This window comes from Malania oleifera, chromosome 4 (genome assembly GCF_029873635.1).
Source record: "Malania oleifera isolate guangnan ecotype guangnan chromosome 4, ASM2987363v1, whole genome shotgun sequence".
Lineage (NCBI taxonomy): Eukaryota > Viridiplantae > Streptophyta > Magnoliopsida > Santalales > Ximeniaceae > Malania > Malania oleifera.
This window is the reverse complement of record NC_080420.1, coordinates 106744462-106813882: the sequence shown is the minus strand read 5'-3', so window position 1 is coordinate 106813882 and position 69421 is coordinate 106744462. Positions and strand designations below refer to the sequence as shown.

The window sequence follows — 69421 nt, the reverse complement described above, 5'->3', positions numbered from 1 at the left end:
CTCAGATGGTGAGAATACTATTATTCATAGCTAAGTGTGTACCATCACATAACACTAGACCTATTGTCCCGTAGTGAATCCCCCTGATGGAAAGGTGACCCAATACTAACAATTACTAGAGTTTATACTTGGTGAGTCTGTAATTAATTCCATCTGATTAGGAGGAAGATACTAATATTAACTCATAAAATTAAATACATCACCTAGAAACTAGTGATGGAGACCATGGGATTTATACGTAATAAATTCCCTCGCCCACTAGTTATTTAATTCATGAAGGATGCAAATTTGCACGTGTTTAATATTCCAATATTGGTAACTAAAATACGTGCAATAAATAAAATTCCAAATTCCCTTAAATTATTATTTTTAAAAAAATTATAACTTGGGAATTAATTTTATTCTCTAGTTGCACATGCATAAACCAATATTGAAATATTAAATCATACATGCTAATGACATAACATAAGAACAAAAAACATGTCAAACAAGCATATATAAACAAAAATATAATATACTAAAAATCCCGGCTATTATGGTCTAGCAGCTCGCATCATAAAACCGTGATTCCTTGCTTGCCATTACAAAGTGTTGGCGGTCGGCGAGGTCCGGCCGGTAGACTGTGGCTAAAAGTCTATTTATAAACCCTCCATTTAAATTCAAATTTAATTTAAAATTCAAATTCAAATTTAAACTATAACACTGTTCTAGCATTTTTCTTCTTTTCCACCACTACTATGTGCCGCAGTTGTACCTGCGTCTCGGATGAACCTGCGACAGATTACAGAATCCTATGCCTCCATGACTGGAGTTCACATGCTACGAATCTTGTAACAAACAATTGCAATCATATTACAAAATTCTATGCCTCCATAATCCAGAGTTCACATGTTACGAATTTTTAAACAATCACAATCAAAAATCATATATTCGTGTGACCATAATAACTCGGCTGAACGTTGCAAAACAGAAGTTAGCGCATCCACATATTCTACCCTATGCATGCACTGGTTCGAAAACTGAAGAACATAGTATTATTATCTGTATATAGTATCAGCCGAGGCTCTGTTACTAATTGAAGGTGACCACTGTGGAATAGCCCTAAGATTCGACTGTAGTGCATACGAATAACAAAAAAAAAAAAAAAATGATCTTGCATACTCGGATTAAACTAAAATTCAATCTTTCAAACCCAGATCACAATAAAAATGTAAAAGCTCGAACCCGAAAAATCTAAAAGGAAACGAATAAGGAAAAAAGAAAGGAAATTCATAGGCGCAGTAGTAGGACTCGTTGACAAATCCTATGTTTTTGTCAACGAGTGCTCTTCTGTGCTTCGTCGACAAAATTAAGGCGTTGTCAATGAAGAAATACCAAGAGGAATTTCAGGCATACGGTTCGTCGAGAACCCTTCTCTCGCCGACGAATGTTCTTCTACAGTTCGTCAACGAAAGCTCCATTTCATCAACGAATTGTGCCGGGTCAATGGTCTATAAATAGGGTTTCAATTACTTCTTCATTAAGAAACTCAATATATATATATATATATATATATCTCAAACCCATGAGCTTCCACTTTCTCTCTTTGATTTCTCGCCATTCGTCGCCCGAATTGACGATTAGAAGTCGCCACGAAAATCTAGGAGCAGTTCTCTACAAATCTAGTGGAGTGGATTTTTGAATGGGATCTTTCCAGGCATCACTCCAAAATTGAGGTAAGGGTAGAAATGGGCTATCTATCTAGCATGTAATTAGTTTAATAGGGTGTATGGGCCTGGGGAGGTTTAATGGCTACTAATCTGGGACTTGAGTTGATTAAACTGGGGGAAATGTGGTTTCAGGATTTTCGGCTCCATATCACCGTAAGGTGGGCTTTAGGAGTGTCGTAGGAACCTTCTCAGTAAATAGGTAAGGGGATTATATTATGTCAGTTATTTTGTGAAATATGGAACGATTAAAATACAATATATGTTTTTGGAAAAATTAATGTGGATGGTTTGATCATCTCCTATTTTCTATAAAACGTGTAGTTTGAGTTAAATAAAACCCTAGAGATGCTCATATCCTATTTTTAGTAACTTATGTCTTTCCTAGTCAGGTTATTTTTATTTATGGTTAACAAATGAAAATTATGTGGAAAGGGAACGATTTTTAAATTGCATATGTGAACAGAATGTTTTAATTGATTTTATACTATATGTGATGTGACAACTGGGGGCTGAGTTTTGATGTGACGGTCGGAGGCCAAGTTTTGATATGACGGTCAGGGCCAAGTTTTGATAGAACGGTCGAGGGCTGAGTTTTAATATAACGACCGGGAGATGAGTTTTGATATAACGGTCGAGGGCCGAGCTTGGATATTACGGTTGGGGGCTGAGTTTTATTGAATATCAGGTTTTATATGAAATGAATTATAATATAGTTTTATTGTGTAAATTGCCATATATGATTCTAGAACCCTGTGGATATGCAATTTGTGATATTGTGAGCATGGTACCATAGCTATATGTGGGGAGTAAGTGCAATCACACGGGCATGGAAGTGTGATGTGGGATAGTCAAATGGAGAATTGGGTCATAGTACTACTCCAAGGTTTTTGCACGAAGGGCCCATCCGAGGTGATTTTCGGGTGACCATAGGTAGGCACAATCGTTCTTACAACCTTAGTTTTGACTCAGCTGCGGAACCGTCGACTACGAATTGAGTCTAGCCTTCAGGCCGCACAACCTGTCATTGGGGGAAGCATGTCGTATGAGTATGTGATAGCGTGTCGATGCTACTTTGGCTGTCCAGATTGTGTCTTTTATGCATATATAGCAAATTTACTATAAATGGGCCATATTGAGTTGACATTTTATTATTCAGAAATTATGTATTTACAGATATACTGATTAGTACAGTTTAAATGCCATCTTTGTATACACACGAGAACTCATGCTAGCCACACACTGATAATAATATAATCCGTCTTACTACGAAGTGTCTCACCCTATTATACAAATGATTTTTTAGGTCGTTCAGGGAATCGTCCCTAGCTTACTCGGAGCTAGGATTTAGACTTTTTGGGATTATAATATATGGGCAGATAATGTTCAGTATGTATGTATTTGGGAATAGATAAACTCTGGTATAGTGCTTGTGTAACGGCCCCCTTTTATATTCATATAATATAATTAAAATAAACAAAACAATCAACCCAAACCCGTGGGTAATGGGGACACCTGTCATTCATAGCGGAAACCTAAGCAGCAGTAAATATAAATCACATTCTCAAAACCATAAAATATATAATACCAGAGTCAATTATAAACCATCACGTTCTGTATTATATACAATCACCTAAAATACCCAAAATCACCAAAAAGTATTTCCTAAGATCCTACAACAAAAACCATTGATCCTAGCACAACACTTACCCTCCTAGCGGGGTAACTCACTAAACTCAACAGCGACCACGACTCGACGGTCCTTCTGGGTTTCCTGAAAATCATTTAATGTTTGGGGGTGAGACACTTTTCAGTAAGGGAAAATAAACGAAATACAGTTGTGTGGTAACATGAATATTTAATGCAGTTATACATACTTAGTACGTTTCATATATCTAAAAATATACATCATAACATGGTGAATAATCATATACTTTCATATTTTCTAATAATTCATACTGATCATGAAATGGTTGTTATATCTAATAATACTGAAAACATACTCAGGATGAATAGCTAGCTGATATCATGTATTACCCCCAATGACGAGTTATGCAGCCCGAAGGCGGGACCCGACAATGGTTGACCGATCACTGCCGAGTCAAAAATGTATGTAAGTACGATGGGCCCGCCACACCCTGGTCTGGACTGCCAAGTGGACGTCTACACTCTACACTGAAAGTCACATTAATTATCCATCTCCCACCCCCTCGTGGGGTGGTTAGCACCAATCTAATAATAGATATCTGATCTATAAGTTATGGTACCGTGCTCCTAAACTGAACTAAACTAATATCCGAGTTCTGATAACATATAATACATGATAATATAGCGTTTAACATAAATAGATTGATAGCATTTCTATAATTTCATAAATACGGCCTCGTGCCAAACATTTCATAAATACGGCCTCCCGCTGGCTATCAATCATGGCCTTGCACCGAATATCTCATACACATCATTCTGAATAATAAATCAATTATCATGTATTTTCAACATCATTTTGTATTGTAATATTTCATATTCCTGAAAACATGCTTCATTCGTAACATAGTCATATCATAATACTTCTCATGTAAAGTAATATTCATGCCACACATTTACTATATAAAATCATACTTCATATTCTAAAATCATAATTTTTGGCATCTCATACATATATACATACATACATATATATATATATATATATATATATATATTTCAACATAATAACAGTATTTTCCCAAATGAGCATTTTCTTCGTAATATACAGATACAATACATGCTTTCCTGAAAATAAATTTACTGATAAATAATAATATTTTGCATAGAAAATAACTACTTTAGTTTATTCCCTTACCTGACAACTAAAAAGTCCCTATGAATTCCTAGACTCAGACCCGTAAGATTTCATGATCAATACCCTAAAAAGAAAACTCTCAGTACTAAACTTCAGTATTTTCACGTGAATATCATTTCCTATAACTACAGTAAGATCAAATTCGGCATAAAAGTTCTTACCTCAACTCAGGGATGATTTTCAACTAGCTTCCACCAACAATCCGCTCCAGCAAATTTGGAGAGAACTTCCCTAGGAGCATCATGGTGACCTCAGATCATCCATCCAGCGAGCGACGGAGCCGAAATCGAGGAGAGAAGGGAGAGAAACCGAAGGGAGAGAGAGAGAGAGAGTGAGTAAGAAATTTCTTAATTTTTACGTTTAAATCCGGATTTTGGGTTATTTATAGGGCTGGATTTGTCGACGAGACACGTCACCTCGTCGACGAGTCCTGTAGAAAGTTCGTCGATAAACCTGCACCTTCGTCGACGAGTTTCAGACTTCCCAAAATCCTCTCTCAGTATCTTCTTGTCGGCGAAACTTGTTTTCATCTACGAGGCCCTCTTGTACCCTCGCCGACGAATCCCCTGTGTTCGTCGACAAGGATCTAATGAATTCTCTCGATTAATACTCTCAAAGTGCATTGTCGTGAACTGCCTCCTTCTGTTACTGTTTTCATTTCCCTTCCTCTTTATTATTTAAATACCATTATTATTATTTGGATCATCACAGCTTGGATGTTTTAGAAATCTTCCGCTATATGGTTTAATTTCAGTAATGACTGGTGCACCTGGGTTCTCTTTGATTAGGGCGGGTTGCAATATATATATATATATATATATATATGTATGTATATTGTATCAGAGAGTATTTATATGTGTTTTACTAGCATTCTAGGCCCACGTGGTAGGCCGGGGCGCTACAGGTAGTATCAGAGCCTCGGTTGCTAGGTTCTGTAGACTAAGTTAGATGATTTTATTAGAGTATAGGTTCAAGTAGAATGAGGATAGGAATTGGTAGAATAAGAATTTTGAGTTTTGTTTTGTAAGCCTAAAGACAGAAATTCCTTGACAGACTTCTGTATTTTTCTTGATCAGTCAACGGGTTCAAAAAATCACGGCAATCCATTGATGGTTTTGTTTTCAAGCGGAAGGGCAGGAACTTGAAAATTAGGATGAGAATATGGAATTGACAGAGTATGTTGTAAATTAGGGGAGAAGATTGAGGACGATATTTGGAATTTATTTAAAGTGAGCATTCTTTTGTGTTATGATAGCGCTAGATATGCTAAGATGTTAGAATTCTAAATTCGTTTTAGTTCTATGTTAGAATTCTAAATTCGTTTTAGTTCTATCTTCAGGATGGATCTCAGTGACAGTAATGCTATCATCGAAGGAAGTAGTGGTGAGGGGGCTGCCCAGGAGGGTGGCAGTGATACTACAGTGGTGCTTCGGGATTTCGCCCAGCAGTTTATGGCCGAGGTTATGCAGAGTTCTCGGGGGCAGGATCGTCCCGCTGTTGAGTTAGGAGATTCTATTAAGAAGTTCACTCACTTAAAGCCTCCTACCTTCACGGGAAGTACCAACCCGATTCTTGTAGAGAATTGGATTCGGAAAATTGAGAAGATCTTGGTCGTACTATGATGCACTGATGAGCAGAAGGTGCTACATGCCATATTTAAACTGATTGGAGAGGCCGAGAGATGGTGGGAAGCAATAAAGCTTCTTGAGGAACAGAGACTGGTACCGATGGCAATGGCGTGGAGCCGCTTTAGAGAGGTGTTCTTTGAACGGTATTTTCTAGCCTTTATCAGGAAAGTAAAGGCAGAGGAGTTCCTGAACCCGACTCAAGGATAGTTGATTGCTCAGCAGTACGCCGCCCGATTTGTGGAGCTGTCACGGTTTCCTCCTTACTATGTATCAGATGAGTCTACAAAGACTTGGAAGTTCGAGAGGGGTCTGAGGTAGGAGATTATTAAGCAAGTGGCTATGTTACAGGTATATGAGTTTGCAACACTGGTGGATAAAGCCACTGTGGCAAATGCGAGCTTATAGGGGGATGTAGAGGCTCAGAACTCAAAGAAGAGGTCAATACCTTCTAGTTCACATACGGGTGCAAGGTAGGCCCTTGGAGCAGATACAGTAATGGTAGAGGTCAACAATGGGATAGGAGTGCTAGTGCATTTCAGGGTACCTCATCACACCCTGCTTGCCCTAAGTGTGGCAGGTGGCATTCGAGCGAATGCAGGGGCAGACCAAGTGACTATTACTGGTGTGGTAAGCTCAGACACATGGTGAGAGATTGCCGCACAATGTTGAACTTCCCACCTCCACAACTGCAGTACTGGGAAGGTAATCAGGCACCGCATGGAAACTACCAGAGGGGTACGACCTAGGCACAAGTGTATTCCTTGACTCCTGGCGATGCCGAGAATGCAAGAGATGTGGTGACAGGTAACATTTATGTGCTTTCAAATAGTGTTGTAGTGTTATTTGACTCAAGTGTGACATATTCTTTTATTTCTCGAGGATTCGTTAAATTGTACAGGGAAGAAACTCAATCGTTAAATACCAAGTTAGAAGTGGTCGCATCAATAGGGTTAATAGTGGTGTGTAGTAGAGTGATTCGAGACTACCTAGTGGGGATTCAGGAGAGAATGATGCCTGCTAACTTGATTGTCTTTGACATGCACAATTTTGATATCATTCTAGGGATGGATTGGTTAGCAGCTAGCTATGCAAGTATTAACTGCCACAGGAAGGCGGTAGTGTTCAGACCTCTTGGGGAGTAGGAATTTATATTTGTCAAGTTGTGTGTGCATTCTGCACAACGGATCCTTTTAGTCATTCAAGCAAAGAGACTACTCCTAGAGGGATGTCAGGGGTACTTAATAGTTTTGAAAGAAGCACTGAGGGAGGAACTTAAACTGGAGGATATCCCCGTGGTAAGGGAGTTCTCAGATGTTTTCCCAGAGGACCTACCGGGAGTGCCTCCCGTTCACAAGGTGGAGTTTGCTATTGAGTTGCTTCCAAGGATAGCATCTATTTTTAAGGCTCCTTACAGAATAGCTCCAGCTGAATTAAAGGAGTTAAAGGAGCAGCTGTAGGAACTTCTTGATAAGGGGTTTATCAGACAGAGTGTATCACCCTGGGGAGCACCGGGGTTGTTTGTAAAGAAGAAGGATGGGTCGATGAGGATGTGCCTCGACTACAGAGAGATTAATAAAGTGATAGTAAAGAACAAGAACCCGTTACCCCGAATTGACGATCTGTTTGACCAGTTACAGGGCACACATGTCTTCTCCAAGATTGATCTGCAATGCGGGTATCATCAAGTGAGAGTTAAATCAAAGGGCATTCCACGAGTACCTAGATCAATTTGTGGTGGTATTTATCGATGACATCCTGGTTTATTCGAGGAGTCCCGAGGAGCATGCAATTCATTTGAGATTGGTACTCTAGGTACTTAGAGAAAAGAGGTTGTTTGCAAAGTCAAAGAAATTCGAATTCTAGTCAGAGCAAGTGGCATTTCTGGGACATGTGGTGTCCAGGGAAGGTGTTTCAGTGGACCCAAACAAAATAGAAGCAAATAGTTGATTGGGCATGACCAAAGAACCTGCATAAGGTTAGAAGTTTCTTGAGTCTGGCAAGAAATTACCACAGGTTTTAGCGGGATTTTTTAGACTATTAGGTCCGTTGACACAGCTCACAAGGAAGAACATGAAGTTCAAGTGGATTGGTGAGTGCAAGCAGAGCTTTCAGGAACTGAAGCAGCGGCTAGTTACTGCCCCAGTGTTGACTATTCCATGAGGAGATGGTGGATATGTGATCTACAGTGACGCATCTAAGAAGGGACTTGGGTGTGTCTTAATGCAGTATGGAAAGGTTATTGCATACGCTTCTCGCCAACTTAAGGAGTATGAGAAGAACTATCCGACTCATGACATCGAATTGGTGGTAGTAGTCTTTGCATTAAAAATTTGGAGGCACTACCTGTACGGTGAAAGGTGTAACAACCCAAAAAATACTGATATTTAAATATTAAAGAGAAAGGAAAATGGGAACAGGAATAGAAGGAGGCAGTAGACTTCGTAGACGAACGCTCCGCATTCGCCGATGACATTACATTTTGGAGGTAATAATAATAATAATTTCAAGGAATTGCTAGGAAATTCGTCGACGAATACAAGGTTTCGTCGACGAATGTATAAGGAAACTCATCGACGAATACAGGGTTTCGTCGACGAGAAAATACCGAGAGGCGGATATGGGCTGCTCTGAATTTTGTCGACGAATGCAAGGTTTCATCGATGAATTTAATGAAGGACTCGTTGACGAGATAACGTGTCTCATCGACGAATCTGGCCCTATAAATAAGGAAAAACCAGATTTTTATCTCATTTCAGTGCCCCCCTCTCTCTCTCCCTCTCTCTTCGTTTCCGGGCCTATTTTTCACCGGATCAAAGATTTGAGGCTATCACGATGCTCCTGGCAAAGTTCTTTGCAAGTCTGCCGGAGCTGATCGTTGGAAAAGTTGGCTTGGATTTCGTCCCAATTTCAGGGTAAGACATTTTATTCAGTATTTGCCTTTCCTTCAGTTATAAGAAATGTTTTAGGTAAGAAAATACCGATATTTTGTTCTGGAAGATTGTGTTTTTAGGATGTTGAGTTAGGAACCCTGTGGGTATAGAGCCAGAATTTTATAAGGGCTTTTCAGAGTTAAGGTAAGGGAAATATGCTATGTTAGGATTTTTTGTAATGCCATCAAAGAATTCATAGACACATATTTATACCAGTTTATTATACAGTATTTACAGAATATGAGTTTAAATGCTTGTGTGGCCTGAGTAGATTTTCTTGTGATAAAGGAATTTATATAGCTGTTATAAAGTATCATACTATACTAAATATACAAATATAGACAATATATACAGTTTATATAATTCTTTTCCAGTATATGAGATTACACAGAATATACAGATATAGATTTATATTCACAGAGAGTATTTAGGGAAATGTTCATGCATATACAACTTTTATATGATTAGTTTCATGAAACAGATATATATATACATATACTTGCATACAGTTTTACTCAGATCAATATTTATATTATAGTTTTATACATAATAGTGTATACAAGAGTTATATCATGCCATGTTTCCTATTACCATAACATACAAAGTATACAGACAGAGTATATAGACAGAATATATAGACAAAGATACAGAGGTAGCATCAAGATGCTACAGATACAGTATACAGAGATTATAATATTTACAATACAGAAAGATAGAGTTATGGTAATTTTGGAAACATGATAAAAACAGTAAAAGAGTATATATGTATATACAGTATCAGATCCCTGAGGAAAGATTACAGACAAATACAGATAAGATTACAGAGCACGGTCCGTTGCTAGATGATAGAGTGCAACCACATATCTTAGATAGTGTGTGGGTACCGTCAGCCGTGCTCGGAGAGTATGCAGCTCCCCAGTTCACTGGGTGGAGGGGGCCTATTTGATGAGATAGTAGCCAGTCCCGAGCTTAGAAAAGGATACAGTTTGGCCCGGTTGAGGTAGTGTAGAGTATAGTGACTTATCTAGAGGGCCGACCAGAGTCCTAGGGATAAAGCACAGTTATGTATATGTATACAGTTTTATAGTATATGATGAATATAGTATGATATTATCAATATGAAAAGTAGATAAATATAGACTATATAGTATGTTTTAAATTGAGAAAGAAAAATATGTTTTATAGATTATTTGTTATATTACAGGTCGGTTATTATTTAAAAGTATCCTTAACTTTGTTGCCACACACTAGTAATAGCATATTTCCACTTACTGAGCGTCGACTCACCCCATTACTTTAACATTTCTCAGGTGAGCCAATTAGGCAAGTAGATCAGGCTCGCGGATAGAGAGTGTTCTGATTACCCTGGTTATAGGGTGAGTTTTTGGCAGAGTTGTGTATATTTTTGGGTAGATGATTGCTGGAAAGGTATTTTGTATGATTATGGTATGTATATACTAGATTCTGGTGTTGTATAGTAAATATGTGAATGGTTATATGATATGTGTTTCTTCTGTTTAGGTATGGATGTTGATACACAGATATATATATATATATATATATATATATATATATATATATAATGGATAGAATTTTGAGGTCATTACAATTTGGTATCAGAGCCTAGGTTGCTAGGTTCTGTAGACTCTAGAGTGCAGCGTAAAACAATACCAGAATATAGGAAAGAGATTTGAGGTTCTGTTCTGGGATCCGGATACTGGATTTCACGATTATTTCTGTGTTTTTCCTGAGGTGATGATTTCAGGAAAACCATAGTAAACTGTCGACAAGTCATGTGTTTGGGTTGCAAGAGTGGATTTTGGGGTTAGGATCAGGAGGGATTGTTAATAGAGGATTTGGAGTTTTGGTTGAATAAGTTGAGTCTGTAGGAAGATAGAATTTTGAAACGGTGTTCTATGTGTTTGCAGGATGGACCTAGGAGGCAATTGCACTCACGCCAGTGGGGATGATGGAGTGGGTCTTTCTGGCGCAACAGGTGGGGATTCAGATGTTGTGCTACGTAGTGTGGCCCAGCAGATCATGGTTAAGATAGCACGGAGTTCTAGAGAGCAGGGAGGTTCATTCACAGCTCAGGGATGTACCATAAAGAAATTTATGAAGATGAATCCGCTAGCTTTCTCTAGAGCGACTGATCCTGCAGTTGCGGAGAACTGGGTGCAGGAGATAGAGAAGATTCTGACTGTACTCCATTGCACTGATGAGCAGAGAGTTTTGTATGCTACATACAGGCTGGCGGAGGAGACTGAGAGATGATGGGCAGCTACCAGGTTGTTGGAGGAGCAGAGGGCTATACCAGTGCAGATGACATGGGCCCGATTCAGGGACATGTTCTTTGATAGATATTATCCGGCTTCAGTCAGAAAGGCTCGAGTACAGGAGTTTCTGAGTCTGTCCCAGGGGTCGTTGACTGTCCCACAGTATGCAGCGAGATTTATTGAGCTCTCTCGTTTCTGTCCCTATGTTGTCCCCGATGAAGCAAAGAAGGCTAGAATGTTTGAGAGAAACTTGAGGCGTGATATTTACCGGCAGATGGCACTACTGAGGATTCAGGATTTTACAGAACTGGTTGACGGAGCCACTATAGCGGATGAGAGTTTATCTAGAGAGACGGAGACACAGAGTTAGAGGAAGAAGACTGCGGCCTCGAGTTTTCAAGCGGGTCCCAGCCAAGGCCCTTGGAGAGGAGGTATATCTGGCGGAGGCCAGAGACAGATGGTAGAACACAGGGGATTTCAGGGCAGTCAGCCTCCCGCCATTTGTAGCAGATGTGGACGGAGACACTCGGGTGAATGTCGATTTGGGGAGAATGTTTGCTACCGCTGCAAAAGACCCGGTCATATGGCTCGATCATGTCAAATGTCGTCGAATTATGCACAGGCTCCCAGACCATTTTGAGGTGGATATCAGGTGCCCCGTGGTGGTCAGCAGAGGAACACAGCGCCGGCGAGGGTCTATGCGTTGACACCGGGAGACACTGAGACGGCTGGAGACATGGTCACAAGTACTCTTACTGCTTTACCATATAGAATGATTGTTTTGTTTGATATAAGTGCTAACCACTCTTTTATATCAGTGGGATATGTGAAAATAGTCGGAATAGAGACACAACCAATAGATATAGAATTGTCTGTAGGAACGCCGATGGGATCTATGATTAGATGCTGGAGGGTACTCTGGAATTTTCCAGTAAGTATTCAGGAGAGAGTGCTTTTAGCCGATCTTGTGGTCCTGGATATGTAGGGATTTGATGTGATACTGGGTATGGATTGGTTTGCCATTTATCATGCTAGTATAGATTGTCATCTAAAAGAAGTAATTTTCAAACTACCGGGCGAGTCAGAGTTTAGATTTGCGGGTTCACGTGTACGTGCCTCACCATAGCTGGTGTCAGCTATTCAGGTGACGAGACTGTTGCAGGATGGTTGCTAGGGGTATGTCACATATATAAAAGAATTTCCAAAAGAAGAATTGGGACAAGCTGACATACCAGTAGTGCGAGAATATCCAAATGTATTTCCAAAAGAATTGTCTGGTTTGCCACTAGATCATGAGGTTGAGTTTACTATAGATTTTTTGTCGGGATCTGCACCAGTATCTAAAGCACCGTACCGTATGGCTCCAGTTAAGTTGAAACAATTGAAAGATCGGCAACAGGAATTACTGGATAAAAGTTTTATCAGACCCAGTGTGTCGCCCTGGGGAGCGCCAGTTCTGTTCGTGAAAAAGAAAGATGGAACCATGAGATTGTGCATCGATTATAGGGAGATAAATAAATTGACAATCAAGAATAAAAATTCTCTCCCTAGGATCGATGATTTATTTGATCAACTCCAGGGGACCCAGGTTTACTCTAAGATTGATTTGAGGTCAGGTTAACACCAGGTGAAAGTTAAAGCAGAGGACATCTCGAAGAGCACATTTCGTACCAGATATAGGCATTATGAGTTCTTAGTGATGCCATTTGGGTTTACTAATGCACCAGCGGTTTTCATGGATTTGATGAATCAGGTGTTCCACCAGTATTTGGACCAGTTTGTGGTGGGGTTTATTGATGATATACTGGTCTACTCGAGGAGTTGTAAGGAGCACGAGCATCATTTGAGGCTGGTGTTGTAGGTATTAAAGGAAAGGAAATTATATGCAAAATTCAAGAAATATGAGTTCTGGTTAAGGCAGATTACTTTTCTTGGTCATATGATCTCAGAAGCAGGAGTATCAGTGGATTCGAGCAAAATAGAGTTAGTGGTGAATTGGGAGAGGCCGGGAAATGTTCAGGAAGTCAGGAGTTTTCTGGGGTTAGCAGGTTATTATCAGCGTTTTGTGCATGGATTCTCCAAGCTATCAGGTCCATTAACACGACTTACAAGGAAAAATGTAAAATTTGAATGGACTGATGACTGTGAGCAGAGTTTTCAAGAGTTAAAGCAGCAGTTAGTTTCAGCTCCAGTACTAGCTATTTCATTAGGGGAGGATGGTTTTGTGATATACAGTGATGCCTCTTTGAAGGGTCTTGGATGCGTGTTGATGCAACATGGTAGGGTCATTGCTTATGCATCCAGACAGCTTAAAGAATATGAGAAGAATTATCCTGTCCATGATTTAGAGCTAGCTGTAGTGGTGTATGCTCTCAAGATTTGGAGGCATTATTTATATGGTGGAAAGTGCGAAATTTTCACGGATCATAAGAGTTTGAAATATTTCTTTGCTCAGAAAGAATTGAATATGAGGCAAAGGAAGTGGCTGGAACTTATTAAAGACTGTGATTGCACAATTAGTTACCACCTAGGAAAAGCGAATGTAATGGCAGATGCTCTGAGCAAAAAATCAGGGGGATCTGTACTGGCAGCCATGGAGATTCAGCACTCAATTCTGGTGGATTTGGAGAGGCTCAGTATAGAATTGGTGGAGGAGAGTCCTCAGGCAGTTATTTCCAGTCTTGTAGTGCAGCCCACGCTTTACGAGAGGATTAAAGCAACTCAGGGTGACGATGCAGAGTTGGCAACGGTGATGGCTAAAGTACGTGATGGTCAAGGTGAGGAGTTCAGTATATCAGATGACGGAGCTCTACGATTCCGTACTAGGCTATGTGTTCCTACAGATGTTGAGATTAAGAGGACTATACTGGAGGAGGCTCACAGATCCCTATACACGGTCCATCCCGATAGTACTAAAATGTACAAGGACCTACGAGAGTTTTTCTGGTGGAGTGGAATGAAGAGGGAGATAGCCGAATTTGTTCAGCAATGCTTGACGTGTCGGTAGGTTAAAGCTGAACACCAGAGACCAGCAGGACAGTTGCAACCGTTGTTTATTCCAGAGTGGAAGTGGGACCACGTTTCAATGGATTTTGTTACGAGGTTACCAGTGCGGCAAGGATTGAATGCAATTTGGGTAATTATTGATCGTTTGACAAAGACTGCTCAATTCATCCCTATTAAAATCGGTTATTCCATGGACAGATTGGCAGAGATATATGTTCAGGAGATAGTTTGTGTTCATGGAGTACCAGTATCCATAGTCTCAGACCGAGATCCTCGGTTTACTTCACGATTCTGGAAAAGATTTCAGGAGACTATGGGTACGCAACTAGCTTTTAGCACTGTTTTTCATCCCCAGACTGATGGTCAGACTGAGAGGACCATTCAGATATTAGAAGATATGTTTCATGCCTGTGTGCTTGATTTTGGAAGCAGTTGGATTCAATTTATGCCGTTAGTTGAGTTTACATACAATAATAGCTATCAGGCTAGTATCGGCATGGCACCTTACGAGGCATTATATGGCAAGAGATGTCACTCTCCTCTTTTCTGGGATGAAGTAGGTGAAAGGCAAGTTTTGGGCCCCGAGATAATACAACAGGGATCCGACAAAGTCTGATTAATTAGAGAAAGAATCAGTACAGCACAAAGTCGGCAGAAAAGTTATGCAGACACTTGCCGCCGAGAGTTGGAATTTGATGTGAGAGATAGAGTATTTTTTAAGATAGCTCCTCTGAAAGGAGTTATGAGGTTTGGAAAGAAGGGTAAGTTGAGCCCTAGGTTTATTGGCCCTTTTGAGATACTTGAGAAAATAGGATCAGTTTCCTATAGGTTAGCTTTGCTGCCAGTTTTGACTCGTATTCATGACGTGTTTCATGTTACCATGTTAAGGAAATACATCACAGACCCATCCCACATCATCAGCTATGCAGAGATAGAGCTTAAGGATTTATTGGCATATGAAAAACTACCAGTACAAATTTTGGACAGGAAAGTACAGACTTTACGTACTAAAGAAATACAGTTAGTTAAAGTTTTGTGGGGGAATCACGCTATAGAGGAAGCTTCTTGGGAGCTTGAGGAGCATATTAGACAGAGATACCCATAGGTGTTCCAAGAGGTATAGAAGTACTCAGATAAAGTATAATAGTTAGATAGGTTTCTTTTACAGGTACATGTATTGATTTTAATTAGTAGATAGTTTTTAGTTTTATATATGTAATTTTCCAGAACGTAAATATAACCACGATATTCCTCTGCCACAAGTGAGGGCAGGTAATAAAATAAGTAGACCCTTTTTCCTTTACTGAATGATGGAGAATATAGATAGTAAATTTTGAGGACGAAATTTTATAAGGAGGGGAGAATGTAATGACCCAGAAAATACTGATATTTAAATATTAAAAAGAGAGGAAAATGGAAACAGGAACAGAAGAAGACAAGGAGCGTTCGTCGACGACATTGTATTTTGGAGATAATAATAATAATAATTTCAAGGAATTGCCAGGAAATTTGTTGACGAATACAGGGTTTCGTCGACAAATACAGGGTTTCATCGACGAGAAAATACCGAGAGGCGGATATGGGCTACTCTGAATTTCGTCGATGAATGCAGGGTTTCATCAACGAATTTAATGAAGGACTCGTCAACAAGATGACGTGTCTCGTCTACGAATCTGGCCCTATAAATAAGGAAAAACCAAATTTTTATCTCATTTCAGCGCCCCTCTCTCTCTCCTACGACTCTCTCTCCTTCTCTCTTCGTTTCCGGGCCTATTTTTGACCGGATTGAAGATTTGAGGCTACCACAACGCTCCTGGCGAAGTTCTTTGCAAGTCTATCGGAGCTGATTGTTGGAAAAGTTGGGTTAGATTTTGTCCCAATTTCAGGGTAAGGCATTTTATTCAGTATTTGCCTTTCCCCTAGTTATAAGAAATGTTGTAGGTAAGAAAATACTGATATTTTGTTCTGGGGGATTGTGTTTTCAAGATATTGAGCTAGGAACCCTATGGGTATAGAGCCAAAATTTTATAGGGGCTTTTCAGAGTTAATGTAAGGGAAATATGCTATACTAGGATTTTTCGTAATGCCATCAGAGATTTCATAGACACATATTTATACCAGTTTATTATACAATATTTACAGAATATGAGTTTAAATACTTGTGTGGCCTGAGTAGATTTTCTTGTGATAAAGGAATTTATATAGTTGTTATAAAGTATCATACTATACTGAATATACAGATATAGACAATATATATAGTTTATATAGTTCTTTTCCAGTATATGAGATTACACAGAATATATAGATATAGATTTATATTCACAGAGAGTATTCAGGGAAATGTTCATGCATATACAACTTTTATATGATTAGTTTCATGAAACAGATATATATATATACACACACATATACATGCATACAGTTTTACTTAGATCAATATTTATATTACAGTTTTATACAGAATAGTGTATACAAGAGTTATAGCATGCCATGTTTCTTATTACCATAACATACAGAGTATACAGACAGAGTATATAGACAAAATATACAGATAGAGATACAGAAGTAGCATCAAGATGCTACAGATACAGTATATAGAGATTATAGTATTTACAGTACAGAAAGATAGAGTTATGGTAATTTTGGAAACATGATGAAAATAGTAAAAAAGTATATATGTATATACAATATCAGATCCCTGAGGAAAGATTACAGACAAATACAGATAAAGATTACAGAGCATGGTACCGTTGCTAGATACAGATAGAGTGCAACCACATATCTTAGATAGTGTGTGGGTATCGCCAGCCGTGCTTGGAGAGTATGCAGCTCCCCAGTTTACTGGGTAGAGGGGGTCGGTTTGACGAGGTAGTAGCCAGTCCCGAGCTTAGAAGAGGATGCAGTTTGGCCGGGTTGTGGTAGTGTAAAGTATATTGACTTATCTGGAGGGCCGACCAGATGAAGTCCCGCCTACGGGCCGCACAACCCTGTCATGAGGGGTCAAATCATGACGTACAGAGTCCCAGGGATAAAGCACAGTTATGCATATGTATACAGTTTTATAGTATATGATGAGTATAGTATGATATTATTAGTATGAAAAGTAGATAAATACAGACGATACAGTATGTTTTAAATTGAGAAAGAAAAATATGTTTTACAGATTATTTTTTGTATTACAGTTCGGTTATTATTTAAAAGTATCCTTAACTTTGTTGCCACACACTAGCAATAGCATATTTCCACTTACTGAGCGTCGACTCACCCCATTACTTTAACATTTTTCAGGCTCGCCAGTTAGGCGAGCAGATCAGGCTCGCAAATAGAGTGTTCTGATTACCTTGGTTATAGGGTGAGTTTTTGGCAGAGTTGTGTATATTTTTGGGTAGATGATTGCTGGAAAGGTATTTTGTATGATTATGGTCTGTATATACTGGATTCTGGTGTTGTATAGTAAATATGTGAATGGTTATATGATATGTGTTTCCACTGTTTAGGTATGGATGTTGATACACACACACACACACACACACACACACACACACACACACACACACACATATATATATATATATATATATGTATAAAAAAAATGGATAAAATTTTGAGGTCGTTTCAAAAGGTGCGAGATCTTTACCAACCACAAAATTCTTAAGTACTTTTTCATTCAAAAGGAGTTGAACATGAGGCAGCAGAGATTACTTGAGTTGATCAAGAACTACGATTGTACCATTAGTTACCACCCAGGAAAAGCTAATGTGGCAGTTGATGCTTTGATTCAAAAGTTAGTGGTTGCGTCAGTCTCAACAGTCGGAGTTCAACATCAGATCAGGATGGGCCTAGAAAGGTTGGGTGTGGAATTAGTGGAAGGAAACCACCAGGCGTTCATTGCTAGCCTGGTAGTGCAACCAACCTTAGGGGAAAAGATCAGAACAACTCAAACGAAAGATACAGAGCTAGTAGAGATTGTGAATGGAGTTCAGGATGGGTTGAAGGCAAATTTCAATGTCTTAGATGATGGGGTGTTGAGATTTCACACTAGGATATGTGTTCTAAATGATGTAGAGATTAAACGAACCATCCTGGAAGAGGCACATCGCTCTTTATATATAGTGCATCTAGGGAGCACAAAGATATGCAGGGATCTACAGGAATCTTTCTAGTGATCTAGCATGAAACGAGAGATTGCCCGTTTTGTTAAGCAGTGCCTGACATGTCATCAGGTGAAGGCCGAGCACCAGAGGCCAATAGGACCATTGCAACCACTTCTCATTCCTAAGTGGAAGTGGGAGCATATTAACATGGACTTTGTTACGGGATTGTCATCAACACTTTATGGACATAATGCTATTTAAGTAGTTGTTAACAAATTGACAAAGACTGCCCATTTCATTTTGGTCAAAGTCAGTTATTCCATGAATAGGCTAGTAGAGCTTTATGTACAGGAGATAGTCAAACTGCATGGGGTGCATGTGTCTATCATTTCAAATAGGGACCCGCAGTTTACTTCCTGGTTTTGGAAGAATCTACAAGAAGCTTTGGGAACTCAACTCACTTTCAATACGACTTTTCACCCGTAGACTGATGAACAGTCAGAGAGGACTATTCAGATTCTAGAGGATATGTTATGGACATGTGTACTGGATTTCGAGGGTAGTTGGATTAAATATCTGTCATTAGTTGAGTTCGCATACAATAACAATTATCATACCAGTATCGGGATAGCACCGTATGAGGCATTGTATGGTCGTAGGTGCCTATCTCCATTGTATTAGGATGAGGTTGGTGAGCGACAGATTTTAGGGATGGAGCTTGTTCGGCAAACCTCTGAGAAGGTACAATTTATCAGGGAAAGAATAAAGACGGCACAAAGTTGGCAGAAAAGCTATGCGGATACACACCGGCAAGAGCTAGAGTTTGAGGTAGGTGATGCCATATTTTTTAGGATTGTTCCAATGAAAGGGGTAATGAGATTTGGGAAAAAGGGAAAGCTAAGCCCTAGATACATCAAGCCATTCGAGATTCTAAAAAGAGTCGGTCTGGTGGCATACAGAATAGCATTACCCCCAGCACTGTTTAGAATTCACGATGTGTTCCACATGTCCATGCTATGGAAGTACATTTTGGATCCTTTGCATGTAATCAGTTACAAGTCTTTGGAACTCGGGGATATGTTGGCATATGAAGAGATTCTGGTGCAGATTCTAAACTACAAGGAACAGGAGCTACGTACTAAGAGAATTCCTCTTGTAAAGGTACTTTGGCATAATCATGCAGTGGACAAAGCATCATGGGAATTAGAGATAGAAATACGTCAGAAGTATCCACAACTGTTCAGAGAGGCTCAGTGCTAAATAGGTAAGTAGGATAGTAGGTAAGTAGTGGTTTTGTAAATAGGTTCTTTGAGTAGATTGTTTAGTTTTATCAATTGTTTACTGTTTTGTTCATGAGTGGTCTTTAGGAGAATTTTGTATGGATATTGTAATCTCCCAAGACAGTATGTATAACCACGGTATTCCTCCACCATAAATAAGGGTATTTAATAAATTTAGGACAGAGTTGCTATGTGGGTGGCCACCGGCTCTTCCTAGAGTTGGATTAGTAGATTAGTCATCATTCAGGGGATATAATGGAAATCAATTAGCAAATTTTGAAGACAAAATTTTTATAAGGGGGAGATTGTAGAAACCTAAACCCGAAAAATATAAAAGGAAATAAATAAGAAAAGAAGAAAGGAAATTCATAGGGGCAGCAGCAGGATTCATCGACGAATCTCATGTTTTCATGGACGAGTGCTCTTCTGTGCTTCATCGACGAAATTCAGGCATCATCAATGAAGAAATACCGAGAAAAATTTCAGGCATACGATTTGTTAACGAACCCCTTCTCTCGTCGACGAATGTTATTCTACAGTTTGTTGACGAAGGCTCCATTTCGTCGACGAATTGTGTCGAGTCAATAGTCTATAAATAGGGTTTCAATTACTTCTTCATTAAGAAACTCAAAATCTCTCTCTCTCTCTCTCTCTCTCTCTCTCTCTCTCTCTCTCTCTCTCTCTCTTTGATTTCTCACCGTCCATCCCCTAAATCGATGATCGAAAGTCGCCATGAGGATCTAACAGCAATTCTCTACAAATCTAGCGGAGTGGATTTTTGAACGGGGTCTTTCCAAGCATCACTCCAAAGTTGAGGTAAGGGTAAGAATGGGCTATATGTCTAGCATGTAATTAGTTTAATAGGGTGTACGGGCCTAGGGAGGTTTAATGGTTGCTAATATGGGATTTGAGTTGATTAAACTGGGGGAAAATGTGGTTTTAGGATTTTGGGCTTTATATCGATATAGGGTGGGTTTTGGGAGTGTAACTTCTCAGTAAATAGGTAAGGGGATTACATTATGTCAGTTATTTTGTGAAATATGGACTGATTAAAATATAGTATACATTTTTGGAAAAATTAATGTGGATGGTTTGATCATCTCCTATTTTCTATAAAACATGTAGTTTGAGCTAAATAAAACCCCAGAGATGCTCATACCCTATTTTAGTAACTTATGTCTTTCCCAGTCAAGTTATTTTTTATTTATGGTTAAAAAATGAAAATTGTGTGGCATGGGAACGATTTTTAAATGGCATATGTGAACATGTTTTAATTGATTTTATACTGTACGTGATGTAACGGTCGGGGGACAAGTTTTGATATGACGATCGGGGGCTGAGTTTTGATATAATGACTAGGGGCTGAGTTTTGATATAGCGGCTGAGGGCCGAGTTTGGATATAATGGCTGGGGGTTAAGTTTTACTGAATATCAGTTTTTATATGAAATGAGTTATAATACAGTTTTATTGTGTAAATTGCCATATATGATTCTAGAACCCTGTGGATATGCGATTTGTGATATTGTGAGCATGATACCGTAGCTATATGTGGGGAGTGAGTGCAATCACACGAGTATGAAAGTGTGATGTGGGATAGTTGATTGGAGACCTGAGCTACAGTACTACTCTGAGATTTTTGTCGCGGGGGGGGGGGGGGCATCTGAGGTAATTTCCGAGTGACCATAGGTAGGTACAATCGTACTTACAACCTTAGTTTTGACTCAACTATGAAACCGCCGACTACGAGTTGAGTCCAGCCTTCAGGCTGCACAACCCGTCATGGGGGGAAGCATGTCGTATGAGTATATGATAGCGTGACGACACTACTTTGGTAATCTAGGTTGTGTCTTTTAAGCATATATGGGCAAATTTACTATAAATTGGCCATATTGAGCCGACATTTTATTATTCAGAAATTATGTATTTTTAGATAAACTGATTAGTATATTTTAAATGTCACTTTCGTATACAGTTTAATAAGGGAAGTTTTATTTCACACGAGAACTCATGCTAGCCACACTGATAATAATATAATATGTCATACTGAGAAGTGTCTCGCCCCATTATGCAAATGATTTTTTAGGTCCTTCAAGGAATCGTCCCTAGCTTACCTCGGGGCTGAGATTTAGACTTTTTGGGAGTAGCTATCAGAAATGGTGAGATACCAGATATTTTATTTTGTTATTTCTTGGATTGTAATATATGGGCAGATAATGTTCGGTAAGTATGTATTTGGGAATAAATAAACTCCGGTATAGTGTTTGGATGTTTTAGAAATCTTTCACTGTATGGTTTAATTTCAGTAATGATTGGTGCACCCGGGTTCTCTTTGATTAGGGTGGGTTGCAATATATATATATATATATGTATGTTTGTTGTATCAGAGAGTATTTATATGTGTTTTACTAGCACTCCGGGCCCATGTGGCGAGTCGGGGCGCTACAAAAAATTCGATCTTGCAAATCTTAATTACATGATTAGGTTCATACCTGCGAGATCTCTCTAGTTTAATCTCAAATCTACAAGCATGAAGAAGAACTCCCGAATCTACAAGATCGAAGAACTCTTGATGATGACTAGAGATATTCTACTGTATTCCTCGAACACGCCTTACACCTCAGAGAGTGGGCTTGTCAGCCGCAGCTAGGGTTTGCTTCTCACAAAGACATCTACCTCTATGTGTGCGCCTTTTTCTCTCCCTTGCCGCTGAATGGATCGGATGTATATAGGCAACAGCAAGGACCTCTGGGCAAATATGATTAGGGCTTCCAACGTAATTAAGAGTTCCTAATCCGATTCAGATTTATCCTTAATTACGTTAATTACAATTCATACCACTAAAGAATTATAATTGCACTCCTTGTCATATTCGAAAATAAATTTCGAGCTCCTATTATTAAATGTTTATTTATCTCCCCACGTAAAGATTACATATACATGTCAATTAAATTAAATTACTGACAATTAAATTAATTGACATATTAATTCCATGAGATCTTCCACTTAACTTATTTGATGTGTCGGATTTAAAATCCACCTGCAGAATTTGACATAATCAAAACTTCTAAGCTTCCTCAAGGGGGTATCATCAATCTCGATACCGGGATGTAAATTCCATCAATAATTAATGTTCACCATATACATAATGTCATTACCCAACTCACTTAGTTTATTAACTCATAAAGAATCTCACTCTTCTATGAATCAAAGTAATAAACACTACATGCACGTGCCTAATAATCATATTAGGATTAAGAGCATAAGCACTCATAATAATCATGAAGTATTAATTATTTTATATAGTCAGTATAAAAACAATTACTCGAAGACGGTCATGTTTAATACACACAAAGTATACTAGCACAAGGAGTTGGAACTATACCATTCCCCATAGTCAAGACAGACCTATTAAAACCTTGTGCTATAGTCCTACCAATGGTGTGTCCAATTCCATTCAAGATCGTGAACAATAAACTTATATTCTATAAGAATTGATAATCTAATCTTATGTGTGTAAGTCATACTTTACACACTAAATCACCTACTATATAAAATAAAAAACACACATGCATAACCATTAAATAGATCATGTCAGGCAAGCATTATTCACAAAGATTCTCATTAAAATGAAATAACTGAAATTATTAATACAATAAAACTGATTACATAAAACATGTCTTTCAGTATAAATCTCTAACACAAATACATTCCAACAATCCAACTATTTTAGTCCTTTGCCCAAAGTACATTCCAAAAATTGTAGGAAGTCTTCAAGCTTCATCAAATGCTAAGGTGCCTTCTTTTCATTGTTGGAATGTTTATGTTGTTGTCAATCATGTGACAGCTAGGGCAATTTGGTGTTCCTCCCTCTCAGGGCATGTAGCCCCCTGCCATTGTACAAGATTGCCCTTTTGACTGAAGAAGAACTAAGCGACATGTAAGGGAGAAATGGAAATTTTAGCAAAATTACATCCAATTGCAAAGCATGCACGCTATTGCAGGAAGACAAGTCTCTTTCTTTTTTGTTATATTATCTATTTTCCCTTCCAGATTAGACTAATATCTTTTTATTAAGTTTTTCATTCTCTACTAATTTAACGCAAGCTTGAATACATGAAACTTTGAGTTCACCAATTTCAATCTTTTGTTTAGTACCAAATTTTATGTTGCATACAGTTTCAGATGCATACAGAGAGAGATGAGAAGATCTGAACACATCACAAACTAAGATGCATACTCAGAATTTCAATTTTGGTTTTATGCATCTATATGCATGTTTTGATTGAGTGTAACAATACGGGTTCATGTGTTTTCCTTCTATGAAGTGGATCATCTAAAGTCAAGAGTCGTGTAATATTGCCCTCTAAGGGGAGACGAGTTGTTCTCCAGAGAATTAAAGAGACACAACAGGCGAACCACTGATGTAAGAGTTTAGGGCTTGATATTGCAGGAGATCCACATAAGTGATTTGGCATTAGAAGTGATTAGTTTAGTATGATTAAAGATTTCACCATCCTATCCTAATTAGAGTAAGTTTCCAATAATTCTTTGCCATTTTTTTAAAGCGATTCTCGTGGTGTCATGTTTGGCTTTTGAAAACTAGGAAACAGATCTGGTCAAAAGCTATTAGTATGAACAATTTATTGAAAATTTCCAGCAAGAACATCAAGAAATGTTTCATGTAGCCATTGCTCCAGTTGGTTCATAGACAAATCCAGGGAGGAGCCAATGAACTATAATTTTAAGCAGCCATCTTCAAATCCATGCAGCTGGGTAAGGCCTTACTCAGCAACCATGCCTTCAGCCTCACGCCTAAGGGACTCAAACAGCACAGTGGATAAATAACGCTCTCCGCCACTGGGAAAAATCGCCTGCATCAGAAGAGCAAAAAAATGGCGTGGTTTGAGGTACTATAATAATTTAATATATAATACATATATATGTATTACACTTTTGAATTTTTATATTTGAAATAATGTGTATATTTTTAAGTATAACTGTATAAATGGGCAACCCAGGATGGCCTAGCCTGAAATCAATTAAGCCTAGGCCAAGTGCTGGTCTCACCAAGCAAAAGTCTTGGGAGGGATTGGCTGATCTCAAATGGCCGATCATTATTGTATGTAATGGCTGATGACAAATTGAATTCCATCATATTTGCACTACTGGAGAAACTACAGTTACTTTGCAGCGAACCTTGGTCACATTCCTACAGTTAAAGAACTTTTTTCATATATTTCTAATGATATATTTCAAGGAAGCCAAGGCTTTGTAATTTTGTTTGGAGTCCAACTAAATGCAATTGAATGCCAATTCCACCCAAGGTTTAACGAGAAAGAGATGGATGATTGGTTATTCAAAATATTTGATGTCTTTTAGGTTTAGGCTTGAGAGATCAGGATAGGATTGGTATCCAAACAATCTTTATTTTATTTTTTTGGCAGTCCTATGTATAAGTGATGGTTCCTGCGCCTTCTATGAGTTGAGTAATAGGGCTACTGACCCTTCTTCCATGGATGTAGACCATATGGTTAACAGCATAAATCTCTTGTCCCCTTCCTTGCTATTGTTCATTATTCATTTTGCTATATTCTACTTTTTTATCATTATGGTACTAACTAGTCTCGTGACAATATTTCCTTGAGTTTCTCATCACTTGTTATGTTTGATGATTGATTCACTTGCTACACTTGATGATCGTTCAGCCATACCATGCAAGTTTTCTATTTATTCTTTTTTACTAAAGCATATTTTTCCTCATCATCATCTATCATTAATCTATTTAGGGCAAAAGACACTGATATCTTCCTTAAGACACAGACATCACATAAGATTTCAATAGTTCCACAAAATTCCCTCGAGGTTTGGCAAAAAAACATGATCCTCCCTTGAGGTTTTGAAAATCATAGAGACCTCCTTGAGGTTTGGAAAACAGATGAAGACCTCCCTTGATATTTGGCAAAATGGCAAGCCCATAGAAGGGTATAAATGTCCCAAAAATCAAATATGAAGAGGCAATGGAGTTTTTGAAACCTAAGGGGAGGTCCATGCCTTTTTATCAAACCTCAAGGAGATCCATGGGACTTGTGAAACATCAAAAGAGGTATGTGTCTTTTACCAAACCTTATAGGACGTCGTCATTTGGCCATCAATTTTTTAATATGCTCGCAGCAGCCTTACAATAATTTTAAAGAAAAATTAAAAAGAAACTATGTCTTTTAATGGTGAAAATCAATGTAAATAAATAAATGTTCCCAAAGAGATAATCATTAAAGCTCGAAACGTCCATATTAGAGATCTGAAGGAATTTGGGATGGGGGTTAGGCAACCCCCTTTGTTTAGCTTTGGCCCAAAGGGCCTCCTATTTGACCACCTCACTTTTCTATCTCATCTTGAGGGAAAGTCTCACCCCATGAGTTAGCTTTTGGGGTTGAGAAGACCCAATACCACCCATCACTGATATTAGAGCAAGGTTGGGTTCCTTGTTTAAGGTCCAGGTTCTCCATTGAGTCGTATGCTCTGCACTCGCCACGTATGTGGAGCTTGTACATTAGAAAACTTCATTGATAGTAGGTTGAGTCGTATGCTCTGTACTTGCCACCTTTAGTGGATCTTGTCCATCAGAAAACTCAGTCTACTATTTTCCGAGTACCTTTCGGCAACTTTCCTGGCGACTTCAACGACTTTTCCAACAACTTTCTGGTGAATTCCCGGCAACTCCGACGCCTTTTCCGGCAACTTTTCCGGTGACTTTCTGCCAAATTCCCGCCGACTCTGACGGCTTTTCCAACATCTTTCCTGGCGAATTTCCGGCGTCTACGACAGCTTTCCGACCCTTTCCCTACCATATAAAGCACGCCTATTTCTATTGTCAAGTATAGTTGTAGTAATGTATTGTGCTAATTATACGTCTAAGGAAAATTATGTCTAGAAAAATGGGACTTAAGCGGTCCATTGTGACCCCCACTTCCCTGAGAAATTACCTGGTGTAATTTAGCACAATCATTCACTCTCTACTTTTTCCGACCACTCTTTCGGCAACTTGCTTTGCTGCAGTGATACTTTTGCACAATCTTCCCCTTTGAACCTTCTACGCCCTGACTTATCTCTGGCTCAGACTGGGAAATTACCTAGTGTAATTTAGCACAATCATTCACTCTATTTTTTCCGACCACTCTTTCGGCAACTTGCTTTGCTGCGGTGATACTTTTGCACAATCTTCTCCTTTGAACCTTCCACGCCCTGACTTATCTCTGGCTCAAACTGCTCTGTTCAAAAGGTCCCTAGCATTCTTTTGAATGGCGGCAACTTTCATGCCTGGTCACAGTCCCTTCGCTTATATCTTGGGAGTCATGGCAAGGTTGAGTGGTTGTCAGGATTGGAGTCTCGCCCTGCTAATACTGATCTAGCTCACCGACAGTGGTCCATTGACAATTGTGTCATCTTGGCTTGGATATTTGCTTCTATGGAAGACCACCCAACACATCTTCTTTGTATATTTACGATTGGAAGATGTTTTACAAAAGGATCTACAAATGTTTATTTCCTAGATTTTTTTTTTTACGATAAGGACTATTGTGCATACTGCAACATCAACAACCCCCCTCCTACCCCTATCCCAAAAATCCCCCCCCCCCCCCCCCTTTTTTCTAAAATTCGAGAAGATCGATCAAAGGGATTAAAGCCCTAGTCCTCCCCAAAGGAGGCCAGGAGAGAACCACTGAACCAAAGCTTGGGTTCGTTATTTTCTATATTTTTAGTATCAAGATCTCTCCGCTGGCCAAAGTTAGCCTGATGAATACAATCTCAGCATACTTTGAAAGATATAACATCCAAGTAGTTGCACATCCTGAAACTGAGTGCACAATTCTCATTAGGTTTACGTAAGATTTTCCACTCAAGATCAAATTGGTCTATTTCATTATTTATTTATTTTTCCAAAAATAAAAAAATAAAAACAAAGCAAAAAAAAAAAAAAAAGGAAGATGACTATCTCTCTATTCTATGCTCATCTTTGCAAGGAGTGTTAAAGATCAGGGTACAAAATCTTTAATGATATCTTATCTCAAAGTTGAGAGATCTGATGGGATTGGAATCCAAATAATCCAACATTTACAGCCCGTATACATCATAGCTGAGCTTGTTAGCTGAGGCCCTTAGAAGGATTATTTATCTCACATTCCCCTTCACACATAAGCTCATAAAACTTGAACAGTGAACACTAACATGCTCACCATACCTTGTACTATAGTTTTAATTTTAATCAAAAGAATATGACAATGATGATTGAGCTCTTGAATCTCGACTTTATGACTGAAGAGGTCTTAATACCATGTCTCACCAACAAGCTTAAACTTGTTACATGAGGCTTCGAGTCCCATAAATTTGATGGATGATGCACAACCCCATCAACCAAATATGAGCTACTGACCATTAATGATTATCATTCATTCAGTGGGCATTCTTTTCAAGTTAGTATACCTAAAAAATTACAATCATTTGCATGATGTCAACAAATTCAACGAAAAGATTAAGCTAGTAGGTGATGCTTACGAATGGTTTTTAATTATCTCTTGACACAACTCCACTTGGGAAAATCTGCTAGACTTATAAAGAGCAGGAAAAAAATACAGACCATACCTTATACTCAAAATTAAATTTTAGTAAGAATGGAGAGCTAAACAATGTGGGCCCTCGTACACTTGTGAAGGCAACAATATAGTCCCTAAATTCTTCCTTGTATCAATCAACTACAATTTCACAATATGAACCCTTTGGTCATATATATTGTTAAAACTGGAGGAGTCCAAAGGTATGTTTGATACACATGGGTGAGCACCAACTTGACCCAAAAGTTTAAGCCTATTAGGTTTTAAGCCCTATTAGGTTTTAAGCCCGACCATGTATATAAGCACCCATCATCCACTCAATTTTTTCAATGTGGGACAAACTCCAAAGTGAAATTCTCAACAATCTCCCCCTCACTTGTGAGTTCCAACTGCTCCCCCTTGAATGGAAACCATCTCCCTTATGGGAGTAAGTCCAATTCCTCAACAGTTGCTCAAGTGGGCCTTACTACTAGTGCCTTATGTGCTTCGGATTGCATTCCACGTGCCTCCGAACCAATCCTACCTCTCACATCTTGACCCTATTTAGAACCATCCGCAGCCTAGATGATCCTTATTAGCCTCGGTCACACACTTGGTCCTCCAATTGTTAGCACGTCAGGAGAATTAGCTTCACGTCTTGATTTTTTACGATATCACTCACTCAAAGTTACGAACCGTCAGCTCTGATACCACTTGTCAAAGGCATGCTTGATACACATGGGTGAGCACCAACTTGACCCAAAAGCTTAAGCCTATTACGTTTTGGGCCCAACCATGTATATAAGCACCCATCATCTACTCAATTTTTCTAATGTGGGATAAACTCCAAAATAAAATTCTCAACATAAATATATATATAGATAATTGCATGTTAACATTTTTTTTTTTGGACACTTGCATGGGTGCACCCACATGACAATTGGCATCTCTTGAAAGCTGTATTTTTTTTTTCTTTTCATTTTGGTGCACCAATTGTTCTTTTGGTTTTTTATTCTATTTATTTATTCTGCATGGTTTCAATGAACTAGCAGCACGTGTCTGAGTCACATCGTAATTTGTAATCCTCATCATTTCTGAGCGTCCATGTCAGCAAAATCCGTCACCTATTGCCAAAAATAAAATATATGACAAAGGATATGACATTGATAAATTAGTAAAGTTCAATGACTTTATTGATATAAAAAAGAGTTTAGTTTAATTGTGTTTGGTTGGAGAGATGCCAGGATTTTCAAAGGGTTGGACACAGGTAATAATTTGGTCTGGAGTAGAGTGGTTTATCTTGCATCATTGTGGGTATTGGCTAACAGCTGTTTTCGTCATGTTTCTCTGGGAGACCTGAAGCGGAATGGATGGCTCTGTTTCACTGTTTGGCTTTCAGATTATGATGATCTTCTGGTGTAATTTTTTGTTTTTGTGTTGAAGGGAGGATTTCTTATGCTCCCAGTTATTATTATTTTTTTCCAATTTTTTCTTTCCTTGTACATTCTTATCTCTTCTAATAAGTTACTTTGTTCATTAAAAATAAAATAAAATAAAAGAGTTTAGGGACCACATTGGTACTTCATAAGAGTATAGGGACCAACAAAACTTGAAGAATGGTGGCTTTGAGGACCAAACTCTAGACCTTTTTGTTAAAGATTCTCTAATACCCTGTTTAGAGACAACCCATTTGGAATAAGCTACTAGGTGATGCCCCAGAAACTATGGTTTTTAAAATCTTCAACATATAGCTTCCAAATGCACTTGTAATAGAAGAAATAATCAAGCAAATTGTCAAATTAAATATCTGAAAGAAGAAAAACCCGCTGCAGAAAGGACACTAGATACACTGTCAACAATGATACACTCATGGTTCAGAAAATGTTTTCACCTACTCCATTCAACAATGATATAAATTTCAGTATGGACACACACACAGAGGAGAACCTAAAAAGACTGAAAAAAATTCAGATGCCATGCATATTAGGTGCTTAACACACCAGAAAACAGAAACCAGGAATAAGAAGAATATTAGCTATTAAACAAGCATTAATAATTTTCACCGCAAAAAATAGAACAATGTTAATCATGATCATGATGTAAGCTGTACTGCATAGACATTAAGTCAAATAGTGACGTGCACTACTATAAATACATATAATAGTTGTAACAAGGCAATTAAACTTACTACAATGAGTTTTCCAGCATTTTCTGGCCTCCTTGCAACCTTTATTGCAACTGCAGCTGCAGCACCAGACGATATCCCTACCTGGAGAAAAAATTTCTCCACAATTCAGCGTTAATAAGAAAAAATGAAGCCATAAAACATCATAATCAAACAGAAATTGGAAACTCTGCAACAGCCAAGAGAATAGGCTTCTACAGAAGAAAATAAATCAGTGACAGGATCTTTTACAGATAATATACCAGCAATCCTTCTTTCAGGGCAAGAAGCTTCGCAGTTTCAATAGCTTCATCACTTGATACCTGAAAAGTTTAACATTCAGTATCAACTAACAGAGATCTGTGAAGCTCATATCGGCAGCAGCCATGATATTTGATTATACATACCTCCAGACAGCCCATTTTCACCATCAATTCAATTTTGAGCATTGACCAGCAAAGTTTTAGTGTTCAAGAAGTCATTGGTGGTCCCATTTGTGCTAATAGATTGTAGTCATTGGCATCTTTTATGGAAAAAATTTAAGTTTATGATATATTTTGGCAGTAATTAATTGGCCACTTGAATTTGTCACAATAGGCCTGTATATAAACTTGGGAAAAGTATTAACATTGTCGATTTCAACCTTAATGCATTATTTCGGTAATGTCTTTCTCATTACTTGGAATATTGGGTGAAAAAAAAAAGGCATAAAATTTTAGATATAAAATAATTTCCACTGTCACTTGAAACACTCAAATGCATTAAGAAATAAGTCAATATATTTCAAAGTTTTGTCTAGTACTGAAAGCTGAGAGTTCTGAACATTGCTTAAAGATTGCTTATAGCATTTTTAGAACTGATAGTTTTTGAACAAGGCAAATCTTATTTGAAAGTAGACTCAGCTTTCTAACAAGTCCTAGATTGCTCTGTTTGGCTGAACAATGAGAAAGAATGGATGAATTTTTGAACTTGCGCAGAATGCAGTCCAGCTTCCTAAATGATCATGAATTTCTCATTATTTCTCTGACTTCTTCCACAAAAGTCCCTACTTCTGATCAATTCACCAATAAGGTTTTCCAGGAGACTAGCCAAACATTGGATCTTTTTTCATCAATTATCAAGCATCAGATAATCTAAATTGGTTAGTAAAGCTCTCCCAGCACCTGTCCGGCATATGATTGAGGAGAAAGCCTCACCCTTTTGAAGCAGCTTCTATGGACTGCTTGCGGAGTAAAGCAAAAAATAACATAGGACTCCCATTAGGGGAGTAACAACATCCAACTAGTGCTGCAGAAGACAGAACCCAGGACCTCCTGGCAGCCATTGATCTAATACAACTTGTTATGTTGGGGATCCTTGTGCATGAGCTTGATACACACGAATTGGTAGCCAACTTGACCCAAAGCTTAAGCTGTCGGGTGGTGCTATCCAATGCTCCTTCTCTCGTGTGACCCCATCATGCATTTTAAGAAGCAAACATATTGGGTTTAAACAAGTGGACAAAACTAACAGATTAAATGCGAACTACAATCAACATATAGGAAAAAACACAGATAACAGACTTGAATGCAGAACCTCCTCGAGCAACAGTTCTGATACCATTTCAAGTTATCATTTTACCTAAAATCTTATGTTCTTAAGTGAGGCTGCTGGAATTGTTTTTTGTTTCTCATACAATTTGAGTATTTGGATGTCCTTGCAAATGACTTACTAGTTGGGCAAGAAAAGGCAGCTGTGGAAGAATATTGTAGATTGACAAGAATCAGGGAATTGTTTTTTAATGTCAAAAATCAAGAATTAAGTGGCTAAAGGAGGGGAATAAGCAGCTAGGACTGGATGAGCAGCTATATTTGTCAAATGGAAGAAAATTGAGTATAAGAACCAAACTAATCTGGGGCTCACCACCTTCTCCAAAACCTTTTTGAAAGCAAAGTAAGAGCAGGAAAATGAACGTGGATTTTGTTGCAATTCGGTTGGGTAGGTTATTCACTAAAGAAGATGGAAAGGAGCTTTGTTATCTTTTGATTTTTTTTTTTTTTTTAAATTGGGAGATGTCCTCCATCAAACAGGAGATGCAACTACTTTTGCAGTTAATGAATTATCAAATGATCAAACTATAGGACAACACAACTCCTTCACTCTATCCCACAATTGCTTCCTGAATACTTCTTACACTTTGCAATGAATTACCATAACAGACCAGAATCAGCTCTGCCTAAATTGGTCAATACATTGATAATCCCTGAGCAAACTGTAAAGAACAACAAAAGTATGACCCTTATGTCAGGCAAGGCTTCTCCTGCCCAACCCAAAAGTACAGGAAATAGGAAGGGACCAGCATAAGCCTACATGTGGTATAAGTGAAGAAAAATCTAAGAAGACAAAAAACAGAAGAAGTGTTTCCAGTGCAGCAGGGAAGGGCATTGGAAGAGGTTAGGTCTGGTGCAGTCCCTTGCACGGGCTTGATATACATGAATGGGCTACAAGCTTTACCCAAAAGCTTGAGCCATTAGATATTGGTCCATCCATGCATATAAGTCACTTATTTTTCTAATCTCCTCCCCACAGCACATTATAACACTCGCACATCGTTTCAAATAGAACATATACTACGAAGAGTGCTTTGTTTCTTTGGATAAAGGTCCTTCAAGGTCCAAAGGGAAATAAAAAGCTGACTGTGGGAGAGATTACCTGTAGGGTGGAAATGGACCCAGAGTCCATGTATTAACCTTCCACTGGATTGCCAGTTGGTTCATAGAAAGAGAGTATGTAATGAAATAAAGGTCAAAAGCACTTTCATCCACCCTGGAACCAGTTTCCTTTGTTTTAGGAGTTAGGACTATCCAACTTCAATTGCCATCAAATAGTGTTTTGGAATTAAAAGAGCATCTTTACATTCCAAATGTATCAAGAAACATTTGAGTATATTATTGCTGTTTTTTTTTTAAAATTTTTAAAAATAGCATATGCACTTCCTTTTGAATAATACTATGTTTAGACCTAGTATTTTTTTTCAATTGTGCTTCTTGAATTTTGATGGCAATATTTCCTTGTTCAATAATGACCATAAATCCAAGACCTAAAGATGATATTGATCCAACTTATACGTGGCATATAAGATGAGGATAGAATAAGCAAGTTGGCTAAGGAATGTCATTTAGGCTTGTCACTATGTAACAATTATCCAACTTGTGAATCTTGTCTCAAAGATATGATGACCAAATCACCCTCTGTGGAACAAAAGAAAGAGAAGGCACATGAGCACTAGGTTATTTCACATTGAAATGTGGAAGACCACCAAGAGTATTAGCTAGAGGAGGTTATTCCTACTTCATTGCCTCAAGTCCTTAATCAATGAGTATTCAAGATAATGGTACTGCAGGGGTACTTGTCTGAAATCTGCAAAAACATCTAAGAATTTTGACATAATCACATAAAGTAAAGAAATAGACTAGAAAGAGTATTAAGGCACTTCAATAAGATTGAGTAGAATTCTTTAATACCAAGAAGGCAAAAGACATTCTATCCTAGTTGACTTCTAGAAAACCACTACTGATTGGTATGTTAGAGTTGGGAATCATACCTTGCTGGACATGGTATGTTCTACAAGCTTAGCCACATTCCTTTGGAGATATGCCTCAAGGACTGCATATCACATACAGAATAAGGTATCGTCCAGGTCTGTCCCTTAGACATCACATGAGATGTGATAAGGGAAGTGTCGTAATCCTGAGCAACCAAATTAGATGGCGAATTATCAATGCAACCAGGACTAGGAGAGATTGTAAAAGAAATAGAAGAAGGAAATGGCATTGTCCGCAAGAGGACAGACTCCCAAGCATGTTGTACTCCTAAATAAATAATCATGAGTACTATTAGCATTGGGGGAGTCTCATGAGTAGGCTTGATATACATGGGCAAGCACCAACTTGAGCCAAAAGCTTAAGCCGGTCTTGGACATGAGATATCTCACAAGTGGAATTTCCAACTAGTTCCCTCCCTGATTTGTGAATCTCAAGAACCCTCCCTTGAGAGGGAACCATTTCCCAGTAGAGAGCTAGCCCAATTCTTCAATAGTTACTCAAGTAAGCCTTACGACAGCATATGCGTCGGATTACATTCCATATGCCTTCAAATCAATCCTACCTTCCATGTATTGATCCCAATCGGATCTATCTACCTAGCTTAGATGATCTTTATTAATCTTAGTCATACGTTTAGTCCTCCAACTATTAGCACATAAGGAGAATTAGCTTTTATTCCTCAAGTTTAGAATGCCACTTGCCTAGAGTTACAAATCATCAGCTTCGGTACCACTTGTTATTGCTGGGAGTCTTTATGAGTAGGCTTGATATACATGGGACCTAAAAGCTTGGGCCCAACCATGTATTCAAGTCACTCATTCTCTCCTCAATTTTGTGATGTGGAACGATTCTCACAAATCAAATTTCCAACAAAGTTAAAAACACCCATGGACGAATAAAAAAAAAAAATACAATGTTGATATTCTGATATATATATATATATATATATATATCGCAATTACAATTTACAATGCAGACACAACCTCTCATTTGGACAGCTGGAAAACCACATTCATGCATGCATGATGCACGTTTGTTGTGGAGTGCGTGTAGTGCATGGGCCTGGTTTTTGATTAATATTCAGAGTTTCCATGAAAAATAAAAAGAAGAAAATGAATGATGATCCAAAAAATTAAATTCATTATAGATTTTGAAGACAATGAAATGCATTGCAGGTTGCAACATGAGAGTTAGATCTTCATATTTTACATTTTTATCTATGATGAATTGATGCAGCATGCGAACAAGATCTATTCAATTTCCTATTTTTATTGCATTTTCGTTTATTAGGGTCATATCTTCAAGATTCTAAGATATTATTAATTTAGAAGCAAGATTCTAGTGTATTATTATTTAGAAAAGGGTCACTGATCATATCTTAAATCAGTTGGTTATCTTCCAAGCATTGTAAGCCTACAAAAAGGCCCTTATGTATTAGTTTTAGGAGATTCAAATTGAGAATTTAAGTTGCTGGACGCTGGTCCTGCATCATGAATTCTATTTGTCATATGCTACTGCCACTGTTATAATTTCATAATGCAATATAGAATTTTGAAACTATCATATCAACAAATAATTTCACATGTTAATTAAAAGCAAAGTCTCAATAAAAAGCATTTTTAGGCTTACTTGAACAACTTCATCTAGTATGTTGACATCCAAAACGGCAGGGATTACACCAGCTCCAATTCCTTGAATCTTATGCCGACCTTTTGAAAATAAAGAACATAAAATATGTCCAGTTAAAACCCATCAATATGTAAAATATTGCCAAACTCAGGAAGTCTTAGACGGAAAAGCATTATATTTAATGCCAAAATAAATAGCTGAAAATCCCGGTGGAGATTCAGGGTGGAGAAAAGCAAATATCCACAGCCAAAGATGATATTTCTTGCACATGGTGTCAAGCAAATGATGAGATAACTATAGAACTAATAAAATAATTTAATAAAAGAGCCTCACTTTATTGTTGGCTATAACTGTGATGTTTTCGCAGTCATGGATTTGTCCAGCTAATGTGGGAGACTTAGTGAGTATAAGGTTTTGGGGCTTTGGTCAAAACAAGAAGGAAAATTCTTTGTTGATTGTACTTGGTCTGCAATTCTTTAAGTTCATGGATTGAATATAATGGAAGGATTTTTCGTAATCCTCCTGTTTCGCTCTAGGACAAAGTTGCTTTTTTAGCCATGCACTACTCTTGTTCTTCAGGTGTTTTTGGGAGTATTTCCTTGACGGTTTTGAAGCACAATTGGAGGACCAGTTTTTTTCAATTTTTTTTTTGCCTGCTCTAGAGGATGCTTTGGTCTCCTTTCTATATCCCTTTTTCTCTCAATAAATTTTCGTTTTCTATCAGAATAACAAGAGCCCCGCTACTACAAACTTAAAATAGCATGATAAAAATTCAGACTACATAATATCATCATCCATATCTTTAAAGAAAAATTGATGTGATTGAAAGCATGAATTGTTGCTTTTTCATTTCTTGTTTTTCCAAAGACTATTTTTAGTCCCACTGACATTTATAAAGAAGGCAGAACATAATTTCTTTAACAGAAAAAACATAGGAAACTACCTTAAAAAAATACAAATGATAACAACACTACCCACATACTATAGCAAAAAATATTCAAAGCAATCTACATGCCAATTCTGTTGGCAGAAAAAGTCAATTCAGTTGGACCAGCAGATTATCCAGGTCAAATCTGATGACATCTGCTATCATCATAAATAAAGTAACAAAACCACACTGAAAAAGAGTTTGAATCCAAAATTTGTGCTCTCCCCATGGTACTACATGACATCCTTCAATACAAATTTTAACTCTTTTGTATGCATATCTGCCCCCTTTTGACTCCTCATTCAGAAAAATAAGACTACCTCCTGTGAGCCAAAAAGCTAATTGCCACCAAATCCACCCATATGAAAGAAAAATGAGAAAATGGTTGTTCCCCCTACCATCAGATAAATCAACTGTACAATGCGAGGAAAGGGAGCAATCAGAGTTGTGTAGAATGGGCTGATCTGGTTCAAAGAACTCACTTGTCCTGCAATATATTTTGACATACTCAACTATGTTTTGGCTGCTAAGATTTCATGCAATATCAACATCCAATATCATTCATCCCAGTCAAACCCTAGGTGGCATGACGGCACAAAATACACAAGTTGGGCTGATATGGTTCAAGGAATTCACTTGTCCTGCAATATATTTTGGCAGGTTCAACTAGGTTTTGGCAGCTAAGGTTTCATGCTATATCAATTTCCGATTTCATTCATCCCAATCAAACCATAGGCATGAAAGCACAAAAATGCGCAAGTTGCAGCTTGATGGAAACCATGATAACATTAGGGTGAGGATAAGGGTATTCACCTTTTATTTTATAAAGCGTTATGTGAAAACATTCTCATCACAGGCCACTTTGCCCACAAGGCCCACACTGACATAATGCTGTGGGTGCAATGAACCCATACTTAACATGGCAGTCACCAACCATTATGGACCTGGCATGATGCTCCATGAAATTTGAAATTTGCAATAATCTAGGTTTTACAAAAATCAAGCATGGTAATCTATAAAACTCTAAAATCCTCCGACTTGGATGGAATAGGTCCAGGTTTTAACAAATATTGGTCCTATGGATTAAATTACACAATATGTGTGCACAACAAAGTATGTCAAATGAGTAAGCACCTTTCAATCACATTAGGTCCAAAATGAAATCACATGTTAAAATACAAATAATCTCCAGACCATTATACACAATATGGGGGAACATAGTATAAAAAATTGCAAGGAAAAATGTGATCAACATGCAATTTTTCCAAAAAAACAACGAACCCATATGCATATGCTTCAAAGAACCACTCAAGAGTAATGTTAATGGTTGTTTTGGTCATTTAGCATTATTAGTATGTGCTAGTGTTATGTTGGTGAGCGTGATTTAGTAAGGGTATTATGGTCATTGTGAAAACAGAATAGAATTTCTATATTTCTTGAATGATTTTGTACAAATCAATACACAATATTTATAATACAATCAAAAAAACTAAATATGGAAACAATATCCTAAAAGAATCTCTCATTAATATACAATCCTCTACATATATACTTCCCTATATTACTCCAAGATACTCAGGATTTCTACACTCCCCCTTAAGTTGGATTATAGATATTGATCATATCCAACTTGCAGATGAAATCATCAAAGTTTTGTCAGGCTAACCCTTTGGTAAAGATGCCTGCAGTTTGTTCCTTGGTAGGTACATAAGTCATACAAATGGTTCCTTCTTCAACCTTCTCTTTGATAAAATGTCGGTCCACTTCTACATGCTTAGTCTTGTCATGTTGAACTGGATTGAGAGAGATACTGATGGCTGCTTTGTTGTCACAATAGTTTTTGATAGGGAATTTCACCGCGATTTGTAATTCTTTCAAGAGTTTCCGTAACCACAGTCCTTCACATATCCCTTGTGCAACTACCCTGAATTCAGCTTCAGCACTACTTTAAGCCACTACATTTTGTTTTTTGTTCCTCCAAGTTACCAAATTTCCTCATACAAAGGTGCAATATCCGGTAGTAGACCTTCTATCTTCCGCTGATCCCGCCCAATCTGCATCTGTGAAAATTTCTACTTCCTGCTTTCACATTTCTTGAAGAATAGTCCTTTTCCCGGACAGCCCTTGAGGTAGCTGAGGATCTTGTACACAACATCTAGGTGAGTCTTTTTCGGTGAATGCATGTGTTAGCTTACCACACTTACAACAAATGCAATGTCAGGTCTGGTATGTGATATATAGATTAGTTTACCAACCAATCTCTGATACCTCTCCTTTTCAACTGGTATTCCACAATCTTTGACCCTCTTTACTGCTTCAATCGGGGTTTTACTAGGTTTGCATCCAAGCATGCCAGTTTCGGTTAGGAGATCAAGGATATACTTTCGCTGAGAGACACTGATACCCTTTTTTGATCTAGCAACTTCCATTCCCAAGAAGTACCGCATTTGTCCAAGGTCTTTAACTTCAAACTCAGCAGCTAAGACTTTCTTCAATCTTTCCATCTCCACTATATCATCTCTAGTTAAGATTATATCATCAACATACATTATCAGAGTTGTTTTCTTACCACTTTCAAACTGTTGGAAGAACATAGTGTGATCTAATTGCCCTTGTCGATATCCTTGGTTCTTTATCACATTCGCAAATCTGTCGAACCATGCTCCGGGAGATTGCTTGAGTCCATACAGGGACTTATTGAGTTTACATACTCTGTTTTCTTCACCTTTCTTACTAAAACCTGGTGGTATTGTCATGTAGACTTCTTCTTCTAACTCGTCATTTAGAAATGCATTCTTATTGTCGAGTTGATGTAGTGGCCAATCTAAGTTAGCTGCCAAGGACAGGAGGACTTGAACTTTATTCAATTTTACCACTGGTGCAAATGTCTCCGTATAATCAATACCACAAGCCTGTGTAAACCCTTTTGCAACAAGTCGGGCATTATACCATTCAACTGTCCCATCAGCTCTATATTTCACTGTGAAGACCCATTTGCAACCTACTGGCTTCTTCCCTCTTGGCAAACTCATAACATCCCACGTTCCATTTTTTTCCAGGGCCCACATTTCCTCCATGACAGCTTCCTTCCATTCAAGAATCTCCAGCACTTCCTAGATATTCTTTGGAATTTTTATCCTGTCAAGGTTAGAGGTAAAAGCACGATACCCTGTAGACATAGTTTTATAAGACATGTCATTTGACCAAGGATATAGAGTACATGACCTAGTTTGTTTTCTAACTGCAATAGGTAAATTGATGTCATCAAGTGCAAACTTATCAGAAGGAAGCTCATGGCCATCTATTACCTGATCGAGATTGGGCGTGGACTCATGGTTGCTTGGAGCTATCACCAGTTCCAACTCTCTTGGTGCCTCAGGTATGAGATTCTCCCTATTCTTTGTTTTTGGCTTTCCTGAGTAAACTAGTATTTCCTTGTTATTTTGTTTTTCAGCATCTCCCCCTGAGTTTAAGTGATCTTTTGCACATGACAAGTCAGGAAATGATGCAATAGCAGACTCATTAGCAGAGAAATCAAAGAACCGATCTTCACTCCACTTCTGCCCTTGAAGAGAGGGCTTTTGGAAATAAGGAGTGGCTTCAAAGAACGTGACATCAAGGCTAACAAACGATTTTTTTGTGACAGGATCATAACATTTGTAGCCTTTCTGAGTAAGAGAGTAACCAATAAAAATGCACTTAATGGCACGAGGTTCCAATTTATCCTGATTGTGAGCATGAACATGAACAAATGCAGTACATCCAAAGATTTTCAGAGAGAGATTGGAGTGAAGCTGAAAGTTGGGAAAGCATTCTTACAGTTTCTGGAGAGGAGTGGCAAAAGAAAGAACTCAACTAATCATTCGATTAATGAGATGTGTAGCTGTTAAAATGGCATCGCCCCAAAAATATTTTTTCATATTTGTAGTGAACATCAATGCCCGAGCCACTTCAAGAATATGCCTACTTTTACATTCAGCAACCCCATTTTGTTTAGGGGTATCCACACAGGAACTTTGATGAACAATTCCATTTTCTTGAAAATAATGTCCCAAGATATCATTGAAATATTCCGTACCATTATCAGTACGTAAAATTTGAACGTGAGTTTGGAATTGTGTTTGAATCATGGAATGGAAACTGACGAAAATATAACCGACTTCAGTTTTATCTTTAAACAAGTAAACCCAACAAATGCGAGTATGATCATCAATAAAAGTAACAAACCATTTCGTGTGAGTGCGATTAAGAGAGCGTGAGGGCCCCTATAAATCACTGTGAATCATAGTAAACGGTCTGGATGGTTTGTATGTGGACTTTGGAAAGGAATTATGTTGGTGTTTTGCAAGTTCACAAATCTCACACTGAAAATCAGAAGACGTTTTATTTGAACAAATGGAAAGAAATAAATGTCTTAAATATTGAAAATTTGGATGACCTATCTCAGAATGCCATAACAAAATTTCACTATCCCTAGAAATAGATGCAAAATCACAAATAGCAGTTTTACATTGTTCACTCATATTTGCCTCCACATAGTAGAGTCCCTCACACACCTTAGCACTGTCAATCGTCTTCCATGATGATAGGTCCTAGAAAACACAATGAGAAGAAACGAATTTAGCAGAGTAATTGGAATCTTTTGTCAACTAGCTAATGGATAACAAATTGCAAGACAGCTTAGGGACATGTAGGACAAATTTTAGAATTATAGTATCAGAGATTCGAATACTCCCTTTGCCCGTAACAGATGAGAGTGATCCATCTACAATTTTAACTTTCAAATTTCCAGCACATGGTGAATAGGATGAGAACAGATGATAAGAACCAGTCATATGATCAAAGGCACCAGCCGGTAAGGTATCCTAACCATCCTTTGCCTTCAATCACAAGTTTGATGGACTGAGCCCATTCACGGAATTTTTTTTCATTCAATCTCTCCACCAAGTGGAAAGGACAAGTTGTCTAGCCCATTCGAACCCACGATAGAGGTGGCTTCAATCTCGCCACCGAGAGCTTCACAGGTGCTCGACCCTCTGTTGTTGACAGCGCCGTCTGCCATTGCTAACTAAGGTTTAGAAACCCCAGCTCTGATACCATGAAAACATAATGGAATTTCTATATTTCTTGAATGATTTTGTACAAATCAATACACAATATTTATGATACAATCGGAAAATCTAAATATAGAAACAATCTCCTAAAAGAATCTCTCTCAATAATATACAATCCTCTACATATATACTTCCCTCAATTACTCCAAGATACTCGAGATTTCTACACATTGGCATGTACTTGACATATATTATAAATAGTGGGAGAGATAAATTGCTGTGATTAGGTCCATTTTACCAAATTATTTGAGAACTAAACCCAAATTGCCACAGCCACCATCGAAACGGAAGCCTAAAACCCTAAATCTGCTGCATGTCTACCATCATAGTAGAATTTCTAGCACCATCATAGGCCTGAAAACAGCCAGCCGCTGCTGGAAGCCACAGCAGTTGCAAGAAGTTTCTTGGACCACACTGCCAGTTCAGGAACACAGAAAAAACTTATTGATTTTGAAAAACCAACACCATAGCCACCTGCAGACATTGCCAATTTGCCCCCCACTGAAATCCCATCACCAAAGCTCCTCCCACACACCCTCACGCACTTGTCACAAGCAGGGCCCACCCCACATGCCGGCATATGAAAGTTATTTTAGGCATTTTTCTGGTCTGAATTCCTCCTCCAATGTTTGAATCCCACCATAAACATATTACTGTAGTTTTTGGTGATGTTTTTTGTCCAAAGATCTCATCTTTTTAGTTGCTCATGTGTGGCACCTAGGGGGTGATTGTTTGATACTTCCCAAAACTGTTTGTCAATGTTTAGTGAGAATGAAACAGTGGTATTAGCTGTGTTGATGATTCTTCGCCATGTGCTTGTGGTTTGCTTGAACTGTCAAAGGTTGTGTACAATTCCAAAAGCATGTTATTCGCTATGTATTTCTGATTTGCTGCTATATCAAGGTGTGTCTGTTAATATGGAGTTCCCAAATACCAAGAGTGTGTTTCCCTCGTTAGTCACTTGTTTGGCTAAACAACATACTATAACTGTCTCAGGGGAAACAAGATTCAAGGTTCCTGCAGGATTAGGCATGCCTACAAGCATCTCATCACATTGCTTCTTTTGCTTAGAAAGGTGATCCTGATCACCTATCTGTCATCTAGAATCTCTCCCACTCCTTCAATTATCAATTTTTCTGCTACTGACCATATGACAAATGTCACCAACTTCTTTTTGGCCTCCAATTTTCTAAAAGTTTACATCAAGTTACACTAACTGATGGGTCCACCACTACAATTAAGGGGATAGGAACAGTAAATACTACACCCTCCATCTCTCTTTCTTCTACTTTATACATTCTTAAATCCCCCTTCAATCTCATGTCTGTTAGTAAAATTATGCAGTAACCTTCTTTCCTAATTCTATTGTCATTCAGGATCTAAAGATGAGGAAGATGAATGGCACAGGATGTAAGGCTGGTGGGGTCTTTAATAATTTGAGTCGCTCTTTCCTCCAATTATTTGAAGTGCCACTACTACACCACATCAAAAATTAATTGTCGCCTTGGTCATCAGTCACAGGGCAAGTTAAAACAGCTAGCACCTTGTAACACCCCGAACCCACCAAATGGGGCCCAAAGGTTACATGTTTCATTCACGTGTTTCTGATACCATACACCACAATCATGCAGCGGAAATAAAATAAACAACCTCAAATTAAATACTATAGTCTATCTATAACTCCCAAAAGCAACAGCATCTATCTGTTTATATCACAACCCAGTATTTAAAAATAACATAAACTATACACAAACTGTCATCACAAACACCCCAGGATTTATAAAAGTCTCTACCCTGCCCAGAGCTCTAAGCTCGATCACCTGATAGACCTGAAAATATAATCATTTTCTAGGGTGAAACACATCTCAGTAAGGAAGAATAAATCATACCAGTGTGTGATAGAGAGTTTAAATAAATACATAATATATATATTCATTTGTATTTCACTATCAATAGCAGCTGAGAAAACGCATCATTAATAACAACACTGACCTCTGATATCAAACACACATTCATAATATTTTTAATGATAATACCCGAGAATAGGGAAGATTACCCGCCCATACAAGTAGCTTCCCTCTGCTCTAATACTAATATCAGGGCACTCACCTTATTTAGTAAACTCTCAGACTATGTATATAGGCAAAGTCTCCAAGAATAGGGAAGATTACCCGCCAGTAACTTCCCTCTGCTCTAGAACCAAACTAAAAATTACCAGGACACTTGCCTTTCTCAGCAAGCTCTTGGCAGAAAGTTTTACTTTGCTATAAATATACATACAATTAAGTTCATATATCATTTATCTTATCAGATCACATTCCACATAAGTTATCAACATAGAAGAACACCGTCCACATAGGACTCACATCCATACAGAATACACGGTCCACAGCACTCTCATCCACACAGAATACACAGTCCACACAGGACTGTCCACATAGGACTCACATCCATATAGGACTGGTCCACACAGAATATAAGGTGGATCACACAGGCACCACTAACCACCAATACCAATCCCCATAACCTACCCGTAGTATATCAGTAGAACAACCTCCTCAGGCCTACCAATACTCTACCCCAATATATAATGACAATATACGAATTCCTCAGGCCTGCTAACGTATATCATGATTACATATAGGCAATATAACGAACTCCTCAGGCCTGCCAACGTTATATTGTGATACACACGAATAACCACACGAAATGACTAATACACACACATCACATTGTTCATCACACAGTAATCTCAAGCAGCTAGTATTCACAACCAATCTTTATTCACAAGTAGACTATACTCATAGCTAGCCAATGTTCACAATCCAACAGTATATTTCATCATTCGGTACTCACAATAGTCAATTAAATTATGAAAGTTGTATTTCTGCCACACAATTTTATCCCATATATATTATATATCAAAAGTCATCATTTTTCCAAATGCTTAGCCGTTCAGATAAGTCATACCTAAATATATATATATATATATATATATATATATATATTTGTATACTCAAATTAACCAGTTTATAATTAATAAAAAACCTACTATAATTAATTCCCCTTAACTGGTTTCCTAGATTACACTCGCAAAGACCCCAAACGATATCCGCGGCACTCACCCGAACCCTAATTCAAAAACTCAAGTTTATCAAATCAAATCTCAATAAAACACTATTTTATCATTCCCTAGGCTCTATATACTCCATATTAATAATAAAACTTAAAATACTCTACTTACCCTGATTTTGGGATGGTGCCCCGGAACCTCAAACTGAAAATCTGCTCTGCGTAGGTTGTAGAGAATCTTCCCAGAAACCCCATGGTGGTTCCCGATCGTCAATCCAGGCTTTATCGGAGCCGGATTCGAAGAGAGAAGGGAGAGAGAGCCATGGGTTTGGAAGAGAGAGGGAGAGATTTTGTTTTGTTAAATAAAATGATACTCTCGGTTTCCCTTATAACGCCCTCTGCAGGGGGTTTTCTCTGACCCTCAGAAAACCGTTGCCGATTTTCTATTTAACCAGCCCAATTTTTTTTACCATTTACCCGTTACCGTTTCGCGGTAACTCCAAAACCGTCGCCGGTTTTCTTCCTAACCGGCCCAAAAACTACTTTTTCCCATTTCCTTTATTATTTTATTTTTCCGGGTCCTTACATTCTCCCCTCCTTATAAAATTCCGTCCTCAAAATTTGTTAATCCATTATTCTTCACATTTTAAAAGCTAATTAACCACATTTACACAGTTCAATTTATCCCAACATATGAACCATCGAATCAATTAAAATCAATCATGACTATCATTTATACAATCATAAATATATTACCTGCACCTTTAGCATTATCTCCCTCAGCCGTACCAAGCATATAGACACACGTCGAGCTGCTGCCGTCGCAAGGTATTGGGTTGTTTCTACTATTCTGATTAGGAGCGGGTGCACTGCTCAATGGAGTACGACAATCATGAGTTATGTGACCATGCATGCCACACCTATAGCATACAGTATTCCCGCGCCGACATTCCCCCCAATGCCTCTGATTACATCTGGAACAAAGGGGGCAGAATGAGTTCTCCCGATTGTCTTGATCAGTCCTATCTGATCTCTGACCCCCAGTATCTTGATCTCCCCTCAAGGAATCCTGTCAGACATCAGTATGTGAGCTGGAAAGTATGGATCTCTTCTTCTGTTTCGCTTTTGCCTCACTCTCCTGTATACTGGCCTCAACTGCCATGGTCCTGTCCACCATCTCGGAGAAACTCCGAGTCAATAATGCCACCACCTGAGCGCGTATTCCCAACCTCAATCCTCTCTCAAACATTTGGGCTTTCAGCGGCTAGTCCGGGACCATGTGTGGAGCAAAGCGTGATAACTCCACAAACTTGGCTGCATACTGTTGCACAGTCATGAACCCCTGAGTCAAATGTAGAAACTCTTCTGCTTTCGCCTCTCGGGTGGCAACCGGAAGTATCTGTCAAAGAAGACCTCCTTGAAACGGCTCCAAGTAATAGATGTATACCCTGGATGCTGCTCCTCCACCAGCTATGCATGCCAACCTCCACCACCTCGTGGCCTCCCCAACCAGTTTAAAGGTGGCGTATTGTACCCTCTACTCCTCAGTACAGTGCAAAACAATAACAAGTTCTTCCATCTCCTGAATCCAATCCTCAGCTACAATCGGGTCTACACCTCCTTCAAAAGCCGGCAGACTCGTTCAGGTGAACTTCTGAAAAGTGCAGCCCCCATCTGCCAATGGCTGACCCTGCTCTCTTCGAGCTTCTTTCTTAGCATGACGTGCTATGCTATGCAGCACCACCGAGACATCAATGTCATCTTCACTAGAGGAATCCACGTGTATATCTCCCCCAATATCAACGTCCTTCCCCCTAGGATCCATCCTAAAGATAAAATAAAAATAAGCTTAAAATCCCTCATGTATCATAACTAAAACAAGTTTAACACGAAAAGTTACTATAACATATAAGTTCTAATCCACAATTCATTCATACCATCTTACTATAAAATCATAACACCAACATGACAACGTGTTCAACCGACCTATCGTTCAGACTTACATGCCCAAATTCCAATCTCTCAACTCAGAAACAAAACCATTAATGGATTTACCGTAGTTTTCCAGAAATTGTCACCCTTGGAAAAGTACAAAATACCATCAAAGGATCTCCGCCTCCAAGTTTCCAAACCACTATTCCACCTAACCTACCCACTATTATCCTTATCCTAACTCGAACATGTACTCTGGTATTAATCATTCCTTAAAGTCTGCAAAATCGTTAGGCTCTGATACCAACTGTAACACCCCAAACCCACCAAGTGAGGCCTGAAGGTTACATGTTTCATTCACCTGTTTTTGATACCATACACCACAATCATGCAGCAAAAATAAAATAAATTAAATACTATGGTCTATCTATAACTCCCAAAGGCAACAACATCTATCTGTTTATATTACAACCCAATATTTAAAAATAACATAAACTATACACAAACAGTTATCACAAACACCCCCAGGATTTATCAAAATTTCTACCCAACCCGGAGCACTAAGCTCGATCACCTGATGGACCTGAAAATATAATCATTTGCTAGGGTGAGACACATCTCAGTAAGGAAGAATAAATCATAGCAGTGTGTGGCAGAGTTTAAATAAATACATAATATATATATTCATTTGTATTTCTCTATCAACAGCAACTGAGAAAACGCATCATTAATAACAACACTAACCTCTGATATCAAACACACATTCATAATTATTTTTAATGATAATACCCGAGAATAAGGAAGATTATCAGCTCATACAAGTAGCTTCCCTCTGCTCTAATACTTATATTAGGGCATTTACCTTACTCAGTAAGCTCTCGGGCACTCGCCTTTCTCAGCAAGCTCTTGGCAAAAAGTTTTACTTTGCCATAAATATACATACAATTAAGTTCATATACCATTTATCTTATCAGATCACATTCCACATAAGTTATCCACATAGAAGAACAACGTCCACATAGGACTCACATCCATACAGAATACACGGTCCACACAGGACTCTCATCCACACAGAATACACAATCCACACAGGACTGTCCACACAAGACTCATATCCACATAGGATACACGGTCCACACAGGACTGTCACACAGAATATAATGTGGCCCACACATGCACCACTAACCACCAGTTCTAATCCCCATGACCTACCCATAGTATATCAATAGAGCAACCTCCTCAGGCCTGCCAATGTTCTACCCTAATATATAATGACAATATATGAACTCCTCAGGCCTGCCAACGTATATCGTGATTACATCTAGGCAATATAACGAACTCCTCAGACCTGCCAATATTATATTGTGATACATACGAATAACCACACGAAATGACTCATACACACACATCACATTGTTCATCACACAGTAATCTCAAGCAGCCAATATTCACAACCAATCTTTATTCACAAGTAGATTGTACTCACAGCTAGCCAATGTTCACAATCCAAGAATATATTTCATCATTCGGTACTCACAACAGTCAATTAAATTATGAAAGTTGTATTTCTGCCACAATTTTATCCCATATATATTATATATCAAATGTCATCATTTTTCCAAATGCCTAGCTGTTCAAATATATATATATATATATATATATATACATAAAAATATTTAGGTATGATTTATCTGAACAACTAGGCATTTGGAAAAATGATGACTTTGTATACTTGAATTAACCGATTTATAATTAATAAAAAACCTACTATAATTAATTCCCCTTACCTGGTTTCTTAGATTACGCCCGCAAAGATTCCAAGACAATGTCTGCGACACTCACCCGATCCCTAATTCAAAAACCCGAGTTTATCAAATCAAATCTCAATAAAACGCTATTTTATCATTCCCTAGGCCCTATATACTCCATATTAATAATAAAACTTAAAATACTCTACTTACCCTGATTTTGGGATGGTGTCCCAGAACCTCAAACTGAAAATCTGCTCCGCGTAGGTTGGAGAGAATCTTCCCAAGAACCCCGTGGTGGTTCCTAATCGTCAATTCGGGCTTTATCGAAGCCAGATTCGAAGAGAGAAGGGAGAGAGAGCCGTGGGTTTGGAAAAGAGCGAGGGAGAGATTTTCTTTTGTTAAATAAAACGATACTCTCGGTTTCCCTTATAGTGCCCACTGCAGAGAACTAGTTTTCTCTGACCCTTAGAAAACCGTCGCCAGTTTTCTATTTAACCGGCCCAGTTTTTTTTACCATTTACCCATTACCGTTCCGCAGTAACTCCAAAACCGTCGCCGGTTTTCTATCTCCTCTAGAAAACCATCGCCAGTTTCTCTTTAACAAGCCCAAAAACTTTTTTTTCCCATTTCCTTTATTATTTTAATTTCCCGTGTCCTTGCACACTTACTTGAGTTTTATGTCTAATTATGAGTGTGAATCTTGTCAATTAGGAAGGCATCATTGTGTTTGCTTTCTGAGTCTATTAACAAACGAATAGCCCTTTCATGTTAGCCCATTCTGATGTTTGGGCCCTATTTGTGTCCCATTAAAGTTGGGGTTTATGTACCTTGTTACATTTTTTAATGACTACTCCGAAGTCCAAAATGGCTTGGTTGCTTGTAATGAAAAATTGTTCTGAGTTGTTTAGGTGACTAGTTTTGATTCTGCATCAAAATATCACTTTAAATTGTTATTGCAAAAATAATTTTTTAGAACACCCAATTCACAACCCCCCCCCCCCCCCCCCACCATATCTGAATCAACAATTTTAATCTAAGTTTACACCCACATACACATACATAATCAACCACTTAATTTGTTCACTTTCCAAAACACATCAATGCAAACCCTACGTTTGGGCGCATGGAATTTGGACTTTTGTGGATTTGGTTAAAAAGTAGTACAAAATTTCTTCCAAATCCGCACAAATCCGAATCCAAGTCCCGAAATCTATACTCCCAAAAACTACCTAAGAGCATGTTAATTCTAGAGTTGTATTAACATCGCACATAAAATTTCAGCTCATAATTTAGAGAGAGTACGCAAAAATGACCCCAAGATTTCAATATTCTTTAGTAATACTGTGAGTCTCTAGGCCATGGTGGGCCTCGACAGAAACAGCAAGGCAAGTGGGCTCCACAGACTCAAGAATCAAAATCAATGCACCTGCACATGGGCCAACTTGCCCACAAGCACATAGCCTACACATGGGCATGCCTTTTAATGGAGTTGATCTAATTTTGAAAAAAATAAAAAAATAAAAAATAGAAAGGAAAAAAGAAAAGGGGAAAATACACTTGCACCCCCCAATTGTATATTAGAAATACAAATGCCTCCTTAAATTTTTAAGTGTCTTACAGCCCCTAAACTGCCTTTATCATTGCAAAGCCTCTTCCATGAATAAACGACCATTAAATATAACAAATTAGTCTAATATACAATGCACAAGAATGACTAATACTTCTTAGACAAAATTGCCCTTATAAGCCTAAGAAACATCATCATTAGTGAATTTTACTACATGCTTGACCGTCTCTCACACAAACATATATAAAACATGTCAAGGATTCCCTACTTTATACTAAAAAAAAAAAACAACAACCAAACAACGTCAATTATATTGATATATACACAGTAGGTCCATTTAAAGTTTGAAAAAAACACTTTAAATCAGCTATCATGTGTAAACAGACACCACAACATATTATCAATTACTTGATCATAATTGTCCAACATTAATTTAGAATAACTTATAGAACACCAGAAATAGCATATTAAAATTAGAAAAAATAGTTCAATTTAAAAGAATAAATATAGATATAAACATAAGATGAATTAATTTTATAAAAACATATTAAACCCGTAGTGCATGGATAGTACAATATATATTTACAAAAAGAACATGCTATATGTGTAGATACCATATATTGCAACTTCTACCCATTTATATATATGCACACACACACATATATAATGAAATAACATTGCTCTATACAAAAAAAGAAAAAGAAAAGAAATATTTTTTTATTTTTACAAATTTTAATGCATTTTATTTATAGGGTATATATATATATATATGACACCCGAGACTTCGCAACAGCTTCTCTCGTGTACTTAGGATGGGTTTCCATCATGAAAATACTAGTGTAGAATTATTTTCTGCTAGTAGTATCTTTATATGCCAAATAAGGCAGTATGACTTCTCGATCACTTTGATGTTTCATAGTACCAGGATGATAATTACTTAAAAACCTCTTTAGGGAAGGGTAAGTGTTCATCAGTCATTGTAAAACTCACTAGCTATTGTCAACGTGTTTAGCCTACTTGCCTCCCTTGCTAAACACACAATGTCAACGGAGGTGTTGTTAATGAATTGCGTAGATTCAATGTTTACTGCTTGCTTGCCACTGCTTTCATGATTGCTTACTGTTTACGCTATCATTTGATTGAATGCTAATGAAAGTGTTTCATGGATGAATATTGGTAAACGATAGGTTGGCTAGTTAAACAAGAGTGCTTTAGCTAGCACCGCATGGCCCTTTCACAACGGTGTGAAAATAGTCAGACCGTGACACTTGGTATTAAATTACATTTGGTTGTTAATTCAAAAAACGCCTATTTCACATTAATGAGTAATGAAGCATACTAGCATTCAAAAAAAGGTGTTAACACCAAGGAAACTGACAAGATTAGCCCAAGGCTATTGTTGCAATGGTAGGTTTTGCAAGTGCGATTGGTTAATTCTGCAATGTTGCAGTACCAAGGAAGTTTGGCAAAGAGTTCCTACGGTGTGACGCCCTGATTTTCATATCATTTTTTTTTTTAATCAATAATAATCAATCAATCAATCATCTGCCACATCACAACCTCTGATACCTTTTCAAACATAACCCGACCCGAACTAGGTACCAGGTAAACAGTCATTCTCATACAAATAACCCTAACAACGGAAGTCAATATTTACAAACCATCCAGAATACAAAATAACCAGAGTTCTAACCATCTATATATATACATGTCTAAACACATTCCCAAAAATCAACAAAATACTCTAGGGGAATCAAACATCCCTAGCTCATAACACTCACCCTGTCTATTAGGGTATCAACTCCCTCAATCTCGGAGCTCTATCTACTCGTCTATCACAATTTCCTAAAATGTTTAGATATTGGGGTGAGATGTCTCTCAGTAAGACGGAATAAATTATTTACAGTGTGTAGCACATGAGTTTAGTTATATCATAATACACTCATTTTAAATGATTATATCATCTTAGAAAATATACAGATATGTACTCATAATCATATAGATATAAAACATAATTTTATAAACTTTGATACCAATTCTCATACTCATACATTTACAACCAATATTTATTAGCGGAGTTCCTGAGAATAGGGGAGATTACACGCCCATACATGTAGCGCCCCTCTACTCTGATATCATTTGTAACCTTGCCTAAGTAACTCGGGTGAGGCTACAACTGATACTTATCATGGCACTCACCTTACTCAGTAAGCCCTCAGGCGGAGAATTTTACTTCGCTCTAGTTATTAATGAAATTAAACTCACACTCTTTCATTTCTCATATTCATTTCACATTCTAACTCATGAGTGTCCACTGTAACCCATCTATATGCCGTCTGTAACTCATGGCTGCCCTGAGGATATTCACCACATCATGATTCCCCCCATGATCAGGGTTGTGCAGTTTGAATGCTGGATCTAAACTGTGGCTGGCCTACCCAGTTAGATTAAAACAATAAAACTACCCGTCTATAGTACGATTGGCTTGCCCACGCCTAGTCCGAATGCCAGGTGGCAAAAGTACCCTCCTTACTAGCACAATCAACTGTCACGCCACACTCTCCACGAGACCATGTGGTTGCACTTATCATCCCACTAGCAACGGTACCGTGCTTTCAAAAATACTTCAGTCCAGCAGGGTTCTCATTTCCACATTTCCATATTCACATTTTAATATTCACAATTCAGTATTCACAATTCAATATTCACATTACAATATTCACATTGCAGTATTCACATTTCAGTATGTTGGTACATTTCATTACATCAGTAATATTCTCATCATTTCTAATTCATTCTTATCATTTCAATACACATTCCATCTCAAAATAGTACATATCTCATTTCACGTATTTCAACATTTCTCAATAAAACATTTCTGTACCAACATATCTTCCTATCACATATATCATCATTTCAAGTAAACACATCTATATGTTACATTTTATCATAACATTGTAAAACATATATGTACGTCATATTTCATCATTTCCCAGTAAAACCATTTCTGTATATCATGTTTCGTCATTTCTTTAAAACACATCTTTCTTTCTTATATTTTCATTTTGGTATCAATATCTTTCATATTCTCACTTCTTCCCAGTAAAACATATATATTTTATCACAATCACGGTATAAAATATTATTCACGTTCCTCATGCCACACAATTTCATCTGATATTTTTCAATACAATATTCATAGAGAAAATATCTTAATTTCATTTTCACATATTTACTCAACCAATAGTTCTTAAAATAACTGTTATAATTTATTCCCCACCTGCTAACAACCCTAAATCTACGCACCAACGTTCGAAGTTCAACATCCTGAAATTACATTTTTCCCAAATTAATCAACTCAACTCCCAGAATATTTATCATGTAGCATTTCCTAGGCTCCAAACACTCCAAATTACCAATAAAACCAATATTTAACACCCTTACCTCAGTTTTGGAGTGATGCCTCGGAACCCCAAATCGCGATTCCTCCCTAAATCCTCGTGGTGGTTCCTGATTGTTGATACGGCCTAAAATGGAGCCGAAATCGAAGAGAGAAGGAGTTAGGGCCATAGGGTTCCGAGAGAGAGAGAGAGAGAGAGAAGATTTTATTTTGTTTTTAACAAACTCTCGCAGGATCCCTTTAAATCCTTCACCGCAGAAAAAACCATCGACGGTTTTCTGCACCCTCACAAAACCATCGACGGTTTGGGCTCTTAACCCGCCCTTCTTTTACCATTTTACCTGTAAACTGCCCGTGGTAAATACAAAACCATCGATGGTTTTCTGCACCCCTCTCCAAACTGTCAACGGTTTGATCTTCACCAAACTGAATTTCCTCCTTTTTCAATTATTTTTATTATTATATTTCCCGGGTCTCTACATTCGCACTTGGCTCCTGCCACTGGGAGTGGATGCCTAAAATTAATTGAATGTAAAAGGGTATTGAAGTCTTTTAATATTCTAGTCAACACACAGTTAACTCAGTTAACTCTATGACTCCTTTTGATAGTTTATGGGGTGTAAGTTACACTTTAAAATTTAGGAGGGCATTTTTGCCATTAAGGGTACATTTTGGGGGTGTAAGTATATTTTAGAAAGCAAAATGAAATCCATGAACTCATGCATACAGCCGTGGCCCAATTGGGCAAGGCAATATCAATATCCAATTTCATTCATCCCAATCAAACTATAGGCACAAGAGCACGAAAATACAAAATATAATTGATGCACCTTCCCCCATCAAATCCATTGATGTGATTCTTTGTTTAGCCAAGTGCACACAGAGAGTAAGCTACCCTCTTCCCTCCTCACAAGTTATAGCTTAATAGGAAACCACAATAACATGGTGATTAGTATAGGGGCTTGCTCTGTGTTTATATAGTGCTATTAGAAACCCTACCCATCATGGGATGCAGAGTGACGCAATCGTATAAGTGAAATGGCCCAATATGCCATCAATAACCATTACGGGCCTAGCCTAATACTCCATAATATTTGACATTCACATTGATCCAGGTTTTATATCAAACTGGTCCATAAATTTCTAGCTTTGACTACTCTCTGGACTACATATCCATGGAAGACCATACAGTACCCCTATCTCCTGGATTGTTCCAGTAAAGGTTTTAAATAGAGCGCTAATTAGACAGGTTCAAACACAAAACATGAGAATGAGTATATTTAAGATATTGGTATTGCTCAAACTAGAAAATTGAATAATTACCTGTCCTTCAAGGTTAAATTTTCACGAGTTTGAACCAATTTGCATCAGACAAGTACTCAAGTTTTAGGCACGCTTTAACATCAAATAATGAATTATTTGAGCCATTAATAGAACCAGAAATCTCCTGATAGAGAAAACCCCATGAAATAGTTCCTAAAAAAGAAAAGAAAAAATAAAGTCCAATGTATGTTACATAAACACCTCACTTTTTCAGCACTTTGGTGGTGCCGATTGCCTCCACTTCATACCAATACTGAACACCAAAAACCAACTTTCTGTCCTTGCAATCCATCTTTTTTACATTATATGGCACTGCACTAAGCAATCACATTTATTCCAGGACCAACATGTCTCTGTACTTACATAAAACCTTTCAATGGACTGCCCAATAATAGGAAACAACTAGAGATATAAATTTATAACGAATGAACACAAAGAAGCAATGCTCTTATCCTCATTCCTCAAAAATATAGGAAAAAAGAAATGCTTAACAGAATGTCTCGCCAGATGCATCATCCATTTGAAAGAAGGGCAATAAACAAGCTAACTCAAACCAGGAGTCAAGTTGTTCAAGTCTGGCATGTTTGGAATTCGAATCTTGGGCTGACTCCAACCCTATTTAAGCCTATTTTGGACCTATTTAACCAATATCAAGCAAGCCACCTATTCATTAGCAAATGAAGCCTGCTGCTCCTAAATTTCCCAGCATAATTGTGCGTGGTCCACATTTCAAGCCAAAGAGCTTGCACGAGGGGGCCTGTCTTGGGTCCTCATCTAAAGACAAAGCCTTTTTGTTCCTCAAGCTCATCCTATGTGGAAACTACAAAAAAAGGCTATCTGAGCTTGAGCAAACTATTCAAAAGACAAGCTTGAGCTAAAGTTGATCTTCACAAGGTGTGTGTTAGACAAGAAATCATATTCTTGGGCCCTCATCTAGTAGCTTAAGCTTTCAGGTTGAGAGGTTCCTCAATGAGAACAACCTCCAATTATCTGAGCTTGAATGAACTAATTAAAATATAATCTTGAGCCCAAAATAGCTTGCTCCATTACTAACCATAATTATCAAGGCAAAAAGGACATTTAATATTTGATAAGAATATCTACACACATTGTCTATTGCTGTCATGGGGCACCTCAACAATTATAATTTCTAACAATTAAGACTTATGCACCAACATTTGAAATCTATGGGCCCAAACATCACTGTACTAGCACTTATTCGAACATTTAACAAACCGATGCCGGTCAACAAACTAAAAACACTAGAAAGACTTAAACTCTTAAGAGTATGTTTCATTTCAAATACCAAACTTTTTACAAGTTGATGCATCCTATTTCAAAATATTTTTTAGTCTTTTTCTTTTCTTCTATTAATTAATTAATTACTTGTTCATTTGATTTATTTTTAGTGTGATTATATCCTATGCCATGCTTCCTAAGTGTCACGAGCGAAGCTTGATCAAGATATTATGCTTGCCTATGACCGCTTGTCGCACATTGTGTGGTTAACCATCATATAAGTACTAGTGTAGGTTTTATTTTTGAGTTGGATAATGCCATAGTGAAAACAAGTAGTATGATTCCTCGATCATATTGATTGATGTTTCCACATGCTACAAGTTAAAGTTGCATAGAAAGCTCTTTAGGGAAGGGTGTGTATTCATCAATCTTGTAAAAATCGCTAGCTTTTGTACGGGTTTGGCCTATTGGCCTTCCTTGATAGGAAAATGTTGCCCACAAAGGTGTTGTTGTGATATGGTTGGGATAAATACTAAGCACAGCGGATTAAAGACAACAAGTAAATGAAAACTCAACTAGAAAACGATAAACAACAAGAACAACAACGAGATTTACGTGGTTCGGCAAAGCCTACATCCACGGAAGCAATGGCACAAGAATTTCACCAAGGAAATCTCAAAGTACACAATACATTTCTCAAAATGATCACAAAAACTCAATACATGCCCAGAATGACATATATAACAGTGTTTCAGAGGTTTCCCTCCCATTACCCAACCACCCCAACGTTCAAATTCAAAATTCAAAAAACTGCTCGCAGCCCAGGCGCACTCGTCGACGAGTACAGGGGATTCATCGACAATCCAGAGAAGGGCACTCGTCGACGAGAACAGGGCATTCGTAGACAAGCCTATTTTTCTGCTCTCGGTATCTCCAGAACTCTGAGATTTTTCTGCTCTCGAGATCTACTCGTCGATGAGCACAGGGCACTCGTCGACGAGTCCTTGTTGTGCTGCCTCTTTATGTTTTTCTTCCTTCTTTGTTTATGAAATCCAAAGTATAAGAGTCACACCATAAACAACAATCTCCACCTTGGCGATTATACGCCCCTTAGGAGAATTCCGAAAAAACATATCTCACTGCTCCACCTTGAACTTTAACCGCTCGGTTGGGTTTGTCTCCCTTCTATCAATTAGAGACATGGAGTAAGTCCAAGCAATGCTTGAACTTCTCAGAAGTAACTGATTTCGTTAGAATATCCGCTGCATTTTCAGATGTGTAAACTTTCTTCAACATAAGTTCACCCAAAGCAATCAATTCCCGAACCTGTGGAACCTCACATCAATGTTCTTGGTTCTAGCATGGTATATCTGATTCTTCGCCAAGTAAATGGCACTCTAACTATCACAATGCAGCACCACTCCATCTTGCTATAACCCCAGCTCTCTGACTAAACCGGTAAGCCATAAGGTTTCCTTTGCAGTTTCGAAAATTGCCATATATTCCGCCTCAGTCGTGGATAACGCTACCAAAGACTGTACCATGGATCTCCAACATACCGGTCCTCCTACAAAGGTAAATACATATCCTGTTGTAAACCTTATGTCATCCATTTCCCCAGCATAATCAGCATCTACAAACCCCATAACTGAAGGACAACCCTGTTGCTTGCCGAACATGATGCCATATCCCGATGTCCACCATAAGTATCTTGAGTATCCATTTCACAGCTTCCCAATGCTGCCTTCCTCGATTAGAGAGAAACTTACTTGCCACACTCACCGCATGAGCCAAATCTGGTCTCGTACACACCATAGCATACATTAAACTCCCCACAACACTAGCATAGGGGACCTTTGACATGTCCCAGATTTCCTCAACCGTACTTGGGTAATCTGCAGTAGACAACTTAAAATGATTCGCTAGAGGTGTACTCACCGGTCTTGCATCAGTCATGCTAAACCTCTCCAACACCTTATGCACATAACCACCCTGAGATAGCCATAATCTCCCTGCAGTTCTGTCACGGCGAATCTTCATCCCAAGTATTTTCTTGGTCAAGCCAAGATCCTTCATGTCAAATTTCTTATACAATAGGTCCTTTAACTGATTCACCTCAATTAAATCTTTTGCAGCTATCAACATATCATCGACGTACAATAACAAGAAAATAAGTGAGTCATCATCAAGTTTGTTCACATATACACAACAGTCATACTCGCACCTTTTGTAGTCAATCTTGATCATGTAAGAATCAAACCTTTTATACCATTGTCTTGGAGACTGTTTCGGTCCATAAAGAGATTTCTTCAACCTACAAACTAGTTTTCTTTTCCCGGTTCAATGAATCCCTCAGGCTATACCATGTAGATTTATTCCTCCAAGTCGCCGTGAAGAAACGCCATCTTCACATCCATTTGTTCCAAATGAAAATAATAATGAGCTACCAACCCCAACACAATTCTAATAGAAGTATGTCGAGCCACTGGAGAAAAGATCTCATCATAATCTATCCCCTTCTTCTGTAAATATCCTTTTGCCACCAACCGTGCCTTGAATTTCTCTTCTTTCTTTTCTGAAATTGTCTTCTTCTTCCTATATACCCATTTGCAACCTATCGGTCTGCTGGTTTCCTGAATTAGAACTCCTTGCAACCACAGTACCATGATCATTTCCATTGCTCTAAGCTTCCAACTCCACCTGCACAACATGTTCATCACTGCCCCAGCTTTCTGGCTCCTGTTTCTGTTCATCACACTCTTGAGTACGCTTCCCCATAACCTTCTCATCAAAGACTACATCCCTACTGATCACCACCTTATTTGCCACTTGGTCCTATAGCTTGTACCCCTTCACACCCTCTAGATATCTTAAAAAAATGCAATGACGAGACTTTGGGTCAAGCTTAGACCTCCCCTCACTAGATACATGAACATAGGCTGGACACCTGAATACCTTCAATCCAGAGTAGTCTACTGCATTTCCTGTTCAAACCTCTTTTGCCACTCTATCCTCTAGTGATGCCTTTGGTGATCAGTTTTTCAGAAAACAAATCATATTCACTGTCTCGGCTCAAGTTCTTTGGTAGCCCTGCATTTAATCTAAGACACCAAACCCTTTCAGAAAGAGTCCGGTTCATCCGTTCTGCCACACCATTTTGCTGAAGTGTCCAGCAAACTGTAAAAAGTGTCTCTTGATGCCCTGCTCCGCACAAAACTCCATACACCGAGAATCAGCGTGCTCGGTCCCATTATCCGACTTTAAGTATTTGATTCTCCTTCTTGTCAGGTTTTCCTCTTCAACCTTCCAAATCTTAAACTTGGCAAACGTATTTGATTTGTGAGGCATGAAATAACCCAGACCTTCCATGAGTAATCATCAATGAAACTCACATAATACACATGTCCACCCTTTGATGCAACTCTAACTGGACCCCAAACATCTAAATGCACATAATCAAGAATACCCTTTGTCTTGTGTATAGCTACTCTGAACTTTGCCCTATTCTGTTTTCCAAGAACACAAATCCTACAAAATTCCAACTGGCACGATTTCAAGCCCTTCAAGAGTTTCCTCTTGTGTAGTTATTTCATGTCGTGTTCCCCCATATGCCCAAGGCGCATATGCCACAAGACGGTCTCATTTGATTCAGCATCTACGACTGCGGCTCCACCTACAATGGTAGTTCCCTGCAAAGTGTAGATATTCCCATCCAATTTCTGCCCTTTCATTACAGTCAGATTGCCTTTCCATACCGTCAAAACTCCACATTTGGACTTGTAATTAAAGCCATTACAATCCAAAGTACCGAGTGATATCAAACTCTTCCTCAACTCTGGTATATGTCTTACATTACACAACATTCTTACAACACCATCAAACATTTTTATATTTACATTTCCTATGCCAATAACCTTGCAGGAAGCATCATTACCTATAAGAACTGATCCAAAATTCACTAACCTATAAGTGTTGAACCACTCCTTGTTCGGAGTCATGTGATAAGAACATACTGAGTCAAGTATCCAAGAGTCCGTTAGATTATCTGACCCCACTGAAACTAATAGAACATCACCATCACTACATGTTGAATCTCCTTCTTGAACAACATTCGCAGATTTTGAAGCACCCTCAAGTTTCTCAAAATTTCCCTTCTTCCAATCCGGGCATTCCGGTTTCACATGCCCCTTTTTACCGCATTTGTAATTTCCCTTCTTCTTCTTGGATTGATTTCGGGATTTCTGACTTGATCCATGTTTGGATTTTCCTTTGCGTCGCTCATTATTACCCTTTACCACAAGTCCTTCTCCTTTATCACATATTTTCAATCTTTGATGAAAATTTAGCAAAGCACTTGTTACATCTTCAAGATCAACAGTTTTTTTTCCCCACGTAAGAGTGGTCACAAGATTTTCATAGGTATGAGTCGAGGGCAAAGAGTTTAACAACATCAAAGCTTTGTCATCTTCATCAAACTTAACATCAACTCTCATCAAATCACTAATAATTTGATTGAAGGCATTAATATGTTGATCTAAGTTTGATCCTTCAACCATCTTAAGCCAATACAAACATTGCTTAAGAAAAAGTTTATTATTGAGAGATTTGGACATGTACCGACTCTCTAACTTTCTCCATATAGCCACTGGAGAATCCTCCTCCATCACCCGATAGAGTACTTCATCAGCCAAACACAAGCGTATTGTTGAAGTGGCCTTTGCTTGCAATTCTCCCCATGTTGCTTCATCCATTCCATCTGGTTGAACACCAAGTAATGTCTTTCTCATTCCTTGTTGTACAAGAATATCTTTCACTCTCCTCTGCCATAAACAAAAGTTCCTGGTCCCATCAAATTTGACAATGTCAAATCTTGCAGAAGACGATCCCGATGCCATAACAACAACCGCTCTCATACAAATTTGTTGCGATATGGTTGGGATAAATACTAAGCGCAGTGGATTAAATACAACAAGTAAATGAAAACTCAATCAAAAAATGATAAAAACCAAGAATAACAACGAGATTTACGTGGTTCAACAAAGCCTACATCCACAGAAGCAATGGCACAAGAATTTTACTAAGGAAATCTCAAAGTACACAATACACTTCTCAAAATGATCACACACATTCAATACATGCCCAGAATGACATATATAATAGTGTTTCGGAGGTTTCCCTCCAATTACCAAACCACCCCAACGTTCAAATTTAAAATTCAAAAAACTGCTCGCAGCCCAGGCGCACTCGTCGACGAGTACAGGGGATTCGTCGACGATCCAGAGAAGGGCACTCGTCAACAAGAACAGGGCATTCGTCGACGAGCCCATTTTTCTGCTCTCAGTATCTCCAGAACTCTAAGATTTTTCTGCTTTCGAGATCTACTCGTCGACAAGCACAGGGCACTCATCGACGAGTCTCTGCTGTGCTGCCCCTTTATGTTTTTCTTCCTTCTTTGTTTGTGAAATCCAAAGTATAAGAGCCACACCATAAACAACAGGTGTGATTATAAGCATTATGTCACTTTACAAGTTTACAACTTCACCTGTGTTTACATTTAAATTTGCTTACTTCTTCCACTTAGTTGTATTTCGGTGCTAGTAAATTTGTTCTTGTGGTGAACCATTTACCTTCAAATGACTAAGTTGGGTGCTACAACTAGTGCAGCCCTTCACACAATGTGGCATTCAGCTTGTGACACTAAGGGACGACACTAACAAGAACCCCAGGCACTTATAAAATGCATCAACATAGCACTACAATCTAAAACAACATAAATTTTTCTTTAAAATGCAAAAAAAATAATAATGAAATAAAATAAAAGAAAAAAAAAAAACTAAAGCACTAGAGAGATTACAGAATATATGGCAAGTAACACGGAGGCATATAAGATGAGTATCTCACCAGGCATTCCTCCACTCAAAACTGCACTTTCGGTTGGTTCTATACCATATACCTAGGTGTATACAAAATAAATAATGTTAAAAACATGAAAAATGTTATTTAAAAAAAAAAAAACTCCTGTCCCCTCCACTCAGAATTGCACTTCAGCCGGTTCTACACCATATAACTAGGTGTATACAAACTAAACAATGTTAAAAGCATGAGCAGTAAAAACACACTCTCTCTCTCTCTCTCTCACACACACACACACGCACGCACGCAGAGCCACCCAACCACCCATGCATACAGCCCCACCTCACAAACCATAATCCAACCTTTATCGCTGGGTTCTTCTCTTTCAGAAATTGTCCTGCACCAGATACTGTACCCCCAGTCCCAATCCCAGCAATGAGAGCATCAACTTTGCCTCTTGAATCTCTCCAAATCTCTGGTCCAGTAGTTTCATAATGAATCTATGCAAAAGGTACCAACTTGATAAATAAATCTGCCTAAGCATTTATTAACAATGGAAGATGTAAAAGCAAATTATACCTTTGGATTGGAAGGGTTTTCAAATTGCCGAAGCATAAAACCGTTAGGTGTCTTTTCCAGTATCTCTTCAGCCTTGTCAAAAAGCCACTGGACACCTTTGGCTATATCTGTGAGGCACAACTCTGCTCCAAAGGCTCTTAGGATAATCCTTCTTTCAAGACTGTATGAATCTGGCATGATAATGATGAGTTTGTAACCCTTAATCGCTGCAACGGATGCCACCCCAATGCCAGTATTGCCACTGGTAACTTCAATGAGGACAGTCTTCAACCAATATTATTTAAACATTTCAAACCAAGAGAGAAATTTCAGCTAAAACTCCAAAATTTGGATTATTCCATGAGAATAGCCCTTTTGACTATAAACTTTATCCATCTTTCAAATCCAAAATAATAATTTTCCTATCAATAGAATTATGCTAGATATATATGAAAATTAAACCAAACCATTTTGATAGAACTTGATCCAGGATACAAACTTAAAACATTTCAACCAACTTAGAAATCACGGCTATTGAGATTTCAATTTAGCCTATCGGAATTCGAATTCAATAAGTTTGGAATAAGACCTACCAAAACAGGTCAAGATAGAATTCATTCAATCACTAACCTTCCCAGGGGTAATCAGGCCTTTCTCTTCAGCATCATTAATCATACTAAGCGCAATCCTGCATGCCAACAAAAGAAACACAAAATATGAATTCGGGAATCAAAAAATTCAAACTAATTCTATGCTTCAATGACTTTTATGAAGCAAATTACTAATTTTGAAAAGAAACTTTGGAGTGAGAGCGATTCCTGTCTTTAACACTAGAGCAAGGTTCCATCATCTCCAGCTTCACAGCAATATGAGCGACACAACCATCCACAACTTTTTGAAGATACACCATTGGTGTATTGCCTATTAGCTATACAATACAACCGAAAATAAATAATAAAAAAATATGGTATCTTGAGGCCAAGGAAATCATGGTGGAAGTAACATAAGGTCTAACTGAGACAAATTACTTCAGTAACATCTTTTGCAATCTTGTCTTCCATATTTTCTCCAGAGTACTGCATGATAGTAAAGAAAACAAAGAGTCAGAGGAAAAAGAATAATAACTTCAGACACAAGCCTGCACTCATGCACACTACTTTTGTGAAGCATTTGGATGGCTTGTGGAAATGAGAAGATTCCAATTTTTTCCCAACTAATGAAGACACATACCATCAAAATAAATGGAATAAATATCTAATATTACAGATATTATAAATATTGATAGAAAATGTATAGTGAAGTGGTATTCATAAACCTAGAGGATAGAGAAGATTACTTAACAGGGAAAAGCTCATTACAAATTCAATGAAATATAAAACTAGACATACAAAGCACAATCATAGCCCTAGCAGGGCATGTAGACCAGCAACTCCATTGCAACATCTATGTCTACAAACCTAAACATCAAATAGACGTGATATTATGATGAAACATTTTGCCAAGCAGAAACTTTCTCACCCAATGTTTGGGAAATTGGAATATAGATATTGGATTTGTGTGGACTTGAATAAAAATTGCAATAGCAAATTGCACTGAGTTTCATTCTAATTCACGCAAATCCAAATCCAAGGTCTGAAATCCATATTCCCAAACACAAGTTCAAAGTATTTCAAATGTCAAGAAAACTGCTTTTGCAACGAACACCATCAAAATTTCATATGACCAACTTTTTAGTAACTTCAATGATGCAGGCTTTTCAAACAAATTAATCCAAGATTGAATTCAACATTGCAAATGAAACTAGTGTTTTCTCAAAATGAACAATAGAAGTGATGATGTCTACAAAAAACACCAAAGACCCTGTAAATGTTGGATTGGTCCCGCTCATCTAGTGAACTCAACTAATTTAAATGATAAACTTAAAGAAAAAAAAATGAATAATAAAAAGTGAAAAGGGTGTTTGGAAGTTTAATCTTGCATGGGGCATAAATGTTTGGTTGACATTTCCATGCCAAGCTTATTTTTAAGACTAATTAGTTAGTATTGGATTTTTTATGCATTAGTAGGGGCTTGTCTTCCCAAGGTATGCATGGATGGTTGACCTTTGTAACTTAGTGGTTTTCCCTTTAAGACACCTTGTGGGATACTATGCATGCCTTAACTTCCCAAGCATGCAAGAGCATATCTTTTCAAAGCCATGTCTTGGCTTTGGCGACAATTGTATTTGTAGAGAATTCCACTTGTGAGTTTGTCCCGCATTGGAAAAATTGAGTGGATTATGGTTTGTTATGTGCATGGTTGAGCCCAAAACCTAATGGCTTAATCTTTTGGGTCAAGTTGGTACTCAGCCATGTATATCAAGTACGTCCAATGAGAATTTCCCTAGCCCTAACAAGTGGTATTAGAGCCAATGAGTGGCCAATAAGGATCATCTAGGGCTAGTAGATGGATCTGAATAGGGTTAGGATATGGAAAGTAGGATTGATTTGAAGGCACATGGAATGCATCTGAAGCACATAAGGTGTGGGGGTAAGGCCCACTTGGGCAACTATCAGAGAATTGGGCATTTATGCATGTGTTCCTATAGATAGACCATTCAAGGGGGAGTGGTTGGACTTCAAAAGTGAGGGGGGAGATTGTTGAGAACTCCACTTGTGAATTTGTTTCACATTGAAAAAATTGAGTGGATTATGGATGCTTATATGCATGGTTGGGCTCAAGACCAAATGATTCAAACTTTTGGGTCAAGTTGGAGCTCTCCCGTGTAAGGGTGTTCATGGTTAGATTATTTGAACCTAAACTCTATAAATTGAACTGAATTGAAGGTTTCAATTCAATGTTTTTGTAAACTGAAACCAATCTGAACCCATAGGTCAATTGATAATAGATGATTCGGTTAACTGATGATATGGTTCAGTTTTCTTATACAATCGATTCTCAAACCATTATAATTTTTTGGAAAGAAAAATAGATATTCTACTTGAGTTTTGATTTTGTGAGTGCGTTTACACTTTATTATATTTCATATAAATCAATCACCCAAAAATATTTGTGCATGTTGTTTGTAACTTTAAGATATATTACATATATTATTATATAATAATATATATTGTAAATAAATACATATATCAGTTCAGTTCAGGTAACCATTGGTTCATCAACACTAAGAATTGAAACCAAACCGACAAAACAAGAAAAGAAAAAACAAACAAAAACAAAAAAAAAGAGAACCAAACAAATTGGTTATTCAAGTTTTTGGTTTGGTCCGGAGCGGATGGGTTTTTAAATATTTTTTAACAGCCCTACACATGTATACCAAGCCCATGCAAAGACTCCCCAATTCTAATAGTATTGATATCATAGCATGGTTGTTTATTGAGTGGTTGATCATTATATGGATGTTGGGTCTATATAGGGGACTCAGCCGAATGGGGTGTGTTGTGTCTTGTTGAGTGTAAGAGCAAGCCAAAAGAGAGTTAATTTTTGAAGGGGTTCACCTTTGGGTCTTTGCTCTATACATTTCTTTTCTTAGGTTAGGAAAGGATTGTGGGATTTTCCCAATTTTTGGGACAAGAGTGATAAATCTCTTGTTGTATTTCCCCTACCCCTTGATAGTAATTGAAATCTTGCCAAATTGCTTGTGGACGTAGGCTTAGTGCTGAACCACGTAAACTTATTTTGTTTTGATTGTTTAATTATAAACTTTTATATTTTGCAATTTTATTGTGCCCCTTTGCCGATTGTGGCGTGAGTGATTCTTGTGGCGCAATAAGAAATGAGCATTTACAAACAAGTAAGCACAAATTTAAAATCATCCCATTAAAGATTAACATTTAAGACCATGCCGTTGGAACTGATAGAATCATTCTCAAGCACCCAGCTTTGATAAAATTCCACCATGCGGAGTTTTTGAGTGGGAAAATTTGTAGAGCAAAATTTCTCATAAAAAGAACTAAGCGACCTAAGCATAGTATAATTTACATAATAAAATATGACAAGTTTATCAAATGAAGAAACTTTCAGTTGAGATAAAACATAATAATTAAAATTACTGAAATTATTAGACAGTTGTAGCAGAATCAGCTGCAAAAACGACAAAAATTCAAGTACCCAACATCATAAAAACTCCAGCAAAGGCAGATTCTTCAAACGGATCAACATCAGATAGCAAAGCTATATTTTCTCTAAAGAAAAAATCAAACAGCAAAAAAATAAACAAAAAAAATAATATCCAAATCCGAAAAAGCTCAAAATTCAAAAAAAAATCACCAGGTGATTAAGATCAAACAATAAACAAAATATCAGTAGAATAACGAATGAGACACTTCTTAAATCCAGGAGCTAAGCAATATGAAGTTATGAACACTGAAGAAGTAACAGAAAACACCACCAAATTTCAACTACCTGAAGCTGGCAATTCGTAAATACTCCACCAAATAAGCGAAGTGAGGTCAAATAAATCACCAGGACAGTCGATGGAAACAAGGGAAGAAAATTTTCAGAAGGAAGAGAAAATAATCTGCAAAATAGGATGACGACCTCACTTTGCTCACTGTACTTAATCTGTACTTCTCTGCATCTGCAAAACGATAAAATGGATAACTTTGACTTTTTGTAGTAATTCATTCATATTTATTATTTATTTTATTAAAATTTATTGTTGTTTACTGAGGAGGAGCTTGCACGGGTAGACTGACCGTTGCCCACTGACCATAGTTATTTTCTGCTTCGCGCCACAATACATTTTCTGCAAATCAATTAATTATTTCTCCAAATGTTTTAATAATTGATACTTATTTCCTTTAATATTTTATAAAATAAATGAGAAACAGACAATAGGATCAAAAAGTTACTAACATTTTCTGTAAAATAATTTACTTGTGACATGGAGTCACTAACATTCTCCATGGTCAAATTTTAGATGATTTGAAAAAAAATTTCTGATATTAAAATTGTAACGACCCAAAAAAAAATATTATTATTATTATTAATTAATTATTATTAAAAAAATTAATTAAATTAAAAATTTTGAGGATTTTGGATATATATATATATATATATATTTAAATACATATAAGGATATATATATATGTATATATATATATATATAAGTGTATATATAAAAGTAAAAGTGATAAAGGAGAGAGAAAAAAACAAGGAAAGAAAGAAAACTTAGTGGCTAAGTTTTCTGAGCAAACAAAGAAGGAAAGAAAGAAAAAAAAAAGATTTACGCTGCGCAGGAAAGGAAAAGAAAGAAAAAGAAAAAAAAATATTCTCTTAGTTCACGCTCTCCACTCCTTTTCTTTTTACGATTTCGCGGTGGATTCTCGTCCAATTGAAAATCCGAAAATACCACTAGACTCCATTCTCCGCCACCGACATATCTACCTAAATGGATTTGTCGTAAGAGCAACGTGAGCATATCTCCTAAGGTAAGGCAAATTCTCATTCTTACCTCAATTTTTTAAAATTTTAAGTCAAATTGACGATTGAACACCACCACGAGAATCTAGGGATGATTCTCTACAAATCTAGTAGAGCGGATTTCTCGTGAGATTGTTATAGAAATAGCCCCAAAACTAAGATAAATGGGTTATTTAGAAATTAATTGTTATTTAATTATTGTAAATTATGAAAGGTTAAAATAATATTTTATTGGGGTTGATTTGATTGAATCAGGGTTCAGGTGAGCGCCGCGGGTATAATTTTGGGAGCCCTGCAGGCGTGATTCAGGGAATCAGGTAAGGGGGAATAAAATTATATCAGTATTTTATTAAGGCGAACCAGTTATTTACGAGCATATGAAATTTATTATTTATCTATATGATTTTCAAAATAACCTGATTACTGGAAAAATGATGATTTTGGTTTAAGATTATATTTGGGATAATTGCATATGATATTAAATTCATGTGACATGGGAACAATTTTTCCTAATAAATTGAATATAAATTACTGTGATATTTGGGTTTGCATGTGGGGATGTTTGGAATGATTATGACATGATGAATGAATTGTTATGTTTGACTCCTGTGTGGAAATGTATTGATCTGTTGGGATACTGTGTGGGAAATGAATTGATCTGTTGGGATACTGTGTGGGAAATGAATTGATATATTGGATTCCTATGTGGAAATGCATTTATGCGTCTGTGTGAATTAATTGGTGTGGTTATTCGTATCCATCTCAATAAAACGTTGGCACGAGGAGGTTGTGATATTGCCTAGATATAAATTATGATATGACGTTGGCAGGTCGAGGAGCTTGTTCTACTGATATATGACGGGTAGGTCATGGGGATTGGATACTGGTGAATAGTGCTGCCTGTGTGGGCCACGTGTTGTGAAAGCTGGAGTGGTGCCTGTGTGGGCCACGTTATATCCTGTGTGGATAATGGCGCCTATGTGGGCCATGTTATGTACCCTGTGTGGGTAGTGGTGCCTGTGTGGGCTACGTTATATCCTGTGTGGATAATGGCACCTGTGTGGGCCATATTATGCATCCTGTGTGGACGATGGCGCCTATGTAGGTCATGTTATGTACCCTGTGTGGGTAGTGGTGCCTGTGTGCATGGTCTTAAATTTCCACGAAACTGTTGAAATTTCCGTCCAAATTTTCGATTTCCGTCACCTTCGAAATCGAAATGGGAGTCGATTTCCGTCTTGCATAATTTCCGTCGAAATCTCAACGAATCATCCAAAATTTATCGAAACCTCGAAATTTTAGAGAAATTGGTCGAAATTTATCGAAATCTCGAGAGTGAAGTGAAATTTCTCTTTTAATTTATTTTATTGAAACAACAGGTTATCACAAGTGCTTTTGAAATTATATGAAAAAATAAACTTATAGCAATATTTTATTTAACCATTCATGTCTAAATTATCAATATTTGTATAATAAATAATATTTAAATGATTTATGAATTTCATTTGCATTAACTGAATATGTTTAATGTA

At 37.7% G+C, this 69421-nt stretch overlaps 1 protein-coding gene across 1 annotated transcript; it reads right to left on the bottom strand.

The window, feature by feature from the left end:
• Positions 1-24376: 24376 nt before the first annotated feature.
• On the bottom strand, positions 24377-67212 carry LOC131152602 (cysteine synthase-like). Its single transcript, XM_058104346.1, has 12 exons — positions 67163-67212; positions 66870-67044; positions 63494-63541; positions 63287-63393; positions 63096-63156; positions 62487-62750; positions 62270-62407; positions 61956-62007; positions 35729-35808; positions 30779-30838; positions 30540-30620; positions 24377-24634 (listed from the first exon to the last, which is right to left on the bottom strand). The coding sequence occupies exons 1-12, from the start codon at positions 67207-67209 to the stop codon at positions 24545-24547; spliced, it is 1203 nt and encodes a 400-aa protein (XP_057960329.1). The 5' UTR covers positions 67210-67212; the 3' UTR covers positions 24377-24544.
• Positions 67213-69421: the final 2209 nt, after the last annotated feature.

What these genes read in the sequence shown, in the direction of transcription:
- LOC131152602 (XM_058104346.1), bottom strand. Translation starts at nt 67,209, where the DNA reads ATGTATTGTGGCGCGAAGCAGAAAATAACTATGGTCAGTGGGCAACG. An exon ending in TTTGAGTGGAGGAATGCCTG is followed by an intron (nt 35,809 to 61,955) that starts GTGAGATACTCA and finishes TATTTTCAAAAG; the next exon opens with GTCGGCATAAGATTCAAGGA. An exon ending in CCCTGAAAGAAGGATTGCTG is followed by an intron (nt 30,621 to 30,778) that starts GTATATTATCTG and finishes TTTTTTCTCCAG; the next exon opens with GTAGGGATATCGTCTGGTGC.